Consider the following 69,279-nt stretch of genomic DNA (forward strand, 5'->3'; position numbering starts at 1 on the left):
CGCGCGTTTTTATCATCAATCATGCCGTGCGGAGTTAAATCGTGTGGTATCAGTGACGACCGCTTCCTATGGAAGTGCGAATATTGTAACAAACAATATCATGCAGCATGCATCGGAGTGCAGCGGCAGCGTGAGCATTTTATCACGGCTTTCATGGTGCCTATGTGCGCCGATTGCCAGGAAATACTACGGAAGGAGGCCGACGTGAGGAAGCTGCTTCATCAACAGGAGCAGCTCATAGAGGCCATTACCTCACAGACCGACGCTAACCATCGTGTTGCTGCTGACTTAAAGAAATTCTGCCTGGTATCGGAACTTTTCGATAGCATCGAACAACTGCTCAGCGACGTTAAAGTAACATTGGCAGCAATAAACACAAATAACAACAAAATGTGCAACGCGGTCAGTCAGCACATTCAGTCGTGTGACTCACAAGCGCACACGACCATAACTGGCATCAACGAAGCAAACTCAATGATGTCACAAAAAATAAAAGAATATTTGGACGAACGGCTATCAAGCCTGACAACCGACATGGCTCTATCGATGGAAAGAGCCGACACATCATTACCTCAATATAATTGCGAGTCAACCCTTCGCGAAATTCTGGACGAGGTAAAATTGGTCTCAACAGCTGTGTCTGCTGTTGAAACGAATGCAACAGCTGTTTCGCCGCCACAGAAGACATTACAGGAAGAATTAGCAGAAGCTTCATCAGCAAATAATGAAAATCTACAACCTAAGACTGACCATTCATCTCCAGGATGGCGATTTTTGGGCAATAAATGGCGCTGGATGCAGAACTGGTCGATGTATGACGCCAAACAACGGACTCGTAGGCTTCAGGAAAGAGCTGCGGAAAAAGCCAGACGTAGCAGAAAACGCAGTAAACAACAGCGCATCAAAACTAAGAACAATATAAATAGCAATCATAGAATCGGTAACCAAACCCGTACGAATGCTTCGGACAAACAGCTACTGGCCACAGCGAAAGTACAATTTGCTGGTCCACCATCAAATACGGACCACCCAATTGCTGGACTTTCAGTGCCAAAGTTTATTGACTTCCAAAAGGGTGAAATTCTAAACCCCTACCACACGGGCCACCAGACAAAACACAATAGAATTGAATCACCACCAGCGGGAAATAGCACTGCGTCAACACCGTCAACGTCATCATCGCACTCAACATCTACCTGGACACCCGACCCGATGCGTCCACCTATCGTCAGCTTAACGCAGCAATCAGCTGGCGGAGACGGACGTTTCCTGAAAGCGCGACTGCGAGATCCGAAAATTATGTATCTCATTCGTCTTTACCTGGCATACATGCACGACAAGGAACCGACGTTCTGCTACGAAGGTATGACGAACACCAGCATAAAAGTGAATTTGGCTTCAGAAGGACTACCGGTCTCTGCGCAGGACCTGCAGAAAATCTTTTTCGAGGTACATGAGGAATTTGGTGTACCGAAACAGGCAGCATCTGACGACTTGGAAGGTTATCGACGGCATCTCAACAATCAGAGAATCCAGTACCTGCAACGTGCGAGGGAAAGCGCCGGTAAATTTAGCCATCCGGTCCGAAGCACCAACCAGAATTTTCGGAAGTAACGACTCCTTTCGATGAGAAAGAGGTAACTAATTTAAGTATTTCTTCAACCGACCCTCTTCCGTCAATTTCTTCACTAAAACAGAATGTGACTGAAATATTGATTTATTGTCAAAATTTCAATCGCATGAAAAGTCCAGCCAAAATGAAGGAAATTTATAAAAATTTACATAGCTCATCCTTTTCTGTTATTCTGGCAACTGAGACAAGCTGGAATGAAAGCGTAAAAAGTGAAGAAATTTTTGGAAGTGCCTTTAACGTATTCAGAGACGACAGAAATTTTCTTGAGTCTCAAAAGAAGTCGGGTGGCGGAGTCCTCATAGCTTTGTCGTCTAATTTCAATTCCGAAATTATAACGACAACAAAATTTAAAGAATTCGAGCATGTCTGGGTAAAATCACATTTAGCAGGAGAAACACATGTATTCGCCTCGGTGTATTTTCCTCCAGACCAAGCTCATAAAACAACTTACGAAGCATTTTTCCAAATTGCCGAACACATTCTATCACAACTGCCTCCCGAGGTTAAAGTTCACATTTATGGAGACTTCAATCAACGCCATGCTGACTTCATTCCAGACTCTGAAAATGAATGCATCTTACTCCCAATCGTTGGGGAGAATGAAACACTGCAGTTTATTTTCGACAAAACTGCCAATTTGGGGCTGAACCAAATTAACCATATTAAAAACCAACAAAATTGCTATCTAGATTTTTTGCTTACGAACATTTATGAAGACTTCTGTGTGACTGAATCATTAAATCCACTATGGAAAAATGAGGCGTTTCACACAGCAATTGAATATTCTTTATTTATACACAAATACCATAGACCCAACGATTGCGAGTTCGAAGAAGTTTTTGAATACGAAAAGGCAAACTATGAAAACATTAGACGTAGATTAAACTGTGTTAATTGGCAACTTATTCTCAAGAATGAAGAAAATGTCGAAGTTGCTGTAGACACATTCTATAAAATTTTATTAGAAGTAATGATACAGAACATACCGTTAAAGAAAAGAAGACGTCACAAAAATACAAAAAGTCCAGTCTGGTATAACAGTAAGATTAAGAACTTAAAAAATCGCAAACAAAAGGCCCATAAAAATTATAAAAAACATGCCAGTACTGAAAATTTAGCAAGATATTTGGACGTATGCAACCAGCTAAATTTTGCAATCAGCAATGCGTTTGAAGAGTACAATTCAAAAATTGAACTTGAAATAAAGTCCAGCCCTAAAAACTTCTTTAATTACGTGAAAACTAAACTAAAATCTGACAATTTTCCATCCATAATGCATCTTGATGAAAATGTTGGGGATAGCTCGGAAAATATTTGTAAGCTTTTTGCAAAATTTTTTCAAGAAATCTATACAACATTTTCTGAAGAAGATCGCGATCGCGACTATTTTGCATTTTTTCCGGATTCTTCAATGGATATTGGCGTTAACCAACTTCAGGCTCAGGATATTTTGCAGGCTTTGAAAAATGTGGATGCCTCAAAAGGTCCTGGGCCTGACGGAATCCCTCCAGTATTCATAAAAAATCTTGCAATAGAGTTCACTGCTCCTCTGTTTTGGCTTTTTAACTTATCGCTACAATCCGGAATCTTTCCAAAAATATGGAAAAGCTCATTTCTGGTGCCTATCTTTAAATCGGGCCGGAAATCTGACGTACGTAATTATCGTGGTATTGCCATTATCTCTTGCATTCCAAAACTTTTTGAAGCTATTATCAATGAAAAACTATTCCTTCAAATTAAAAACAGAATTACAGAAATGCAACACGGTTTCTTCAAAGGACGTTCGACTACGACAAATTTACTGGAATTCATAGACCACTCACTGAATGCAATGGATAATGGAAACCATGTAGAAGCACTCTATACGGACTTTAGCAAGGCATTTGATCGCATTGACATACCAATGCTGCTTTTCAAATTGCAAAAAATTGGAATTGAGCCAGGGCTCCTGAAATGGCTTGAATCGTATTTAACTAATCGCCAACAAATAATTAAATTTAACGGAAAGACCTCGAATCCAATTCAAGTCACTTCTGGTGTTCCTCAAGGCTCTCATTTGGGACCTCTTCTTTTTATCTTGTATGTAAACGACATTTCCTTCATTCTCAAGGAACTTAAAGTGCTAATATATGCCGACGATATGAAGCTCTTTTTGGAAATAAGAAATGAAGAAGACATCAATGTATTCCAGAACGAAATACACATATTCTACATATGGTGTAAAAAAAGCTTATTAGAACTTAATGTAAAAAAGTGCAATCTTATATCATTTAGCAGAAAAAGAATTACACCGGAAATATCAATCATATTAGGAAATCAAATAGTAGAAAAATGTGAAAAAGTTAGGGATTTAGGAATTATCTTAGACTCCAAACTAACTTTCATCGACCATTATAACACAATAATACACAGAGCAAACAACATGCTAGGTTTTATTAAACGCTTTAGCTATAATTTTTCAGATCCATACACCATCAAAACACTATATATTGCTTATGTGAGGTCAATACTGGAATACTGCAGTATTGTATGGTCTCCTTTTTCAATCACGCACGAAGAAAGAATAGAATCAGTACAAAAACAATTTCTCTTATATGCTCTTCGTAAATTAGGTTGGACAGCATTTCCTCTTCCATCATACGAAGCACGCTGCATGCTTATAAATATACAATCATTAAAAGAGCGTCGTATTTATGCAATGGTCTCATTTGTAAACGATATCGTTTCGCACCGTATTGACTCAGCAACACTTTTATCAAAACTGAACTTTTATACACCTACCCGGCAACTTCGTAATCGAAATTTATTTGCCATAAGCCATTATCGTACTAATTATGCAAAATTCGGTCCACTAAATCGTATGATGGCAGCGTACAATCAATACTGCGAAACCATTGACTTTACAATGTCTCGGCATAGACTTAAACATCACTTTAATTCAATACGTAATCATAACGCGTAGATAACGAAACAAAGGAATAAGAACACTTTTTAATCACCATCTAATTATAAGACTTCTATATAAGAAACTGTATATGCATTATACTAGTCTACATCGGTTGACGAAATAAATAAATAAATAAATAAAGAAGAACTTTCTTTTCCCACAAAGATATCCACAAAGCCCCCTGGAGATCATCTGACCAACGAACTTCGAACCAAATCGACCATATTCTCATCGAGAGTCGGTTGTTCTCGAACATCACCAACATATGGTCCCCACGGGGTGCGGATATCGACTCGGACGATTACCTAGTAGCAGTACATGTGCGCTTAAAACTGTCAACGGTCCATATCTCGTAACAAAGCCGCCCTCCTCGGTTAAACATTCGGCAGTTAAAAACGCGCCAATTGCCAAAACTACGCGCGCGTACTGGATGAAGCTCTGTCTCTTTCTGTGGAGCTAAATGCTTCAACCCTCGAAAACGGATGGAGTATGATACGCTCGGCTGTCAACGAGGCTGCAACCTTGGTGCTAGGAGTGGAAACTTCAAGTGCACGAAATGATTGGTTTGACGGAGAATGCCAACAAGCGAAAGAGAGGAAAAAAAGCTTGGAAAAACTGTCTAAGCATATCCACGAGAGAGAATTTGGCCAAGTATCGACGAGCGCGGAATGAGTTGACCATGATCCTGAGGAGGCAAAGGCGCCAGAAGGACAAAGGTCTTGATGAGCTGGAACAACTATTCCGGGCTAATGACACGCGCAAGATTTACGAGAAGGTGTATCAAACTCGTAAGGACTACACGCCTTAACCTGACATGTGTAAGGACGGCGAAGGGGATCTAATCACAAACGAGCGCGAGGTGATCGACAGGTGGAAGCAGTATTTCGAAGAGCATCTCAACGGCGATATAGCAATAGGAAATCCAGTGAGAAATTCGTCAGTTGAAGACCAGCGGTCAGCTTCCCAGTAAACCATTTGGTTTTTATATCGATTGCAACTGAGAAATACCGTGGACCCCCGTTCGTTTGACCGTTTTTAATCTGAACACTTTTTAATTTGAATCCCGTTGGTTTGCACGATGTGCAAATTAAAAATGGTTCAAATGTCATTCTCAATATAACATCATTTGCTTATGCAGACAATGCACATAAACACGATTTGTTTGTACTGATCTAGCGTGTTAAATATGTTTCACAATGCGTTTTCCCAACGATTATGGTAGAAATCTGATCGGAGAATGAAATATTCGCTGCTTGCAACTTCCAACTGAATCAAACCACCAAAACAATAACAAAGAACAGGGCAGCCAGTTCACACAAGCTCCAGCATATTTAGGGTTACCAGTTGTTCAAATTAAAAACTAACCCCGTTAGTTTGCATGAGGAGTCATTCAAACGAACGGGGGTCTACTGTACATCATATCTGAACGAAAAAGTTATATTTCACGCCAGATAAGAACATATAAGTATACCAAAAGTGAAGGCAATATACATGCGAAAATTTCGACAATTATTTGTAATTCTATCTTGCATTTTATACAGCGGTTTTTATAACACACGCAACTTAATACTCCTGGTCCTGGATATATGATTAAGATATAACTTAATATTGCAATCATCTACAGTATGGTCGCCATTTACCGCTCATTTAAAAACGATTCTTAGTTAGTTTATCCATAGCCAATCTAAATTGAGGTCCATCGAAACCCAATTTGCGTCATAAGATAGAGAAAACAATTGTGTTTACCAGAAAAATTTACTTTGTTTCTAAATATTCAATAATTACTTACTTACTTGGGTGGCTTGCCGTCCTAAGACAAAGCCTGTTGAACAAAGTTTCTCCATGTTACTCGGTTGAGGGCAACCGCTCTCCAATTCCTCGGACACCGAGTACTCTCCGCCAGATCTCGCTCCACCTGGTCTAACCATCTTGCTCGCTGCGCTCCTGGTCGTCTTGTTCCTACCGGATTTGAGGCGAACACCATCTTTGCAGGGTAGTTGTCCGGCATTCTTACAACATGACCTGTCCATCGTATCCGTCCAGCTTTAGCCACCTTCAGGATACTGGGTTCGCCATAGAGCTGTGCGAGTTCATGGTTCATCCTCCGCCTTCATACTCCGTTTTCCTGTACGCCGCCGAAGATCGTTCTTAGCACTCGTCGTTCGAAAACTCCGAGCCCTCGCAGGTCTTCCTCGAGCATTGTCCATGTTTCATGCCCGTAGAGAACAACCGGTCTAATAAGCGTCTTGTACAGGGTGCACTTTGTACGGGGACTTAGTCTGCTCGACCGCAATCACTTGTGGAGCCCATAGTAAGCACGACTTCCGCTGATAATACGCCTCCGAATCTCACGGCTGGTATCATTGTCCGCCGTTACCAGTGAGCCAAGGTAGACAAATTCATCGACTACCTCAAACTCATCGCCGTCGATCAATATACTACTGCCCAAGCGGTGTTTTAGACGTATTTACCTTTAACCCAATTTTTTCTGCTTCGCGCTTTAGTCTGGAGTACTGTTCAGCCACCGCCGCAGATGTTCGCCGATAATATCCATGTCATCGGCAAAGCAGACGAATTGACTAGATTTGTTGAATGTCGTACCCCGCGTGTTGATATCCGCTCGGTTCATAACACCTTGTAGCGCTATGTTGAACAGCAGGCATGAAAGACCATCACCTTGACGAAGCCCTCTGTGTGATTCGAATGAACTTGACAATCCACCCGAAATCCGAACACAGCACTGTGTACCATCCATCGTAGATTTAATCAGTTTGATGAGCTTCCTGGGAAAGCTGTTCTCGTCCATGATTTTGCATCGATCTTTCCGGTCGATGGTATTATATGCAGCTTTGAAGTCAACGAATAAATGATGCGTGGGAACTCTGTATTCACGGCCCTTTTGAAGGATTTGCCGCAGTGTAAATATTTGATTCGCTATAGACCGACCTTCGACGAAGCCGGCTTGATAAGTTCCCACAAATCTATTCGAAATTGGTGATAGACGGCAGAAAATGATTTGGGACAGCACTTTATAGGCGGCATTGAGAACGGTGATCGCTCGATAGTTCTCACAGTCCAACTTGTCGCCCTTTTTATAGATCGGGCAGATAACCCCATCTTTCCACTCCTCCGGTAGCTGTTCCGTATCCCAAATTCTAACAATTAGTCGGTGCAGACAAACGGCCAACTTTTGCTTCGCTCCGATGCCATCTTTTCCAGCTGACTTGTTGTTCTTTAGCTGCATGATGGCCTCCTTAACTTCGCCTATCGTCGGGGCTGGCACCTCTTCCCCGTTTGTTGCACCGTCGAAATCGCTTTCCCCGCCGCCATGGCTCTCCGCCTGGGCGCCATTCAGGTGTTCGTCGAAGTGCTGCTTCCACCTATCGGTCACCTCACGATCGTCCGTCAGAATACTGCCAGTCTTATCCCGACATATTTCGGCTCGCGGCACAAAGCCTTTGCGGGATCCGTTCACTTTCTGGTAGAACTTTCGCGTTTCCTGAGAACAATGCAGCTGCTCCAACTCTGCATATTCCTGCTCTTCCAGGTAGCGCTTTTTCTCCCGAAAGATTTGGTTTCGCTGCATCTTCTTGTGTTTGTGTCTTTCCACTTTCTGTCGTGTGGCACTGCGCATCTTGGCCGCCCGCGCAGCGTTCTTCTCATCCATCACCCTCCTACATTCATCGTCAAACCAATCGTTCCGCTGATTCCGGGTCACATGCCCGATGGAGCTCTCCGCTACACTGGTGATGGCTGTTTTGATAGTGATCCAAGAGTCCTCGAGAGGGGCTTCGTCCAGCTCGTCCTCTTCCGACAGTGCAGCTTCGAGTGAATGCGCGTAGCACAGACAAACAGACATATCACTCGTTTTCCATTCATCGTACCGATAAAACCGTCATTTCAAATTTGGGCTTAGTTGGGAATGTCTCCGTTTTGGTCAAAGTGGCGCTTTTTGACGAAAGAAGGGGAATTCCCCATAAAAAATACTTGCTACTTCTAGGGACACCCATATTGCTATTTGATATTTGGGAATGTCGATCATAGATGGTGCTAGCGTTCAGGCTAAATGTGAGGTACGATAATTTTTGTTGATTTTTCTTCCAAGAGTTATGTCTGTTTGTCTGTGCGCGTAGTTTGCGGCGACGTTTGGCTGCTTCAGCCCCGCGAGATCTAACCGAGGCTGGCGTCGGTACCGAATGTTGTTCACAACGGAGAGTCTTGGGCGCATCTTAACCATCACTAGGTAGTGGTCCGAGTCAACGTTAGCGCTTCGATAGGATCTGACGTCGATAATGTCTGAGAAGTGCCGACTGTCGATCAAAACGTGGTCGATCGGTGATTCTGCCTGATTTGGTGACCTCCAGGTGTACTTATGGTGGATTCTGTACTGGAAAAAGGTATCACGTACGGTCATATTCTTGGAAGCGACAAAGTCGATAAGTCTTAGGCCCATTTCATTGGTCCGTTGGTGTGCACTGAACCTTCCAATCACCGGTTTGTATTCCTCCTCCTGGCCGACCTGAGCATTGAAATCCCCGATGACGATCTTGATATCATGTTTCGGGCAGCGGTCGTATTCACTCTCCAACTGTGCGTAGAACTCATCCTTGTCGTCATCGGTACTTCTGAGGTGAGGGCTGTGCACGTTGATGATGCTTATATTGAAGAATCGGCCCTTGATTCTCAACCTGCACATTCGAGGATTGATTGGCCACCACCCAATCACCCGTTTCCGCATCTCGCCCATCACTATGAAAGCTGTACCCAGCTCATGTGTGTTGCCGCAGCTCTGGTAGATCGTATGTCCATCTCTGAACGTACGTACCGTTGAGCTCTTCCAGCACACTTCCTGCAACGCTACGACGTCGAACTTGCGGCTCTTCAATACGATGGAGAGCACTCGAGTGCTCCCTTGGAAGTTGAGAGATCGGCAGTTCCACGTCCCGAGTTTCCAATCCATAGTCCTTTTTCATCGCGTGGGTCTATTCCGATTGTTCCAGTAAGAATTTATTTGTTCTTCGTTCCATGCTTTACTATTTTTCGTGGTGACGGCTTGCAAAGCCTGCTACACCAACCCCCTGTTTCGCCGGAGGGCCAACGAAGCTCGAATGAGCCCTCCTTTCCTGTCAGCATACGACCTTGGCTTCCACCGGGGTTGGTTACCCGATCTCCACCAAGGTTGCTCGTATCCCGGCTGGTACCACGACGAGGTAGGAATAGGAGTTGCTGAATAAGAGGCTATGAACCACTGTAGGGTCTATTTTATGCCTACACATGCACAAGGCACCGACGGTATTCAGCCGTTTACCAGCCATCATATTCAATATATTTCAATATTCAATTCAATATTCAATTCATATTCAATAATAGTGATTTTTTATAAAGTAATGCAATATCATGACCCTTTTTACCGCTCACATGAAATATGATGATCTTTTCACCGCCCATGTGGGTGCCATTTACCGCTCATATTTTTTACTGTTACCAAATAAATAAAACCCGCGTTTTGACCCTTGTTTTGGGTTTGGCATTTATAGCAGAATAGAACGCTAATATAAATACTGTTGACTTATTTCACGTTATTTAGTAGAATAGTTTCTAAATAACCAGTGTTGGGCACCGCTAATTCGCTAATTCGCTAACCGACGAATCGAGAAACACTAGTTATACTTTATAATTTATACTGAGACTAGCCGAATTATTGCTGGGCCATGATTCCAAATGAAGTGCCGCTGTTTATTTTAAAATTAATAAACTGTAAAGCATTTTATCCATTATAATAGGTTTTGATCTTAGGTAAATTAAGAAAAGCCATGTAATAAATGTAAAGCGAATTAGCGAATTAGCGGTGCCCAACACTGTAAATAACCAAAGCAACAAATTCGTTTGAGCTAATAATTAATTTAGTCATTTGAACTCGGTCTTAATAAAGACGCGATCAAAATGTCGTTTTTTGCTCCTCACTATATAAAGATTATTTATTTTGGAAATGAACTTCTATGAATATAGTGGAAATTTATGTTTAATTCGTATCATTAAACATGCAAAATTATTGTTTGTCAATAGTTTTTACAATAATGAACCATTTTAAAAAGATATAAGCATTTTTTGTTTGAAATAAACGATAAATGGAGCTGAGCGGCGACCTTATGGTACACTGCGAACTGCGTTATAATTCACAGTCATGAGTTGTATATGAGGACACGCACGACTGCAAAACAAATTTGACAAAATTGTAAAATTGACAAGAAAACGATTTAATGTAAACTTTCTATTACGATGTTGTGTTATCTGGGTTGTGTTATCTACCGGTCTGAATAGCGCTTTGTACATCGTCAATTTTCTGCGGTGTATGCTTCTTGATCGAAGCGTCTTGCGGAAGGAAAAGTAGGCTCCATGCGAGAGTGCCAGAAGCTATGCAGTCTTTAAAAATCCTGTAAAACATTCTTCTCAACAGCAAACTAATTAGCAGGAAGCGTAATGACGCAAACTTTTGAAAACCATTAGAAAGTTACTTGTGTTGCATTAAAGCAAAGCATTAAACACAGATTTGTCTGTGCATTAAATATATTTTTTAAACAAAATGGTTTTCTGCATAATAACTTGGCCTCCCTCCAGAGGCGAGTGAATCTCTTAGGTTAAAAACTTCTCTAATAAAAAAATTGCTTGCCCCCCTCCCATACGAAAATCCTGGGTACGTCGCTGAGGATCTCACGTTACATTATTCTGCCCAACGGCTTCGCCAACATAGCAATCATTGGTTGCAAAAGGGATGATAGCCATGGTGAAAAAAGTAGAAGGCGAATCAAATCGTCTTGCGTAATCTGGATCACTGAGTTTTTAAAGTATCGATACAATTATCGGCGTTTAAGGATCGATACTTAAGGTACTATTACACTTGCATACAAATATGACTAGTTTGCCATATAAATTTGTCATATAGGTGTAATACCCAAATAAATATGGCATAATTAATATGGCGACATACATATGGCGGCGGCCCGTCATACAGTCTTATGTCATATATATGCAGCGGATCTATAGATCTATAGATCATTTTACGATGACGTCATTTTGCCGTCAAATGACACCACTTGGTGGTTTGTTTACATGTTTTTGTCACATCCAGCAGTTTCGATTTGAAATTTCGTGAAGGATTACTGCATCAATTTCTGTAAAATGCATGTAAGGCACTTTCTCTTCAATAAAAACTATAAATTTCTATCATTATCTGCCGGACAAAGATAGAAAACTCAATTCAAAATTTAACACCACGTAAACAAACCACCAAGTGCTGTCAAAAAAGTGTGGTTAGGAGCTCCCGTGTAATGATCTATAATCAGCAGTAAGTTGCGTGAATCGCGAGGTGTGTTCCGTGGAACTTCGCGAATTCAGACGCATGTTTTGCAAATTGAACAAGCCATTTGATTTTTTTAAAGCATTATGTGATATATCGAGGGTAACTAATCCATATGTTGTTGGTAAATCAATAGTTAAAGCACAGACAAACAGACGAGACACTCGCGTTAATTCCATCGTCCAATCAAAAACCACTTATTTTTCAAAAAAGCATGTTTCGCAACATGGCCACACCGCGGCGTGCAAGTGTTGCTTTGAGTTTTCAGTATAAAACCATTCAAATGTACAAAACCCTACAGCATAAAACCCTGAAAATGCAAGCTACTCCGCAACATGCATAACAGAGGGTGCTAGTGTGCAAGCAAAATGTGCAGGACGATGGTTTTTAAAGGATTTTCTTCTAAGTGTCATGTCAGTTCGTCAGTGCTAAAACTGTATCACAAGTATATTTTTGATGAGTGCGTCTTTGAGCAACAATATAACCGACATCGTTTTTTATCTCTCATAATCTTCGAAAATTCTTAGCTATGTAGCTCTCCGTTACTCGGAACATTAGGCATTGACAAAGGCGACGAAATAAGGACATGAAATGGAGACTTGGTACCTGGAATTGCAAATCACTAAATTTCGTTGGTGGCGACAGGGTGCTGCTCGATAAGTTAGAACCCCGAAAGTTTGGCATCGCGGCCTTGCAGGAGATCTTTCGCAAAAGCGAGAAGTTGTGCATGATCCGTGGCGGCAAAGCCCAATTTTTCCAGAGTGGTGGAGCGACCAACAAGCTTGGAACGGGCTTCGTAGTGTTGGGAAAAATGCAGGATTGCGTAATGGACTGGACAGCGATCAACGAGAGGATGTGCGTGTTGACGATAAAAGGCTGTTTCTTCAACTACACCATCGTAAACATATATTGACCACACGAAGGTACACCCGACGACGAGAAGGAAGCGTTCTAAGCGCAGCTGGAGGCAACGAACGACAGCTGTTCCCGACAGGACATCAAGATCGTCATCGGGGATATGAACGCCCAGGTCGGCAGAGAAGCAATGCATAGACCGGTGGTCGGGCCCCATAGCCTGCACACCGACACGAACGACAACGGCCAGCGGAGCATCAACTTTGCAGCTTCCCGAGACTTGGTGATCAAAAGCACTTTCTTTTCCCACAAAGATATCCACAAAGCCACCTGGAGATCACCTGACCAACGAACTTCGAATCAAATCAAGCATATTCACATCGAAAGCCGGTTTTTCTCGAACATGAATAACGTACTCTCCCTATCGGTTGTGCGGATAGCGACTCGGACCATTACCTAGTAGCAATACACGTGCGCTCAAAACTATCGAAGGTTTATACTTGATGACACAGCCGCCCTCCTCGGTTAAACATATCCACGAGAGAGAATTTGGCTAAGTATGGATGAGCGCGGAAGGAGTTGACCATGATCCTGAGGAGGAAAAAGCGCCAGAAGGAGGACAGAGATCGTGAGGAACTGGAACAACTATTCCGGGAAAATGACACGCGCAAGATTTACAAGAAGGTGAACCAAACTCATAAGGGCTACACACCTAAATCTGATATGTGTAGGGACGAGCGCGAGGTGATCGACAGGTGGAAGCAGTATTTCGATGAGCACCTCGATATATAGCGATAGAGCAATGGGAGACGCAACGGAAGTTAACCTCGGAGTGCCTACAGACAACAACTGCGTGCCGGTTCTCGATGTCGAAGAGATCCGGCGAGAAATTGGACAGCTGAAGAATAGGACTACCGGTCTCATTAGCGCTGTGTACATCGTCAGCTTTGTGCGGCGTATGCTTCTTGATCGAAGCGTCTTGCGGAGGGAAAAGTAGGCTCGATGCGGGAGTGCCAGAAGCTATGCAGTCTTTAAAAATCCTGTAAAACATTCTTCTCAACAGCATCTTAATTAGCAGAAATCATTTTGTACACAAACTTTTGAAAACCATCAGAAAGTTCCTTGTGTTACATAAGTATTCAAGTATAAATAAATTAATTAATTCGAAAGAAAATTCTGTAACATAATCATTAAATATATTGCTTATACAAATGATTTTCTGCATAATATCCCGCATTTTGCACCTTACTGGACACCGCAGTCTAAAAGTGCGACTGGCACAAAAAGTGCGACAATGCGAATGCTGTCAGTGAGAAAGAGAAAGAGTAACAACAGCAATGTTGCTGTTTTCTTCTGTCGTATGCATTGGTATTAGAGAAAATAATCTGGATTAATCCAGGTACAGCTGCAAAGCACAATAACTTGGCCTCCCTCCAGATCTACTAACACCATCTCTCATCCCAAGGGAGTTATCACTGCTTGTAAGTGTTAGTGATCACAACTACCTGAAAGAATGTATGCGTGTGATTTTGTTGTATGATGTCATGCAATGATGTCAGTGTGGCTGTGATGCGAGAGTGATGGTACATATACAACCTAAAAGTTACCACCGTCATCCGTAGAGGGCATGCTAACCCTGTCCGTCGCGATTCGACAGAATGCTCACTCTTGAGTTCTGTAGTCTTCGGATTCACCCAAAATCATGTTGAGATATTTTTTGGAGCAATTCGTTCTAAGGGAAGTTGTAATAACAATCCGATTTCAAGCGATTTTAACCTTTCGTTACTCGTGCGAACTTCAATTTATAGGCATGCTAAAACCTAACAGAATTCACTCGAATACTAATGCCACTTGAAAAACTTATGAGACTTTTTTCATTTGTTTGATAGATAAAATGAAACTTTTTCAAATCAAATGAAACTTTTTCATTTGTTTGTAAGAGCTTGGTCCGAGATCAACTTTGTTGAAACAGTAATTTTCTTGATTACTGGAATCCCGAGATATACCGAGATAAAGTTAACGATTCACAGGCGTTGTACAAAATACAACTGTGCGAGTAATGGAGGGTTAAAGCAGCCCATATCCATTTAATCAAAAACAACAGTTCTTCCAATGTACGTGCTTCACACAAACACAAATACTCAATACTCGGGTACTTTTTCATTTCGACGTATCTGCAAATGAGAGACTCTCTTCGTGTCTCCTCTCTTTCGCCGTTTACGGCGATACTAATGCATTTTGACACATCAGCCTTGCATAAATCAGTTGCCGGAGTCACTACCTAGCCAAATGTTTTGAAAATTTTGTTTTCAATGCATTAGTATCGCCGTAAAAAGCGGAAGAGAGGAGACACGAAGAGAATCTCTCATTTGCAGATAAGTCTAAATGAAAAAGTACCCGAGAATACGCCTTAATTGAAAGTAAAAAATTTATAAAAATATTGCAAAAATTTCTTGGTAACTCTAATTTGGACAAAATGGTAACCCTAAGAGCCAAATTTTTGGTGCATGTTAGTAACGCATCAAATATATGGAGTTTGACAAGCACACCATAGCCTTGTATCGGCACAATGAATATCGACCCAGCAAATCGAAGTATCATTTTTTTCAATAAGGTACGATTCCACCCAATGCTAGCCATGGGATCTTCATGGTCTTGTATTTAAGCAAACCAGACTGAAGGTTATGCTTTTGTCCAAGATACAAGAAATTTAATTGTAGTATTTCTTTGTATCTCATGAAAATTTAAGACAAGTTCAAACGTTGCACTTATGCCAAGCCTTACACTACGTGTCACAGACGTACAATCAATTTCTTTCAATTGCTATTCATTTTAATGTAATTCAAAGAACTTTTTAAGGTTTTTCAACAATATTGTAATGTATTTAGAGTTTTATTATTTTATTTTATATTTTTTTATTATAGGTAAGCTACATGTATCGTACTGATCGAATGTGATACATCGGACTTAATAACTAAACCTTCTTATTTACATTCTTAAATAAGATTACATTTTTACAGCAACCGCGTTCCCGCCGTCACGGACTCAGCACATATTTCTTCTATGAGTTTAAAGAACCCTTCGTGGCTACCGTAGCGATTGCCTGCTTGTCTAGCATCTTCCATCGTCATGACAAACCCATTCCAGAATTGAATGGTAACCATACGTAGTACATTTTTGTATTGTTCTGGAATTTTGAGTGCATACTGCAGGTTAAGCTGGGGATGAGTGATTTGAAAGTGTTGTAACAGCATTGTGAAAGTACGGAACTGTGCCAAGCACCGCCCTTCATCGCAACGGCACTCAAATGGTGGTACGTGTTGAACAATATGTTTAGCTAGATCACGCTCATTGGTGAACTCCCCTTTGCAGTTGTTGAACGCACAGTAGTATATGATTTTTTTCGTTATTGAAAATTCGTTGAACTCGATCGGGTGTCCAGGATGTTTGGTGCCGTAATGCGTGGTGAACTCAAAATTGTTTTCCGAAGTATAATCGCACTTTACGCATCCGTAAGTTACACTATTCAGCTGTAGAACTTTATCTATGATATCATCCGACAAGTAATCTATCCAACCCTTCGCGTATTCATTTTCCAGCTTATGGTGTGCTGCAAAATGAATTACCATATCCTGTCTATTGACGCCAATTGTAAAATCACATTCGGCACAACGCCTTGGATTGCGGAAATCTAGATAGATAGGCTGAAGCCCAGGATGACATGTCGTAAAATGAGACTTCATCTCCGGCATGACGGCTCCCTTTCGGCAGTAGAAGCATAAGATGATTTTAGCAGTACGGAACAAAAACGGTTTATCTTGACCCGCTATTTTATGCAAGGTGCGCCAATGTTGAAGCAGCTCCTGTACTGTGTCTGCTTTTTTCACACAATAGAAACAGGCGTATTTAAGAAAATAATCGAAACGTGACTGTTGCGGGTTCGCTAGTGCATTGCGAAGTACAGATGGTTTTTCATTAGGATGAGATGTTTTGAAATGATGCACAATACCCGATCCAAAATCGTTCACATAACTACATCCTTTAAATCCGCATTTAAAGGCTTTTACTATTGTTTCATCTTCGTTTGGCTTCGAACGCTTATTTGCTAAGCTAGTATCGATAGACTCCGTATAGTGACGTTTACTCGCACCACTCGGTCCCGGAGTTTCCAGATTGAATCGAAGAATCTCTTCACTGCCCACGGAAAGATTCTCTTCAATGGGATCAATTTCATCCACATCCTCCTCCGGCTCCAGCATAATGCCTCGTATGCTTTTGGTTTTATTTGTTTCTCTTCTCCATAACGGAGTGGTATCAGCTCGACTATCGTCGCCTTCGATAGCTTTGTACATTGAAACTATAACGATCTCGCTGCCTGGATGGTCTTTTTCGAAGTGACCGGTAAACTGTGACTTGTTCGAACTGCTATACAGACATAGCGAGCAACGATATTTGGCATGGATGTTGTGCGTTATCTGCATGTGGACACGCATTTCCGTGAGCGTAACGGTTTTAAACTTGCATACGTCACACTTCCAGTTGAAAACAACTTCATCATCAGTTGCAACGCTGGAAACACTACCGGCAGTGCTGCCGTCACGAATGACAAAAGTCGACACATTGGGAACGTTCGGATGTTTCTCACTGATATGTCGATCCATATCGCTCTTATTGTTGAGGAACAGACTGCATTTGCTACATCGATACAGCTCCTTGTCGTGCAGTTTTAAATGCTCAAGAATTTTCACAATATTGAGTTGCCCGGAGAAAATATGCACTGCGGGACAATGGGGACATTTGTAATCTTTAGTGTCGACATGTAGTGTGGAAAGATGGTTCCGCAACATGTTTTCGGCCGTAGTTAAATGACGGCAATTCGGTGCACCACAAATAAATCGTTTGTTTTCCTGAACAAAGCAAAGTGATTGAATTAAATCATCGTCCTCCTGCGAGCTAGCGGCTGGATTTCGCATTCGGTCGAAATGTTTTTCTCCCTGATTCCAGCAGGGGACTGGATTTTTCGGATCGACATTTGAAACAGGCATGTCGTTCAAGTGATTCTTGAGGTGACGATACATGTTTAAGCGAACCTTAGTGCTGTATTGGCAGTTGCTGCAGAATACTGTCTGGCTGAAAATCGCCTGCTTGGGCAGTGAATCACATTCTTCCGGTGCGAAATGGGTCTTTTGCTGGAGCAACGCAGCTTGCAGTTTATGATTATAGAGATCGATTAGTTTTTTGTAAAATGCTTTCTTTTCCAAATCAGCAGGCTGACCCGGGGCGAACAGTATGATATCATTGTTCGGGTCATTCTTCTTGGGGTTCAGGAAAAGGATCGTTGGCTTATTTGTTTTGTGAACATCTTTAACGTGTTTGATTACTTCCGGTGGGAATGACCCTTTGTAATCGCACATGAAACAGAAAATTCGTTGTGCTTCGTGCGTTTTCAAATGCTGTGTGAAAAGCATTACACTCGTGAACGTTGGCCGTCCTTTGCAGTGGATACAAGTGTACACGGGCGAGAGTAAATGGGAAAAACTAAGATGTTTTCGCATTCCTGTTCCATCCGGTAGTACCGAATTACAACCTTTGAAAACGCATTTGTATATCACATTCTTTGGCAAGCCCGTATCTTTGATCATTTCCATTGCAACCCGCTCCGCTTCAAGCATTAGTTTCTCATCTTCCGTGGTCGTAGATAGCTGCAGTTTTGAAGGACCGATGCTGCAAACATTAGTGATAATAGGAACTCCGGCCCCTTTATTGGGGGAAATAATAATTTTAGTACCCACAAGGGAAGAAGGTTGCTTTATAGTGTTCACTGCTGCTACACCTCCTTCTACTCTGGCAATTATTGGCATGCCTAGATCTTTCGTTGCCGAAACACCACCAGCCACGTTAGTTATAATTGGCATGCTTTGTGAAACTGTCGAAGGCGCCGCTAACGGTCCATGATAATTGCCTTGGACAGCGGTGATAATCGGAACGGATGATTTTTCCGAAAGATGTATTCCGCCAGAAAATGAAGAAATCGTCGGAATTTGCATAACTCCCGACCCGGAAGTGCTTACAACAACCGTTTGTTGAGTAACTTGACCAGCCGTAGAAGAAGGAATCTGAGCGCTCAGAAGAATATTGGTGTCACCAAACCTGATTGGTGGAAGCTGCAGCGGTATGATGGTAGGTTTTACAGGAGGTTCGATATCGCTGTTACTCTTCGTATCCGTAGATTTGTGGTTCAACTCTTCCATACTAAATGGACAATAAACCAAATCACTCTCGTCGACAGGGTTCTCAAATAACGCTTTGAGTGAAGCTTCCTTTGCCTAGTAAAAGAACAAAAAAAGATCATAAATCAACGACAACAAACATTTGGTTAAAGTTAATATATGTTACCTTTCCGGGCGTTTTATTATACCGCACGCAGCAATAGAAAGGCTCTTGTGGATGGGAATTGCAAACGTGTGTCTGCACGGCTTCCATTGTATTGCTACCAAACTGACAGTACATACATTCGTATATTCCAATTTTGTGAACTAACAGATGACGGGGCAGTTTGGGTTTCTGAATTATCTCCTTGCAACATTGGCACGCAATCGTTGTCAGTTCAGCATGGGTCACCTTCAAATGGGTCATATACGCATCCAGTCCGCAGAATTCCTCTTTGCAAACTGTTGAGTAAAGCAAGTATAATTATTTTAGAACGCTGCTCTACAGAGGTCAAAGTTTGGCGAATGTTTAGGTTGAAAAACCAAAAATAGTGATAGAAGTGGGTCTTACCCAGAAGCGGTTTGGGTAGCGAATAAACAGAGAGAATGTTTGTTATTACTCATGGATTACTATTAACTAAAATAACATTTTTCCAATGACGAGCAAAGCCTTGGATTACAAACGTCTTTAAAACTTGACTCTTCTTTATCGACTGACTTTGCAGACGGTTATTAGAGTATAGGACAATTACGGGGTTAGTGCAATGAGGGTATGAAGTGGGGAAGGCAAATGAGGAAGCGTCCAGCATAGCTCCAGCATCCCAAAACCCTACCTACAGCCTACACGTGGCCTTACCCGGTAATGCCAAATTAGGAGGTGCGATGTTGGGTGGTTCCCGGCTGCCTGAACTCAAAAATGCGGGTTTGGGTGGCGGCTGAGCCACACAGCCTTGTTAGTAAATAAGCTTAATATAAGTTATTTTAATTATTTGTTTCGTTTTAGCCACCCCATCGGCAAAATGAGATAGCATGTCAGCACTGTGTTTCACTCAACTGCCAGCAGTCTGATTTGGGCCCGCTGTCAAATTTTGAGCCCAGGACATGCTGTCGCTGACGTTCACTGCAGCTCGATATAGAGATGTCGATGGGGTGGTTTTGGCTCAGGAGAGGTGCTTCAAACAAACAGTGTACAGTAAAAACTCTGGCCGAAAAAATTTTAAATAATGCTCATGGATACCAGAAGAAAAAATTAAATTAATAGTGGAAGCACTTATGGAAACTCAAATGATACACGGAGCGAAAAAGCTCCGGTTTGTTTCAAACAAAATGATTGTTGTTTTAAGCCTCAATAAAATATTTTTATAACAACCTGAAAATATTGTTGTTTCCAAACGAGATTCTGTTTGAATCAAGTAAATAACAGTTTTGAATTAAAAGTAAAGTATTTTCAAATTTGAAGTTGACATTGATGTAACAATAAATATTTTCATTTCAATCATACATTTCAGTTTGAAACAAAACGAAATTTTTGTTTGTGCGTAAAACAACCATAAATATGGTTGAAACTACATTTTTATTCTCCGTGTACAACTGTATTCCATTCGAAGGACTGCTGGTGAGATTGTTCTGTTTTTGTCCATATATCTTCATATAATGTATCATCATATAACACATATTTTATTACGTTGCCATATACCATCATTATCGTAAAGGGGAAGGAGCATCACGGTATCGAATGAATCGAAGATTGGATGAGGGATGTGGTAACCAGCCCAAGGCATATAAGGTCCGAGAGGATTTTGACGCGCCCTTCTAGCACACAAATCATCACGCAAGATAAGTTTGCACGGCGAAGTTATGTATCTAGAAACCGGAAGTCTATGCTGGAAGGAGTGTCATATATTCCCGTGGAATCATATAAGCGACATTGCTTATAGATCCGCCCAACCCCTTTTGGTCCTTCACAAACAGCATTGACATGAAATTTGCTGGATAAATTCGATTCTGCAGTAATTTTACTTACATATAATGGGAAACCCTGGAGGTGATGGTGGCTACCCACCATACATAAATATACACATACATTACGGGGCTAGTGCAATGATTCTACTGACTCTAGCCTCTAGACTGGTACCTCGAAGCTAACTGGGCGGTTAACAACTTTCAACAACCGTCCATTTTCTAATTTTCTAATTTTCTAACGTTCCCCCTTGAATTCCGTCGTGAGTTTTTGGATTCCAATTTTCTTCTTTCTTTGTCTATTTTCACAATTGGTAGGTAGCTTGATGTTCTGCTCCAATTTTTAGTTGTTTACTAGGTGTATAAGACTAAGGTTGTCGCAACGAATTTGAACTGGCTTAAAAGTTCCATGCAAATTCTTTCGTATAGTGCAGCCATATATTCCGACTCCATAGCAGAGAGTGCCACTGTAGCCATCTTCCGACAACTCCACGGAATCGCACCACGATCCTCCAATCATTGCCGCTGTAGATAACGAAACCCTCAATCGTTTGTCGGTGGGCCACGGGCGAAACGAATGTGATGGTTTCTGCCCAGTAACCATTATCCAGAACTGCGTCGAACAGTATACGCGAGTTGCAGGAAGCAGACGTCTCGTGATGGATTCTTTTCTTCCGAATTCCATATGCTTCGGGTTACGTACTCCTTGCCGTTATTCGTACGAATGCGTTTCAACTTTTCGCGCGGTTCGTTTCTCGCGAAAGCCTTGCAGTTGTGTAGCGATTCAAGTACTTCCGTTGTTCATGGAAGCAACACAAGTCCGAGTACACGATCCTCGAATGTTTGACGAATGTTTTTGGTCCTTCACGACGAAATCCAATTTCGTGACTACATATTTCCTTCGACCGCTTCATCCCACTAACAGAGAGTGTCCCTCGCGTCAATGCCACAGCACGCATCTCGTAACATCCCGGACCAAATTCACCACGGGCTTGCTCGTTTCGCACAGCGTGTAGAGATCATCGCCTTTGCACTCCTCCTTTGTGAGCTCTGCACAAAATTGCTTACACTTTACTAACCGAAAACAAGTAAATTAATCGCTAGGTCAGGCAAACACAACACATTCTAAGTTGCTTCGCCGCAATCGGCCTCCAACTTGACCGATTCTTTCGGCATAATGGCCATCTTCGCATTATTGGCCACAGTGATCCTGGTTGACATTTCCTGTGAGTTCTCTAGCACAACCTTGTTGCTCTGTTTAGACTACCGGACAGCGTTGACAGCGAAAGAATACAATACTATTATTTCCTTTTCTCGCTGGTCTTTTTTTGGCTCACCAATGCAAAATAACTAATCTTCTTGATACGGAAATATTTCACACTGAATTTGTCGAATTGCTTTTTCGCATTCTGCTTGCTCGAGATTATACCCTCGCCTTCAGAACCACTCGTCATATTGACTTCCGTTGTCAGGGCCACGCCAGATGACTTCAGATTCAAGATCATGGGACCGTATTCCTTCGATAAACTCTTGAGCTGCAAACTGAACATCCAGTTACCCACCTTGAAACCGACCTCTGCTTGGTCTGCTGGTTACACGTCAGCACAATTCGAGAACATATTCCTAGTAGGACTGGTAGATGACTCTCCGGCTACTCTCCGGCGGCAGCAAGGCGAATTCCGTGCTGGCCGATCATATGTAGACCATATCACAACGCTCCTGGCGTGAGACAGGGCTGCATTTTATCACCGCTTCTGTTTTTCATCGCTATGGATGAGATATTAGTTGGAGCAATTGGCAGTAGACCAAATCGAGGATTGCCTTGGAATCCTCTAACGATGGAGCAGCTAAATGACCTCGACCTAGCCGACGACATTGTCTTGCTCGCACAACGCCGAAACAATATGCAGAGCAAGTTAGATGAGCTTGCCGAGAGCTCCCAGGCAGCAGGTCTCACAGTCAATGTATGCTCCCAGGCAGCAGGTCTGATAAAAAGTAGCAAAAACTAAGTCTATGGTAGTGAACACTGACAACCCACCCAACTTCACAGTAGCGCGGGACAACAAGGTGAGCAGGTAGATGCCTTGCAATATCTTGGTACCCAGAGAAGACCCGATGGTGGCACCAAGATTGATATAGCCACACGGATCAGGAAGGCCAGGGGTGCCTTTGCAGGTCTGCGAAACATTAGGCGCCCAAAGCAGATTATTCTACATACCAAAACCCGAATGTTCAACTCAAACGTTAAATCCGAACTACAGTATGCCTGCGAAACGTGGTGCGTCTCAGCGGAGACAACGCAAAAACTGCAGATACCATTCGTGCCTGGTGTACTGACAACTGGATATCCAATGAGGAACTCCATCGTCTTTATCATCAGCGACCGATATCAACAGAAATTCATTAACGTAAGGTGGGAGTGGATCGGTCATATCTTGAGGAAAGGAGCGAACGAGATCTGCAGAGAAGCACTCGACTGGAATCCGCAAGGACAGCATAGAAGAGGCAGACTCAAAGGCTCATGGCGACGCAGCTAAGCCAACGACATCCAAGCTGTAGATGGGAACCTGTCCTGGCGACAGGTAAAAGCTATAGCGGGTAACCGTCAACAGTGGAGATCTCTGATTTCATTCCTTTGTTCTGCCGGACCGGCGGATACGGACACATAAGTAAGTAAGTAAGTACTGGTAGATGACGTCATCGTCCGTATCAGCAACCACAAATCGGCCTGCCAGCTTCTGTAGCAAGCCAACCTTCCGAGTTGAACCACTGTTCTCGAACGTGTTCCACAAAAAGAGAAAGATGGTTGCTAGAGCTTGTGTGGAATTTCATTGGCCATCTCCAGACCCTCTTCGTTGTTGCCCTTCACAAACACATCACACCCGCTCCTTGTTGGGCACCATCTTGGTGTAACAGGCCCAGGAATTGCAATTTTCCGATTTACGAAAAACTATCCCTGGCTTGCATCAAAGCAAACGTGTCGGGTACATACACCAATATACATACCAACATACACCAACGCCAACATACACCTCAAAACTTCTTCCTTCGATATTAATCGCATTGAACAATTTGCTTCCGGAAATTTTTCAATTTTTCACTGCTGAAAAAAATTCTCAGAACTTTTCTGTACCCTTACTTTATTGACGACAATCCGTCATCGATCCTGCGCCTAACGAATTATGGTCTTCCAGTACTGCCGGTTCAGGGCTGCCATTCTCCAGTCCCCTCGAACACCAGCTGACCGTGCGTCGTCCTCGACAGCGTACATCCATCAGGTGCGGGATTTGGCCTGAAGTCTAGGCTTCTTCCTGGATCTCTGTTGAAAATAATTTTGGCACTTTCGTCGGGCATTCTAAGTGCCTAACCAGCCGCAGCCTGCCACATTATATATATACATTCAATATATCAGCATATTTGTATACATGACACAGCTAGTGGTTCATGCGTCTACGCCACGCTCCGTTTTCTGTTTTGCCACTAAATATTTATCACACTCGTTCCAAGGCGATGTTGAATAGCAGATTAGAGTGTATCCCCCTGCTTTAGTCCATCCAACATCAGGAAAGCGGTTAAGCCCTCACCCGCTATTCTGACGCATGATTTTGACCCATCTAGCGTCGCACGAATTAGTGTCACTAGTTTCGTCGGAAACCTATGTTTTAGCATTATATGTCACAGCTTATTTCGTTTGGCTGAATTGTACGCCGCCATAAAGTTCACAAACAGATGATGAGTCTGCAAGCAGTTCTCCCGGAACTTCAAAAACAAAATAGTGAATATTTTTTATAACTTTTATAACGGCAGTTTTTTACAATCGAAGTGAGAGAACGGTAGAAGAAAGTTATGAAACAAAGGCGTTTGTAGTATCTTTGGGGAGAAAAGGCATGAGGGGAAAGAGCAAAAAATTCGGTAAGAGAGGGTCATTAATGCAACACTCATTGAGTTATATATAACGTTCCTCTTTTTACCCAAGCTAGAATGGGAACCATTTATTGATAAAAAGGACTTATTTCAATGACCGAAATAGATGAATCGAAACTTTGAGCAATAAAAACATTTAACTTTATTCAAACACTTGTGCTCATTACGAAGTTACAAAAACGAATGATGTAATAATATGAAACTGGCGCATTGCTACGCTTTCTCTCCGCAGCACTGCTGCCAAGGTGTTATAATCGTAAAGGTGGAAACATTAGTTGTCTCCACAAAACTCCTTCTCAACTCTTGTTTTCACTGTTGTCAATCCTAACATCGCCGAGAACTTCAATGGCTTGTTTTTGTTCAACGGTTTGGTTAGGATGTCTGCCACCATATCCTCAGTGGGACAATATTCCAACTGCATTACGCCTTCGTCGCAAAGTTGTTTGACAAATTGCTCCCGAACTTCAATGTGCTTTGAACGACGTTTGGACCGTTCGGACTTTACAAACTGTATGCAGCTTTGATTGTCCTCTAAAATCTTTACAGCACCGTTTATACATACACCCATTTCTGTAAGCTTCGGAGCCAGACTAGTTCTTGACTCGCCTCACATAGAGCTACATATTCGGCTTCCATTGATGACAGCGTGACAGATGCCTGTTTACGGCTAGCCCAAGCTACAGCTCCACCAGCGTAGCAAAAAACGAATCCAGATATAGACTTTCTCATGCAGACATCTCCAGCGAAATCAGCATCAGTGTAACCAATCAAACCAGCCTCATTTTTGTAAGTCAGCTTCCAGTCCTTTGTCGCTATCAAGTAACGGACGACTCGTTTCGCTGCCACCCAATCTGCCTCCGTGGGTGTTTCAACTCGTCGACCTAAAATTGATGCACTGACGGCAATATCCGGCCTGGCACATACTATGTATAAAAGAACGCCAACAAGACTTCTATATTTAGATCCATCAGAAAATACTGAACCGCTGTTTTCAATTTTGACGAAACCAGATTCCATCGGAGTTGAAGCTCCCTTTACCTCCTCCAAACCGAATTTCTTCGCAACATTGTCGATATATCCTGCAAGACTCAGACTGTAACCTTTTCCAGAACGCTTGATTTCAAGTCCCAAAAAGTAGTTTGGATCTCCAAGTTCGGTAATTACAAAGTGTGCTGCCAAAGATTTGTATACTGCATCGATATACTCTATATCCCCACATCCGACCATTATATCGTCAACATAAACAAGTAGGTAGACAAATTTTCCGTTTTTAGTTTTCATATACAAGCACTTATCAGCATTACTCTGTCTAAATCCCATAGTTAACAGAACTTCGTGCAGTTTCTGATTCCAGCATCGCGCAGACTGTTTAAGGCCATAAATACTCCTTCTCAAGTGACAAACAAAATTTTCTTTGCCTTTCACTACGAACCCAGGCGGCTGCTTCATGTATAGCTCCTGATCAATTTCGCCGTATAAATAAGCGGTTTTTACGTCGAAATGCTTTAATTTCAAGTTTCGCTGTGAAGCCAAGGCCAGTAGCATACGTAGTGTTGTGTGGCTTGTCACTGGCGCAAACACTTGATCATAATCCTCACCATACTTCTGGGAATATCCCTGAGCCACCAGTCGCGCTTTATATTTCACCACCTCTCCAGCTGCATTTCTTTTTAACTTGAAGACCCAGCGGCATCTTTGAAGACCAGCGCTTTTCGATCAGCAGGTAACTGGACTAGATCCCATGTCCCGTTATCCGAGTGTGATTTTAACTCATCAAGCATAGCATTTTTCCAATGATCCTTATTACGGCAAGTAAGAGCTTCATCCAGATTTCTTGGTTCAATCTCTTCAGCAAGCACGGTCGAATAAGCTTCTTCTATGAATCGAACAGGTGCTATACCTTTGTTTGAACGAGTTGATCTACGAGCAATTTCGTCTAAAGGAAAACCATGGAAGGATTGATCGTTTTCTCCTTCTGAAGCACTATCGTACCGTGTCGTATTGAGATCCTGCTCTATCTCTGCATTTTCGTGATTTTCTAATACGTTGGGTAAAACAAGTGGTACACTAACCATTCCGCTCTTCACAGGTTCTTGCCTAATTGCTTCTTTCACGGTACACATTTACAAAAATTTTACATCTCTACTTATCGCGATGTATTTCGTTCTTACATCCACGAACCGATACGCTTTGCAACCTTCCGCGTATTCAACAAAAACCAGCTTTTCAGATTTCATATCAAGCTTACGTCGTTTCTCTTTTGGAATATGCACGTACGCTTCTGATCCAAAAATTCGGAAGTGGCTGTACGATGGCTTCTTTTTGTACCACAGCTCATAAGGCGTACCATCAACAGATGCTGACGGTAAACGATTTTGTAGATAACCAGCTTCACCCCAGTATTTATTATCCAATGCCGATTCTGCCAGCATACATCGCATCGACTCCACGAGATAGCGATTTTTACGTTCAGCCACTCCATTTTGCTGTGGCGAGTAGGGCGCGGTCTGTTGCTGAACTATACCGTTGTCTGCGAAAAATTTTCTCAAAGAAAAAGATGAGTAGGTACTCACCACCTCCATCGGATCGTATGACTTTCGGGTAGTGTCCAAATTGGGTTTTCACCAAACTGCAGTACTCACGAATTCTATCCGCGGCTTCTGACTTTTTCGCCAGCAGGTAGACAATTGTATAACGGCTATAATCATCTACCATTGTCGTGAAGAAACGATTTCCTCGCGGTGTCGCAACCTCCATGGGACCACACAAATCGGCGTGCACTAAATCACCAACAGCAGCAGCTCGAGACGTTGAAACGTGAGGGAATGAGACTCTGCTCATTTTTCCCTCGTAACAGGCCCCGCACACGGAATGTACACCACACTGATCTAACTTCAATCCGTATCCTAAATTACCACTGGAAATTTTCAAGATAGCTTGCGAGTCACGATGGTCCAGCCTGCGATGCCACAAATGAATACACGATACAACTGATACAATACACTGACCGTCTGCTACACTAATAGTAGATTTATTCGATTTGTCAATATTCTTTAGAATAGCTGCATCGTTCGTCATATGTGAAGTAGCCCCCGAGTCGAAATACCACACACTAGATTGTTCTGTATTTCTTGCCATCAGGCACACATTCACTTCATTTTCCGCTATCATAGCAATTTTCGCTTTTTCAGCACTTAATTTTTCCTTTTGCTACAGTCCCTTCGAAAATGTCCTTCCTTTTTGCAATAATGGCACGCTTTGCCTTTTTGTTTCTTCTGGACATTTTTCTTTTCACTGGTATCAAACGACGTTAAAACTTTTTCTTCGTGGGATTCAGCATTCTGTGCACGCTTCCGACCTTCATCCAGCAGCTTGCCCTTCACATAATCGACCGTCAGATCTGCATCAGGTCGACTCTCCAATGCTTGTAGCAAACTATCATATGAAGTCGGCAGGCTCGCCAGCATCAGCGCAACAAAAGAAACATCTTTCACTTTTTCCCCCAGCGCAGCCAAACGAAGGCGCATCGAAGTTAACTCTTTAATGTGCTCCGACATGTCGCCTCCTTCTGGCAGCTGTGTCCTGTACAGCCTTTTCAAAGCATGGATCCTGCTTGTTAGTGAAGACCGCTCATGATAATCCTTAAGAGCGTCCCACATTTCCTTCGCTGTTGGATTATCCTTCTGCATCACATGGATATGCTGAGAATCTTCTAGAGCCAAACCAACCAGAGCTCTAGCTTTTTCATTTTTTACTTTCCACGCAGCTGCCAATTCTCGACCAGCCTCATCTTCGGTAAATTTAGGATTAGGTTCAAGCACAACCGACAGCACATTTTTACGCGACAGCAGAAGATTCATTTTAAACTTCCATATTGCGTCGGAACTACTCATTTAGTTTTTCGATCGACGTCATGGAGCTGTGCACCGAGTCAGCCATTTTCTTTTCACTCGCGATACCGCTGCGTTCCAGAAGTTTCGAAACGAAAAAAGAAAAATTCACACTTTTCTTCGTTTTTCACGAATACTTCGCGATAACTGGGCCGATAACCTGATAAAAAGGACTTATTTCAATGACCGCAATAGATGAATCGAAACTTTGAGCAATAAAAACATTTAACTTTATTCAAACACTTGTGCTCATTACGAAGTTACAAAAACGAATGATGTAATAATATGAAACTGGCGCATTGCTACGCTTTCTCTCCGCAGCACTGCTGCCAAAGGTGTTATAATCGTAAAGGTGGAAACATTAGTTGTCTCCACAAAATTTATAACCGGATTCGATCCCAGCTTTTTTCCCAGGCGCTGTATATCGCAGATTGGTGAACATTTGAATCACAGCGGACTTCAAAAAAACTCTACACCTCGCTTATGCGACATTTCACATTCCATCAACTTTTTGTAACTGGCGGATTTAATCAAATAATTATCGCCTGAGTACTGATCAGAATGTAGATACGAAACGATTGTTTTGCTTGTTTCCCCTTTATGCATTCTGTACATACAAGCACAGATTCGTTTGAAATGCTGTTATAAACAGAAACTCCCTGTTGGTCGGTTTGTTAAAATTTTGAATACCGCACTTGGTCTTAGTTCATATGCAGTTGTAAATAGGTATCAACCGCTATGACATGTTTACTAATAATGAAATACGATTTCCAACGTGGAAAGGATTATAGCGCCATAAGATTGTGATTAATTGTTAATATAGTAAGACCATAAGCAGACAAACAATTTTTTAAATCGTTCATTTCGCATTCCGCTAAAAATACTAAAATTTACGGGTAATCTTACCTGTACATATCAAAGGCAGGATGTTCTCCAGACGTCGTCGATTGAGCATTTCGTTATCGGCTGCCGTCAGTGATTGCTTCTCAGACGAAATAAACAGCACCTTTTTGGTTTCTTTTTCGTGGTGTAATTTCTGATGTAAAATCACGCTCTGTGCATCGCGACTTCGATAGAAGCAGTACGCACACTGGTACACACTTCTAGAATGCACAGTCCTAAGATGATCCAACAAATCGGTTTTACTTTCGAACTGCAGCTCGCAGTATGAACATTCAAGCCAGCTTTTTGCCGAAGCCAAAGCGCCTACGTCGGCCACCAGGTCGTGATTTTCTAAATGTTGCTGCATTGATCCTTCATTGGGAGTTGTAAAACAACAGCTTGTTCCCATGCACTTATAGAAACAGAATAGGCTTTTTTGCTCAAGCATATTAAGCGAATGTGCACGATTCTTCTTTGGAGATTTTTCCAGCCACGGTTGGACATTGATTGTTTCTTCTTTGCCTGCAGTATCCATGCCCAGAGATAGTTTGTCACCAGAGAATCTACGCAATTTGAGCGTGTGATGATCGTCACCCAAAAGTGATAATTCGGATCCATTAGACGGTAACGCAAGCAGTTCGTCAACCGCCGTATGATCTTTTATATGGACCATAGCCATGTGTTTAATTTCCTTGCTCAAAACAGTCACTTCCTCCTGAACCACCTGTGCGGTGCATAGATAGCAGTATCCATCCCACGTAACATCACTGTGCTGTTCCTGAACATGTGAATACATATGCTGCCGCATTTCAGTGGCGTGCTTACAACCTTCGACCAAACAAAGATACCATGTTTTGTTATCGATCTTATTATATGCTACGTTAGCCACCACTTGTTTACCATCGAACAGATCTACTTCTTCTTCTTTCAGAGCTAGTGGAGCCGGCATTGGGATTACGTCCTCCGCAGGACTTGTCAAAGACCGTCGTGCTTTACTTGTTTCCTTCGATGCAGCTCCTGCTAGGATGCTTTCTTTTGGAGGAGAGTCGATATCCTCCCATTCATCATCATCTGCCGATGATATTGTATTAGCAGCCAAGCGCGATTTTTCTTCTTGCTCGTTGCGCATAATCTCATCCAGGTTTGCCCTCAGCTTGTCAATGATCGATGGTTTAGAAGGGGACATGAAGCTTGGATCGTTCAATACGCTCAGAGGGTCAATATCATCGGGTGCGGAAGAAATGAACGCAGATAAACTGGTCTGTCCACCGACAGGTACCTGAGGAACTAATTCGGGCATCGAAATATCAGTGCTTACACTCTCATTTGAAATCGATTGGTCCAGCTCATTAAGATCTTCTGGTTCATAGTTTAGGATACTGAAACGTAGAATACCATGGCTTGTAAAGTGCCTATCGTGTTCTTCCTTTAAATGAGTAATTAAATTACTTCGAGAGAGTTGAATAAAATTACACAATCGACAAATGTAACCGTAAATATGATTTCCCTCAAACATAAACTCGTTGATGACTTCCATCGCTGGGCCCGTGCAGTGAACATCATGGGCATTAGTGCTTGGGGTCAATGACTTGATTGTGCAGTTATTACATTTGTACCTGTACTCTCCGGTGTGACTAGCCAGATGTAATTTCCAGTTGTATTTTTTCTTGCTCAACACTTCTTGACAAAATATACATTTGTATGTAATCGTTTGGTCGTGTATAGTTCCAGTTATGACCGAAGGTTCTTTTTTAAGCTTGGTAGCTACGGGATTCGGAATACGACTAACATAAACCTCGTGCAAAGGATGACTCCGAACATAATGCTGTACCATTGTGGAAAGTGCTCCTGTGTAGCTGCATAAAGCACATTCTTTCGACTTTGTTGCATTCTGGCAGTGTAGTTCTCGGTTAGTGTTCTTAGTCACTGGTTTTGGAGTGTACGACTTCACAGGCGATGAAGGTGCTGGTGCACTAGTCAATTCAAGCTTTTTCTTCTTTTTCGGTACTATACCAGTTGCCCAACCAGTACGCTTCTTTTTCCGAGATTTCGGTGAAATAGATGCTGTGGATTGTGCTTCATCTCCATCTACAGTCTCTGCTAAGCTTTCTACCGTTTGCTTTCCTTTCCGTTCAATGATAAAATCAATTTGAGAAATATCTAGCTTTTTGAGGACAATATTAAATGGTTTTAGATTCGCATATGGATTGACTAATTCAGCCGGTGTGCTTGCCACATTCTCCTTTAGTTCCTCAACATGTGAGACTTTACTTTTCCCTGTTGCTTTTCTTGTCAGCTTCCGCTTCTTCTCAACCGGCTGCGGTTTTTTTGTGCAACTTCGTCTTCCTGTTGCACTCAACACACCATCTCTGATGTACATCTCTGCAATGTCCGCGTTTAATTTGTCCAGTTCGGTTCTTTTGGGAAGTTTTCGTTTCAATGCTTTGTTACATATTTGATTGGAGGAGCTTACAGATGCTGACGGGGTTTGTTTTTGACAATCTTCAGTATTCTGTAGATTTTCAGAAGATTGATCATTTGGCACCTGTGCTTCTGGTTCGCCACTTATCAGACTCTTGTCACTAGGACTTTCTATTATTTCTTGAACCTTCTTCAATTTTTTCTCATCCAAAATTTTACTTAGAATTTCCAACAGCTGAGCCTTAGTATCCGGATTAGTTGTACTGCGAATCATATTTTCCACTGTCTCTGTGTCTTCCTTTGCTTTTTTCTCTTCCATATCCTGCTGATTGGTATCGATCTTTGAATCATCGATTTTAACGAGATCAGCTGTAGCAGGACTAGAACTTGCTTTGGACGTCGGAGACGTATCGTCAACTGCTGGAACGATAAGTTTGTTCTTGTCTTCTTTAGAGGCAGTTGCCTTTTTGCCTTGCTTGCGTTTCTTGGCCTGTTTGGTCGCTTTTGTCACTTTCGACTCGGTTGTCGTACTTGATACAATGTTTTCGTCTGCGGCAAGCACGATCGATTTCTCAGCACCTCGATCTTTAATCGTTTTCTTATTAACAATCGGCACATCTGAATTTGATTCCTTTTCTGAGCTGGTCGATAGACGAGCCGAGCCCGATATCTCCACGTCTTTTTCTTCTTCGTCTTCATCATCAATAATTCTCCGTTTTCGAGGTTTTCTAGGTCGTATAATATCTTCTTCTTGATCCTTGACTTTTTCATCGCTATCATGGAGTACGTGATAATCATCGATTTGTTCATTATCTTGTGCCACTTGAGAAACGGCAATAGAATTACGTCGTCGTATTATCCGAGTCGACACCTCTACAGGTTGTGACACGGGGATGTCTGGTTTTGGATCGTGCGCAGCAATAGAATTTCTTCGGCGTGCAATACGTTTAGGAGCAGGCAATTTCGGTACCTGAAAACCGTCATTGTTCGGTTTATCATCTGAAGCTTCAGTATTTTGTATATTTTTGGTAGAATAAGTAGCTTTTGACGGAACCAACGTATCGTCATCCCAAAGATCTTCATCTTCGAGAGTCTTAGCAACTTTATTGCTCTCCGACGACACTTTACATTGGTTTTTCTGTTCCGTATTATCCCCCGCGTTAGATTTCTCCTGCGGTGTTCCTTTCTCCACCTTGGAAATTTTCTTTACAGACTCTGTTTCTTCTGCATCCCACACATCATCATCATCATTAAATGTTGAATTTTTCACGGGTTCTGCAGACTTGGACACGGATTTACTCGAACGATGATCATTTCTATCAGTTGTCGTCGTGTCAGCTGGAGCAGGTTTTTCATTTTGTTTTATTTTGGGAATTTTGAATCCTCCAATGCCGGCTGGCGCGGAAGCCTTCTTGGTAAAATCGCCGCTGCGATACATTTTATCAAACTGCGATAGTTGCTCGCCGAAAAGATCTTTTGTCTTTGCAGTTGACGAACTCTTCTTCTCTTTTTCTACAGAATTTCCTTTCTTGTCTCCCCTGGTCGAAAAATCACTTTTGTGCGACTTCGGGTCTGCACGTTTCTTATTGTCAACATCCTGTCGAGGCCTCTCTTTACCAGGCGGAGCAAACTGACGCTCCTTAAACGATTGATCTCTACTTTTCGCAGGTTTTGCATACGCTTTGGCAGCAACTCGTGTCTTATTTGGAACCATTCCGATAGTCAAATCCGTATCTGTGTAGTTATTCTTACCGTTGTTGAATTTTTCTTTATTGCCGTATGGCGCTTTTCCACCCCCAAGATTCTCACGCATTTGTTTTTCACGCATTTGTTTTTCATGCATCTCCTTCTGACGACGATATTCCAGGTATGTTAAGGGGCCTTTTTTTGGTCCATTAGGAGGACGGGCAGAAGAAACCGGATTGTAGGGCGTTTTCATGTATTCAGCTCCTGGCGGTAAATGTTTACGACGTGGGTCACGTTCAGCAATCGATGGTGCCTCGATGGATTGTGACGGAACTACTAACGGTAAAGGATGTGATGGAGGAGGGAATAATGGAGCGACGGGATGCACGGGAACAGCATTCTGGAATTTTGCTCCATGAAACGTGTCATCGTAGTTATTTAACATTGGTTGAACCGAAGGGGGCGGTTGTACAAAAGGCACTCCTTGAAACTCTCCGCACATGCTCAGACGTCGGGGAGCTCCAGGTTCCGGTGGTATCTCTTCTATTATGACTTGATTTGCACAAATGCTCAAACGACGTTTTGGCGGATCTTTCTTCGGAAGATCCAACGGAAGATTCGGGTTAGGAGCAATGCATTTTGGTAGCTCGTTCGGAACCGACGTGATGGTAGCTTGCGGCGGAATATTAGCGCGGTTGAGACGAGGGTCGTTATTGCTTACCGTCTGTCAAGTTAAAAAAAAGTTATTACTTTATCAAGATATATTCTAAAAAATGCTTACCGCTCTCCTGAGGCGAGGATCCTTTATATTCATAGGTGGTACGGCGACTGGAGGAGATCGAACTTCAGATGGCGATGAATAACTGGGTGAGATTTCCATACGATCATTTGGATAACGAATGTCTTCTATAGGTAGATTATCACGACGACGGTATAAAGGTGGCGATTTTGGCGGACGCAACGTAGGCTCCATATTGTAATTGCGTGACACGTGCGGATGATGCACAGGATGTGGAAAACTTCCATAAGAATCGTTTTCTGTATCCCAAAAATCATTACCGAATTGAGGAGAGCGGTGCATTCCAGATTGGTGAGAGACATGAGATGCATACGTTGGAGCAGACCAATTTCTGTATCTATCAGTATGGTATGCCCCTTCAGGTGTAACTTTCCTAAAATCTTTCGATAAGATTTTCAAAGTGTCATTGATAGCCTTGGACAAATTATTTCCGCTCTCTGGACGAACATTGCTGGGTCCTGGTTTCTCAGTTATTAGACGTTGAATCTCGTCTAAAGACAACGGCGGTTTACTGCTTTGCCGAACTGGCTGAGCGTTAAACGAATGCGTATCATCCCATTCTTCCGGTTCCGGTTCGTCCTGATTATATCGTTCACATGGAGATGCAGGCGTCTCAGGCTCAAGTTCCGGCATTGCACTTTCAGTAGGTGATGTTGTTGGAGAAACAGAGGATTCTTTATTTGCAGTATTGAAACCCGATAAGTCTTTTGATGTAGAAGGTATTGCGTCCGGAATCGCAGAAGAAGGTGGTTCAACAGATGAAGAATCCGGACCATTCTTCTTTTTCATTGTGTTCTAATGAAACAAAATCATTTTAGTTCAAGAAACAGTAAAGATCAGTATAGAAACGTACCGTGTTATAAAGTTTTATCAACACCGCCTCACACCTACAAAGCGAAGAATAGTTCAACCTAAAAAAAATAATTAATTAGAATGGAACAGAATGCTGGGACAAAAACAGCTAGCAATGGATGCAAATACTATCTCAACTGCCAACCTGAATGACCTAAAAGGTTTAGTAGCTTAAGCAGCGCACTAGAGAAAAAAACCAATTTGCAGTTCTTTAAAAAATATGATTTTCAAAATTCCATCTTTCACTTTCGCAACAATTCTGTTTGATTCTAGCACTGCTTACACCTTAAAAGGTCGTTAAACAAGAACAATTTTAATTAGATGATAGAAAATTTATCTTAGAACCCACATAAATAACTATTTTTCCAAGATATAAGATGTGAATAAAAAAAAGTGTTTCATGAACTTCCTGTAAAATTTTCATTGTCGATTGTTTTATGAGCGTTTTCAGTCAAACAAAAAAATGTCGATCATATAATAAATTCCATGCTTCCTGGAGCCTTCGTCTCTAATTTGCATATTTACTTTTGTTTTTATTAGTAATTGTGATTTGCAGTTGACCAATTTTTCATTTTTTTTTCATTGAAATTTGTTAACATTAAACTATTCTAAATGGCAATATGTATACTATTTTATAGAATATTTAAAATGAAATTTTATTGGCGGACATTTTACCGTAGACTACAAAAATCAAGCCTGGGCTATCTGTCAAATCTCTACGGACAGGGTTAAAGCTGTGAACCATTTCGCAAAATTTTTAACTTTTTAGTTAAAATTTGACAGCTCGATAGTTATTTCTCCTTGAGTGGTTAAAATCAGTTCAGAATGCGAACCATTTCATATTTGACAGATTGATAGTTTGTTTTGCTCAATGGGAGCATATAAGGTGAGGATAAAAATATGTTTTTGTAAAAGCGGATTTGTTTATTCAGTCTGGATTGGAATTGGATGAATTTTTGGTGTTCATTTGCTCCTATTTGATAGTTAAAATGCATGTAATTTCAACCTGGGTTGAATAAGTAAATGCGTTATACGATAAGTATCCATAAATTAGCAAAAAAAAAACCCAACGAAAAATTAGTGACACATCGAAGCTCTCTTCCCCAACTGTGCATATCTCATTGGCTCTCAGAATAACCATCCAACTGTCAAAAATAACCATCCTTCGGAGCAGGGTTATTTTCGACAGAAGGTGGAATAACTATCGAACTGTCAAATTTTAACTAAAAAGTTAAAAATTTCGCGAAATGGTTCACAGCCTTAGTACGCCCTCCACGGACGGCGGTGGCAATTCTTAGCTGGTATATGCGCCATCATTCTAACATCACTACCACACCGACTTCATTGGATGACATGGTACATTAACATCACATGCATACATTCTTTCAGCTGGTTGCGATCACTAACACCATTAGGCAATAGTAACTCCCTTAAAATAAGAGATGGCGTTAAAAGTATCATCCTTTGCTGCGTATATGCGAACTCCTATGCCCAATCTTGCGAATACTACGCCCAATCTTGAGATCTGTAGTCTTTGAGTTTACCCCAATATTAATTACCTACCTTTTATTTGTGAGTAAGTCATACATTGTGGTTATCTTCTGCAGATGCTGTTGCCTATTTTGCGTTGTATCGTTTTTGTGAAGGCTGATCAGCTCTTGCAAAAATGGAATGTAAACCTTTACCCGATGCCATAGTTTTTCGTATCGGCTTTCCTTGTCTTCTTCATCATCAGCCATGTTGATTTAGCTGCAAAATATTAAGAATTTTCAAAAATATATATAAAAACGTTCAAAATGGTAGAATACTGGTCGATTATAATACGAGCGAAAAGACTAATTGTCATATTAAAGCTATAACGCTACATATAATATAGTTATTGATAAATATTAGGTTATGTGCAGATTGAAACGTTGAAAAAAAACTAAGTTTGTACTAAGTGTATCTAAGTATTGTTTATTCACAGCAACATTTCTTCTCAATAGCTCTATTTCGATTATATAGCGATTTTCGGATTGTAATTTGCAAAACTGCAGCTGTCTCATTATAATTTATACCATTGTTATAAATCGCCTATAGAAATTTTTTGTTACAGAAAAAAATAAATTGCAGCCTACTCCGCAACGCAAATTTAGATTTTAGCTGCTATACACCCCAAATGGGTTGATTTCGAAATAAACAAAATGGTGGCTAGAGCATTCGAGACGGGTATCGAGCCAAGCTGTTTCCATCACCAAGTTTGCTCACGAATATAAAGAAAATATTTTCTGCCAATTCATAACCATCTATCATGATTCATTATTTGAAAACTTGCGGATTTATTAAAAATTGATTAAAAAAAACGATTAATACTTTGGTATTATCCTTGTATTACTAATTTAAACTAATATATGATTCAACGAGTAATGATGAAAGCCGCCATTTTGTTTGGCGGCGTGGAATAGCGCCAGTCACAGTTCTAATCATGCACTGAAAAATGTATATGCAACCGCATAAGGCCCACCTGCAATATATATTGATATTTCACGAAAGTAACACTTCTCTGATCACAGTTAAACAGTGCACTTTGAATAAAAACGAAAAATAGTACCGCTAATAAAACGTAAAATATAATAAGCTGATGGAAAATTTCTGCTTGTTCCAGACACTTCTGCTATCGATGAATAAATTGTATGAACTAAACGACGAGCAAAAGAGACGATGAGACACTACCCAGCGACGGAAGATTGAAAATCGATGTACCTAACGCTTTCCGCGCTGGAGTCTAGAGGCGCTGATGTAAGTCAAAAGAATAGCGAGACTTTAGCTGCGTGCTGATCGGCGTTTCTACACTGAGAATATATTGATGTTGCAATTGAAAACCGTACCTAATAATTGACATTCGGTTTTATTCTTGTTCTGTGTGCAGTAACTACGTCGCAAGTAGTGCGATGTAATTCCATAATGAACACACAAAATAAGAATAAAACCGAATGTCGCATGTCGATTATTACGGTTTTCAACCGCAACAGCAATAACATAACTTCTAGCGTTTTTGTTTTTTAACCTAGATTAGTTACGACCCGAAAAAACATTTTCGGGGGAATAAACAAACGTTTTCAGGCTGGCAGTGTATTGCTCGGGGTTGAAACTGTAAAAATGCGCAGAGCGAACCCATCGTCTAAAAAGTTCAACCTGGATGAAAAAACAAACGTTTTGACACCCGTTCGATTGGAACAAGGGCGAAACTAGGTTCGACATTAAAACGTGTGTGCAATTGGTGAAGATTCGGTACAAGGTTTTCTTAATAAAACACAAAAACGTGCGTTCGGTCAATATAATCAATATATATAGAATGCCAGTGTCGCTGCAGTGCGCGTGGTAAACATCACACATGTTCAGATAATGTATTTACATTATATATGCAAATGTGTGTGTGCCTGAGATTCATCAAAAGAGGAATCTCATTGTCAAACTTTGACAACCAGTTTAAAATTTCAAATATGGATGCCAACTAATGTGATTAAAAAGCTTCGCTTGCTTCAAATTTCTGAAAAAATCGGTGCAAAAGGGCGCGGTTGTGGGATTCTATTCATCCGGACGAAAAGAAAAATAACGTTTAAAACCATTTCACTGGCATAAAAACACAGCGGAGAACGCACTGATGACAGCACCAACCAGCGCACAGATAAAGAACAGATAAATAACAATGAGCAACTTTGACAATGAAGTTCCCGATTCACAGACTTGACACAGATTGTTAGCATCATGTTTACCACAATGAGTTCTATAGAAAAACAGCGACACTGGCATTCTATATATATTGATTCTACTGTTCGGTCCGAAATCTAAACCGAAATGATCTTCAAATGATCTTGAAATGATTCAACAAATCGAAGTCGGGTGAAAAAACGTGACAAAATCAAGGGCAGACAAAATCAGGGAGTGACAAAATCGAGTTACATTTGACTGGACATTTCGTCAACTCCGCATAACACCGATTACCCTCAACCGCGCACCCCCCATCAAGTTTCTAACGCAAATGAGCCAATAAAAAGACGAAACTTGGACCATCAGTGGTTATCAACTTATCAGGGCTTGGCCCATGGAACAATCTTCATCTTCCAAACCGCTGACATTTATGTACTGTCCCAAGATAGGGCTACAAAGTAACGTTCGCGGTAGCCGACAGAAGCGTTAAACCATACAGTCGCACCCGCACCCTCCCAACTCTCAAAACCAAACAGCTAGTGCGCAGCATTTATAACGGGAGTCCGTCGCCAAACCTCAAAAACCGAGCGCTACCAAACGCCCCGCTGTCCCTGCAGATATTTGTTCGCCACTGCGTAATTCGACCGAACCATCAATCATGTTAACGTTAAGACGTCAAAACGTTTCTCTCCCTTCTGAATTTACAAAACCAGCTAAAAATTTTATTTTGCACAAACCTTTCTTCAGCGGTTCTCGCTTTACCTGAATTTCCTTGCTTATCAAGATGACTATACATTCTAGAACACTTCGATCAACATTAATAGATATCTTACTTGACCTAAATGGAAACATCAATAGAATGAATTATGAATTTTTGCATCGTCTAATATTTGTATTTTGATCATTAATAAAATTAATTGTAAGATTTTTCTTCGATATCCACCCGGATATCCAGAGATTTTGCTCATTATCCCTTAGAACCATTAAATTCCTAATTACATTCTCCATATAAAGGTTTTTTGGGATTTTTATAAGAATTAAAAATATATTTACGACTATTAGTTATCAAAAATCCTCGTACTGGCCTTATTATTATTTAGAATGAAGGCACTTTCTGAACAATGCAACAATCACATTTGGTAATTTTTACCCCGAATCCCATTTGAATTCATAAAAGAATATCTAATATATACGTATTCAGAGTTAAGCGTGACCGCTGTTCATTTACTGATTAGTTAAAAAGTCCTAGACAAGGACAAAGTTTAGTTTTATCGTAAAGGGAAACAATTTAACAAAATCAAGAACAAAATTACTAGCTATATCGTACTCAACCGAATACAGTGGACCCCCGTTCGTTGGAACGATTCCTCATGCAAACTAACGGGGTTACTTTTTAATTTGAACAACTGGTAACCCGAAATATGCTGATCTTTGTTATTGTTTTGGTGGTTTGTTTTAGTTGGCAGTTGCAAGTGCGAATATTGCATTTTCCGATCGGATTTCTATCGTAATCGTTAGGAAAACGGAATGTGAAACCGATTCAACACGCTAGGTCAGTACAAACAAATCGTGTTTATGTGCATTGTCTGCATAATGACAACAACAAATGATGTCATGTTGAGAATGACATTTGAACCATTTTTAATTTGCATGTCGTGCAAACCAGCGGGGTTCAAATTAAGGTGTTCAGATTAAAAATGGTCAAACGAACGGGGGTCCACGGTAGTACAGATTAAATTATAACCTTAAAATTTCAAATGTTCTAGTATACAAGCCGCTTTTACAATTACTGTTGCAATTACAGTAATCGGTATCTCATATCATGTAGAACTTTTGCGAGGCATATGAAATAGCGAATTTGGCGTTCGACATTTTTGCAATTGTGCAAATGATAGCAAACTTCAGCTGCGATGATCGTGGTGATACATTATACCAGTGTGACAAAATGCCATCAACACAGGGGCGTAGCCAGAAATTTTTCTTAGGGGGGGTTTTACAGAAAAAATTTGAAATAGCCTAACCTTAAGGAGTATATTCAGGAAATGGGGAATTATTTTCAACCATCATAAGCTATTTTGGTTTATACTCTGGGTTCCTCATTTGACAAAAAAAATCAAATTGATATAAAAGAAGGTAGGGCACGGAAGGGTATTTTCAGCCCGTTAAGCTATGGCATCTATTTTTTCGGCCTATGGCCTAGTTCTAGTAAAAGAACAGATGGTTTTGATGTTCTTTGAATAAAGAATAGTAGATTACTTACAGTCTTGAGAAAATAGTTATAACATATTAAAATTGTATGTCGGCATAGTATATTTATTGGCAAAAGAGGCAAATAGGCTGAATTTAGAAACCTGCCGAAAATACCCTCCCGTACCCTAAATGTTGAAATTGCGCCTCCCAGTTGACATCGTGGTCGTACGTTGTTCAAATCTTTTGCTAGGAGAGACTATTAGAGTCAATAGGATCGAGTCCCTTTCAGGTGCGGCAAAAGTCGAGACAAGTTGACAGTTTAACCTGCATGCTTTTCAACATCGCCCTAGAGAAGAAGATCCGGCGAGCAAAATCGAAACGAGAGCCTCTCAGTGAAGGAACTTCTTGGCTACGCAGATAACTTTTATATTGTAGGCCGAAACTTCGCAACGGCGGAAGCCATCTGCGCTAGCTGGAAACGAAGGCTAGTAGGACTGGGCTAAAAGTAAATGCGTCGCAGTCTAATGGGATCGCTGGTGGCCGCGGTTAACACAAATAAGGAGATCTTGCGGCGCATTAAAGCAGAAAATCGAGTCTACCCTTCGTAAAACGCTTCCATCCGCTAGCAAACGATAGCCACCGTATGATGCTGACGAAGTACATAGCCCTTATTAGACCGGTAGTTTTTATGGATTTGACGATACTCACGGAGGACATGATCGCACTTGCGGACGATTAACACTGAAAAAGTTGAAAAAGCTTGGTTTTCCTCACTGGCTCATCTCATGGTTGCAATCATACCTATCGGACAGATCTGCTATCGTGAAACTAGGAACGGTCGAGTCAGGCAGTTTTTCAACTCCATCTGGTGTGCCGCAAAGTAGTCATCTTGGCCCCTTAATTTTCATTTTATTCGTAAACGATTTGAGCTACCGACTTAACTCTCAGCATCTCATGTACGCTGACGACTTGAAAATATACCGGACCATCAGCTCGCTGATCGACTGCGCTGCTTTGCAGCAAGATTTTGACAATGTAGCCAGTTGGTGCGTCTTAAATGGTATGGAAATGAACGGGACGAAGTGCAAAATAATAAGCTTTACGAAAGCGCGAACGCATCTGAACTATAACTACGAAGTAAACGGTCTCAGCCTGGATCTTGTTACGTCGTTAAACGACTTGGGAGTAACAATGAACAGCAAGCTTTGTTTAAACGAGCACATCACTGCGACAACCTCCAAAGCATTCGCCGTGCTCGGGTTTATCCGTCGTAACGCCCGTGAATTCCACGACGTGTACGCCCTGAAGACACTGTACTGCTCACTTGTGAGGAGCATTCTCGAATACGCTGTACAAGTCTGGACACCTTATCATGCAAGCCAGATCGCTCGTATTGAAAGGGTTCAACGCTGTTTCGTACGTTTTGCGCTTCGACGACTGCCCTGGAATGAACCACAGAGATTGCCGCCTTACGAACAGCGATGCCTACTTATAAGGCTGGAGCCTTTGCACCAGCGACGCGTATACCTGCAAAGAATGTTTGCCTTTGATATATTGACCAACCGGATTGACTGCCCAGACCTTCTTCGACTGGCAAACTTTTTCGTTCCAGCGCGTCGCTATCGCCAACGTTTGTTATTCCTACACGGAGAATAAAAATGTAGTTTCAACCATATTTATGGTTGTTTTACGCACAAACAAAAAATTCGTTTTGTTTCAAACTGAAATGTATGGTTGAAATGAAAATATTTATTGTTACATCAATGTCAACTTCAAATTTGAAAATACTTTACTTTTAATTCAAAACTATTATTTACTTGATTCAAACAGAATCTCGTTTGGAAACAACAATATTTTCAGGTTGTTATAAAAATATTTTATTGAGGCTTAAAACAACAATCATTTTGGTTGAAACAAACTGGAGCTTTTTCGCTCCGTGTAACTGTTAGACACAGAACAATGTTTGGTCTAAACCGCTGGAGAAGTATTTTAGTCTGCTGAATAATTTAGATGTGTTTGATTTTCATGTTAGTAGATATCGTTTTAAAAGTAGTGTGAGACAATTAATTTAGATATATGCTTCAGTCTGTACAGTATTCACTGAAGATGCAGTAAATAAATAAATAAATAAATAAAAGATATTTGCGTGTTACAGCGTATGATGCGTATGACATGAATCACGAGCAGCAGACACAACTTGGGGGGATTACCATCGGACATCTGGTGAAGCATACGGTAAACTACGGTGGACCCGACAGTCGGAGGGAAAACGGTTTTATTTAACAACCCCACGTGCACCTAGAACAGAGGGACCCTACGTGCGAGATGGCTCAGCTTTGTCTTGCAATTTGCGCATTCTGAAACCTGCCTGGACCTGGGAAATAGCCGACGAGTAACCCAAGATTAAGTTGCATGCAGCCGACTAGTTGAAAGAGCACGATGTCTATGCTACTGACGACGACGAGGATCATACTAGTCCCGTAAATTTTCCTGTGCTTTAAGCAATTGGTAGCAAAAATTTCAAGCTTCAAGGTGTCGAACAAATTTTCGTCTGGTGGGGCTTGAACCCCCAAGACCTTCCCCCCCCCCCCCCCCCTCACTACGCCCATGCTCCAACATGCCGTTTTAATTTTTGTCATGCATTCTCATCATAGACTCAACGCACAATCCCGCGGTGCAATTTTGTTTACATTGATTTTACTTATTATACAATATTTTTGCACTGTTGCTATTGTCAAATTTATTAAACATCAAGTGCAAGTTTGGCACTTACCGCGTTGGAGTAAATAGTGTGCCAATCAATATAAGCCTGAGTTTATTCGAGCACTATTTCAATACTTTACAATCAACATCTCCCGTAAAAAGCAATCATGTACATTTGGATAGATTTCAACAATAATTCTCGCATCTCGCTTTAATCATTATAACAATTTCCATCAAGGTGAAATCAGTCGTCATCGATTCGTGTATTTTGACTTGAAACCTTTCCCTACCTACCTAACTTTTAACTTACGAATGTGTGGCAGCTGTAGTCACTATAGATTTAACAAGAGCAGACTTCAAGCAAAAACCTTTTTTTTATGAATTAAAACACCTTGGTATTTATCTGGCAAAGGAAAAACTTTGAAAGCATTTCTCAAGGGGTTTCCAACAGCTGTGATTACAACGTATGACAGCAAGACAAGGGGCTTCCAGTAAGGCGTATAAGCAGGCGTATGAAACTGAAGGGTAAAGATGCGGCTAACATCTTTTTACGCTTCCTACACGTCCGACACAAAAAGAAAAAAAGTAATTTTGTTCGAGCGTTTACCAATACACATTCATCCGAGGCTGAAGTTAGGGCGGGCTACTCACAAATACATTTAGTCCGAGGCAAAGTTTGTTATGGGCTAGATGAGATATTGGCTACACGAAAAATGTATGGGAATGACATTTGTGACAGTGGGCTGCGTATAAGTCAAGTAGCTGGCAGGCAACCATGTTTTCGATGCCAACATGTTAGCGTCACCGTAAACGAGATAACATATATTGGCGATGCCAGCCAAGGGCATGGTGTGTTGCTATCTCTTTCTCATGTAGGAGTGAAGAGAGCAATTCTAGATAGAATTAACAAAAGGGTGAATGTCGCAAATGTAAACAAAACGAGTGAGTTATTTTTTACTGGGCCAGCATAGGAAAATCAACTCTTACTCGCTTTTGTTTACGCTTCAATTTTCAAATAGTCCTCGGGGTCCTCGGTAAAGGGGAATTCCCAGCAAATTTTTTGGTACCTGTCAAAATTAACAGGTTGGTACCTATGCGTGGGACATCGAAAATGTATGAATTTAACAGCCACATCACCCCGTAGATGCCAGCAGTAAGAGATTTCGTAGGTTGCTCGCACTTACAGGAAATCTCGTGCCGAACTGTCAACGTGAGTGTTGACAAACGCAAAAATACTTCCCTTTCTTTTTTTTCACGCAATACCATGAACCACTGACGAATTGACATGACACTTAGAAGAAAATCCTTTAAAAACCATCGTTCTGCACATTTTGCTTGCACACTAGCACCCTCTGTTATGCATGTTGCGGAGTAGCTTGCATTTGCAGAGTTTTATGCTGTAGGGGTTTGTACATTTGAATGGTTTGATACTGAAAACTCAAAGCAACACTCGCGCGCCGCGGTGTGGCCATGTTGCGAAACATGCTTTTTTAAGCATTTTAAGTGGTTTAAGTACGTTATGTTTAGTAATCAAAATATAACTATATTTTCGATACAATGGCGATATTTTTCGAAACCTTTCGAACCAACACGATTCCTCGAACACAACGTATATCCGCAGTGAGTCAGGTAACACAGTGCACTATGGTCCAGAAAGCCGAATTAAGTGGAAAAAATTGTTTACTCAGTAGTCGTTGATTTTAGACTATTTACGTCTTAGCAACAAAATCTTGATTTAGGATGCCGCTTTTTTTGGCGTTCCGTAGTTCCGTAGCGTACCGTTCCGTAGCAACTCGTTTACTTTTATATACTTAAATATGTTAAAACCACACATATTCAAAGTTGATTTATTTGAGATAGACAAAAATCCACTCTCCAATTTTTTGATATTATGCACAAAAAATCACGATCTTTCAAACGCAATCAACCGATTTGAATTCTGCTTGCACCTTTCTGAGATACTAACATTTGAAAACGGCCTATTTTTATTATAAAAATTAATATAAGTATAGAAGTAAAGTAGATAGCCAATTTCTTTTTTCACCAAAAGTTGCGTCTTATTGAGCCTCAAGTCATCTGAGGAAGTGTTTTGCGAGAATTGCAAAATAAAAAAGTTACGGAGAAAAATCGCAAAATAGCAGGGTCACCCTAACTTGACTCAGGAAAATCGCTCTAATATGGAAACGGTTCGAGATAGCATTTCGTCTTCTGCAATATAACTCAAAATACTTCAAGCTATAAAATTGTTGAAGTAAATATCGCTCTATCTTGTTTCGTTTTGAAGATAATTTTTGGATCTTGGTTAATTTAAGGGTCACCCTAAAATAGCTCATGCCAAAAAAAGCGGCATCCTAATTCAAGATTTTGTTGCTAAGACGTAAATAGTCTAAAATCAACTACTACTGAGTAAACAATTTTTTCCACCTAATTTGGCTTTCTGGACCATAGTGCAGTGGATGGACGCTAAGGGCATCTTCTACGGTGGTCTATATTTAGATCAGTTATACCAAATTTGGACCAGCGAAATTGAAAATAAAACTGGCGAAATGGTTCAATTCAGATCAATCCGCAGCGGTGCTGTAAATATTTCCTGTTGCGAATCGACAAAAGGGTGCATGATGTAAATAAACCAAAGGATGGTTCGATTTCGCCTTTTCGTTTGTTTATGCCAGGTATGAGAAATGCAATTCCAAGCGATAAAATCCAGGGGGGACCTATTGCTGTCAAATTCCTTACATGTGTGCGTTACCGCAGATGGTGTTTGGTCCATGACGTTTGTACTGTCATGGACCAAACGGCTTATGATTGATTTCGAGCCAGGGGACTCGCAACTCTATTTTTGTCTGCTGCAGTTGACAGCAACTCAAACCCAAACACGCAGCGCAATGGTCGTTTGTATTGTTTTGATCCCGATAATGCATTTATCTGTTTTTTGCGTAAATAAAACACACTAAGAAACTTTTCGGAAGCTGCATATACAGGCAAGAGCAGCAAATCAGTAAGAAAAGAAATAGCAAGAGCGGCATTGAAAATTATGGTTACCTGCCTGCCTCTTCACATGTGAGTTTCACAATTATTCCTTACCGATAAATCCCCCCTGATAAAATCGAAGCAATTTTAGTTTAGATGAATTGATCAGCTAACTGGCACCTTTATCTCATTTGCTTTGCGTTGATGAGAGCTAACATCAGGCGGGCTCAGGAGTCGTGGGCCCCACTGACAGCTGAAGAGCTAACTTGAGTGAAGAGTGGCGAGTATATGACTTAGTATACTATAGTTAGAGTGACTATATACAGAGTGGCGACAATGTCAAAATTGGAATGATAATTATCTGTCAGTGTCATTCCAATCGAGCAGACGATCTATCCAACGCGTATGCAGGAAAGAGAAAGAAAAACCTTGGAAAAACCGCATTGCATACATTTGGGATGAGTTGTCGCCACTCTGTATATAGTCACTCTAACTATAGTATACTTACTTACTATAGTATTGTAGTTGCAGTTGAAAGCCGTAATAATCGACGTGCGACATTCGGTTTTATTCTTGTACTGTGTGTCGCAACTACGTCGCACGTGGTGCGCAGTGATCGCACATTGATGCGCTATACAGCGCACCACGTGCGACGTAGTTGCGACACACAGAACAAGAATAAAACCGAATGTCGCGAGTCGTTTATTACGGGTTTCAACTGCAACAACAATATATGACTCGTTTACGCTGACGCTAACATGTTGGCATCGAAAACATGGCTGCCTGCCAGCTACTTGAAATTGATTTAGCAGGAAGCAGGACCGTGAGTAAGCGTAATCTCTGATTACTACGCACTTGTACGCCTAACAAGACAAGAAACCCCTTGGCTTTTCAAATGACGCAGTTGAAAAACAAACCCTGCGCCTGTCACGTTGTTTTGCAGTTTTCGAGTCCACTAGACTATATTTTTAGCGACTATAATGGCACTTCTTACAAAAAGTAAAATTTACAGATACCTTCCTTTATCACAGATTTAGTCCCATACACTCTACTGAACTGTTACTCTAAACCTACGTATTAACCTACGTATACGTATTAAGAAGTTATACCCGTTTTGTTATCCTAGAACTATTAGCACAATAAATATTTCAATTTTGATCCTGATCCCCTACTACGAAGCTTTTTATGCAGAATCTCATGACCAAGAGCTAAATTTCCCACCTTTTTCTACAAGCAGAACAGCTGCATAGTCCTGCTTAACCCTTTCTATTCCGGATGCACAGGTAGTTAGCAGTTTTCGTTCGTCTGCAGTTTATTATTGCGCAATCCGTTAAGCGGAACACCACCATTAGAACAATCATTTCACTACGTTCTATTAAGCAAATATCTATATTTATATCATTTATATAAAAATAATCTGCTGATTTTAGTATTGGAAGTCATGATTGATCATCCGTGCTACCATGGGACAGGGAGGGTTAAAGACGAGATTCCTTACAAAATGTCGATATCCGCTTGCTACAAAGCGGTAGGCTATGGATTCAATTAAACTCCACTACATTTTTGACCACGGTTCAAACTACACTCACCTACTTTTGGTGGTAACAGCCACTTTTGACTATAGCAAGTATTAATGATAATTGAAACGTTTTTTATTTACACCAACAATTGAACAAAAATCGCAAATAACTTTTCGCTCGCCTTCTTATCTCGATGAAAAGCCAAAACAAAGTGACTGAACTGACAGATTGTAATCGATTTAATCAAATTTGGCGCTCTTCATGTTGCTACCGCCGAAATGCAGAGGCGCTTCAATCGCTAAAATGAAAACAAGCTACCGGCTGCGTGCCTCTTTGAATGACGCGGTGTACGTGTACACGCTACCAGAAAAGTACCCAATAAAAAAATTAAACCCGCAATCAAAATAACCCACACGTTCTTTGCACTTGAAAAATCACGTAGATTTCTCTACAGGGAGGTATGCGATTTTTAGCTGATTGTTATTGGAAAAAATAATAACATCCATCTTATTTTTACGTTAACGCATTAGTATGCATGCGAACTATCTCAAATTCACGTAAATAGTACAGGAAAAGCTGGATGGAAAATATTCACATAATTTTTCCTATAATTTTGACGTGAAAATTATTTTGAGTGCATATGTGCATACGTAGAGTGACTATATACACCTTTTCGCGTGCGTAATGGTGCCTAGTGGGTACAACCTTAAAAAAATATTTTTCGCTGATTTTATAAGAGCGTATGTCAAATGACAATTCGTTTCACACATTCGTCCCGAAACGGTGCAAGTAAAAAATATAACTGTAGGGATGTTGGTTGACATTTTGCGACTTACGTCCCTTTGAAAAATTTCCCGAGAAATGTTACGAAACGCAGCAGGGGGTGCTTAAATTTTCGCTCGAATTATGTTGAAATTCAAATTACCGTTGATTCAAACATAGAACAGTCTCAAACTTCGAACACTTAAAATAAAATGCTCATTAATATTGCACCTGGCAGCAATTTTGCGAGTCCTACGCAAATTCATTTTTTAATAATTATCCTGTACTAAATACATTGAAAACATGCTTGTCAAGCAAGGAGGGGTGCAGTAGGGAGGCAATAACGAAAAACTAATGGTTCAACTTTTTCTTGCTTCTGTGCCACCATGCCATTTATGGTTCAAATTGCTAAAATGCAAACATGTGTGGTAAACGCAAAAAATAACCACGCTAATAATTTTCGTGTGGGACTCGAAATAAGTAGAAACTCCGCAATATCGCTATGATAAAATATTATACCTATTATATACCACCGGATAAAGGACATTCTAACGAACACGATGTAATACAATAAGCATAAGTGTTCGAAGTTTGAATCAGAACGATATTATTTAATGCCACTGTCTTACCTGACCTACTGCGAATATACATGTTATTAACAAATAAACAAATAAATTCGAATAGAGCATACAGATATCAACTATATAACATAAGAAATTACATGTTTACTCCAAACATAAAAGCATGAGATTTTAGAATTTCCGAAATAGGGGTTCGTAATGAGTCAGTTAAGTCGTAATGAGCCAGTTAATGAGCGATGCTGGGTGGTTCTCGGCTGCCCGATCTCAAACCCGCGGTTTTGGGCCGACGGCGGAGCCACACGGCCTTACTAATAGGTAAGTCTAATATAAGTTATTTTAATTATTTTTTTCGTTTTAGCTTATCAAGTATATATGGTGAAGACTTTGGCCAAAACGAGTTTAAATACTGCACATGGATACCAGAAGAAAAAATGAAATTAATTATTGGAAGCGCTTATGCAACTCTATTCCATTCGAAGGACTGCTGGTGAGATTGTTCTATTTTTTTATATACCACATTTCTTCCTGGAGGAGTGGATTACCAACCAGAATCCTTAAGGTCTGAAGCAAATATGTCACTTCTCAATTCACACAAACAAATCACGTGAGTTAAAGTTGGTACAGCGAAATTGATTATTACATGGAAGGATGCTGGATGCTTGAAGACGACTCTTATAACCCTGGAATGCGCACAAGTGGCTCTGCTTTTGGGTCCGCCCAATCCCTTTTGGCCCTTCTGTAACACACCTCGTCCAGATTGGTCCAGTTCATTTTTAATCTGAATATTTGGTAACTATTCATTTTCACATACGCGCAAGACGCGCATCCTATGAACTTGTTTTGATTCGACGAAAATAAACGTTTTGAAAACATTTCAAACATGCGCGAATTCTAAACAACCGGTTTGTGGGAGAGGTAATTGTCTCGACAGTTTCGACTAAAATGGTCTACTTTGAGTGCTGGAGAGAGGTAAGTTCCATATGAAATATTGCCAAAGCTCTTGAGCAAGAGGAAACGCATTAAGTTTTTTTGCTTTTTTTAATTTACCCGGTCAACTTTAACGTCAATTGTGTATGACGCTTGAACGGTTTTTAATGTGAACGCATTCATACCACCGGGGTACAGATTAAAAATGTTCAGATTAAGGAAGGGGGTACCGGGTAATTGACGAGAAGTGTGTAAAAGGTTTTTATATAATCAACTCGTAATCCTACAATGGAGCACCCCTCGAGCGCAAACCAATAGCGTTTTTGTTTTTGCTTAGATCCAACCCAGGTTCGCCCTAGTTCCAATCGAACGGATGTCAAAACGTTTGTTTTTGACGTAGCACTACGTCTTTGTTTACGATACTGGGACTGGGTAGCACTTTGTGAAAATGAAAATAAAAGTGTAACGTTTGAATGAAAGATTTCAAATGCTAATAACTACTAAACTACTGAACGAAACTGAACAATTTATATGTCATTGGATAGATAAAATGACCAGCAATTTTATGGAGAGGATAAGACAGCAATTTTAAGGAGGGCATAAGAGGGGGGGGGGCTCCTATACAAATGAAACACAAATTTCGCCAGAATTCGAGAACTAATCAAGCAAATGGAACCAAATTTGGCATGTGCGGGTTTCAGCAGTTAGGGTTTTTTCTATGGTGAATTGAGACCCGTCGCCTCTCTATGAGGGGGGGGCTCCCATACAAATAATATACAAATATCCTCATAACTCGAGAATTAATCAAGCAAATGGAACCAAATTTGGCATGTGGGGGTTTTGGAGGTAAAATTTTTTTCTATGGTGTACTGAGACCCTTTACCCTTCTAAGAGGGGGGGCTCCCATACATATGAAATACAAATTTCCTTATAAATCTCGAACTAGTCAAGTAAATGGAACCAAATTTAGTATGTGGGGGTTTTTGGAGGCAAATTTTTTTTCTATGGTGAACCCGACTCCTCTCGGAGGGGAAAGAGCGGAAAGGAAGAGGGGGATAATAGGTAGCTGCGCTTAATAAGTTGTCGTTGTGACTCCTATCTTTTGTCCAATGCTGGAAGGTGCATGGGTCGAATGAAGCTATAATGCTTATGATTATAGCTTGGTTCGACCCATGCACCTTCCAGCATTGGGCAAAAGATAGGAGTCACAACGATAACTTATTAAGCGTAGCTACCTACAACCCCCCTACCCTTCCTTTCCGCTCTTTCCCCTCCTTTCCCAAAAAAAAATCATTACTTTCCCCTACCGTCCCTCTATCAATTGTACAAACCATCGTTTCATAAAAATATTAATATTAATGCCTGACCGTATTTCAAGGTCAAAGACTAAAACACGAGTTTGGTCAAGCTGCATTTAACGAAGAATTGAATCTGAATATTTCGCTCTTCTCTTTTAAACATTCACTTAAACAATGGTACAGGAGATTCTTAATATTTTCAATAGTTTTCACCCGCGAATGCAATATTCCGTCGAATTAGAAATTAATGGGCAGCTAAAATTCTTGGATACCATCTTACGTATACAGAACGACAAAATATCAACGGAATGGTTTCCAAAAGATCCAAATATTAGATATTTAGACTTTAATTCTGTTACTCCTTTTTGTCATAAGAAAAACACGGTAGTCGCTTTGGTTGATAGGGCTTTACAGTTGACAGATGCCGAAATTAGACCGAAAACATTACAAACAGTAAAGACAATGCTACATAAAAATCACTATCCCTGCTATTTCGTAGAAAAGGTAATAAAACAAAGACTACACAGGATGTACAATACGTTAGAAGTACCAGGCAAAGAAACAACTCAACAATTCGTGACAATTCCCTATGTTGCCGGTTTAGGTGAAAAGTTAGGCAGATATTTAAGACAATTTAAGATTAATGTTGCTTACAGACCAACCGACAAAGTAAAAAACGTATTATTTACAAAAACCAAAGACAAAATTATAAGAGATAAAAACACAAACGTCGTTTATGAAGTAAATTGTGGTCAGTGTCAAAAGTCGTACGTAGGAGAAACAAGCCAATTTTTACATAAACGAATGGAACAACATAAATATAGCATCAAAGCAAAAACAGTTGGTGGTACAGGTTTAACCCAACACACCATTGAAACAGGTCATGTTTTTAAATTTGACGAAGCCAAAATCATAGAGAAAATAACTAAACATAACACTAGACTAATAGCGGAAACATTTTACATTAAAATTAAAGGTGAGAACAATGTTGTTAATAGACAAGTAGATTCCGCAACGTTCAAAGCTGCATATGACCCTGTAATCAAAAAACTTGGGGGAAAGAGAAATAGAAAGTAAGACATAGCAAAGAGAAAGATAAACGAAGTAGAACCTAATGGACGAAAAAGTGTAAGTTAAGAATTTGTAATATGTTTTATGTTGTAAATGTGCCTAATATAGTGTTTTAGTGTCCGCAGATGATGAGCGAAGATCAGTAGTAGCTCGAAACGTCCGGACTAACTGGTAACTTAAATCTTCATACTTATTTCGCCGAAAAACGTCGATTAAATCGAACAAACATTGTGGTGGCGGCGATTATGTGAAATCAACACAATGGTACTGACAGATTCTTATAAACATACATATGTCAGAAATGCAGTTTACATTAGTCTTTGATCTTATGATCTGATATAGTCCTACGTCACCCTTTCGTTCAACCCTTGCGGCTGTATACCTTGTAGTTTTTAATTTACCCGGTCAACTTTAACGTCAATTGTGTATGACGCTTGATCGGTTTTTAATGTGAACGCATTCATACCACCGAGGTACAGATTAAAAATGTTCAGATTAAGAAAGGGGGTACCGGGTAATTGAAGAGAAGTGTCTAAAAGGTTTTTATATAATCAACGCGTAATCCTACAATGGAGCACCCCTCAAGCGCAAACTAATAGCGTTTTTGTTTTTGCTTAGATCCAACCCAGGTTCGCCCTAGTTCCAATCGAACGGCTGTCAAAACGTTTGTTTTTGACGTAGCACTACGTCTTTGTTTACGATACTGGGACTGGGTAGCACTGTAACGTTTGAATGAAAGATTTCAAATGGTAATAACTACTAAACTACTGAACGAAACTGGAAAATTTATGTCGTTGGATAGATAAAATGACCAGTAATTTTATGGAGGGAGTAAAAGAGCAACTTTATGGAAGGCGTAAGAGGGGGGCTTATATACAAATGAAACACAAATTTCCTCAAAAAACGAGCACTAATCAAGCAAATGGAACCAAATATGGCATGTGGGGGTTTTAGAAGGATTTTTTATGGTCTACTGAGACCCCTTCCCCTTATAAGAGGGGGGGCTCCCATACAAATGAAATTCAATTTCCTCATAACTCTAGAACTAATCAAGCAAATGGAACCAAATTTGGCATGTGGGGATTTCAGAAGGCAGGATTTTTTTCTATGGTGAATTAAGACCCCTCCACCCTTCCATGCAAATGAAATACAAATTTCCTCAGAACTCTAGAACTAATCAAGCAAAAGGAACCAAATTTGCAATATGGGGGTCTTTGGAGTTAAGATTTTTTTCTATAGTGTACTGAGACCCCTTCCCCTTCCGCCTTACCACGATCTCTGTTCTTTGGTGGATATTGATACGATCCATTCGAGGCACAAGATAGCCGATATCATTCTCTCAGAACGAACAAACAGCCAACCTCTAACCAGTCGATTGATATTTAATGATAGTGCAGTCACGCGCCGACGACGTAGGATTTTTGACCCACCTTTTAGGTCTAGAAATTACTCACAGCACGAACCGACTTCCCGATTCATGAACGCCTTCAATGCATTGCAACATGTTATAACAATTGGCATGAGCTCGGATGTAATAAGACATAGACTCAGTTTATACTTTAGAGGACAATTACGATAAATCGAATACTTTTAATTTTAAGACAATTGTAATTTTGTGCGTGTTGAAATTAATTTATTTGTAATCCTATGTTGTAGTATAGGTTTAAGAATGGGTAAAGGGCTTAAAGCCTATATTCGAAATACAAATCAAATTCAAAAAGGAGGGGGGGAGGGGTGGCGGGGCTCCCATGCAAATAAAATACAAATTTCCACATAACACGAGAGCTAATCAAGCAAATGGTACCAAATTTGGCATGTGGGGTTTTTTTTGGAGGCCTGAATTTATTTTATTATGGTTTGAGACTCCTCACCCATGTGGTAGGAGGATAAGGACTCCCATACAAATAAAACAGAAATTTTTGCGCATGTGCCATATTTTTTGCTATGTAACAAGCGGTAAGCTGTGAAAGGAAACTAGTAAAACCTTCTTCGTGCCAGTTGCCATTCATGTCAAAAGAGAACATTCGAATGGCACGTCATATTTGCAACGTGCTTTGGCTTTAATTTTAAAATTTACTTAAACAATGGCACTCACAGATTCTTATAAACATACATGGGCCAGAAATGAAGTTTACATTAGCCTTTGATCTTATGATCTCATATAGTCCTACGTCACCCTTTCGTACAACCTTTAGGGCTGTATACCTTGTAGTTTTTCACTCAGGTTGAACTTCTACCGTTTTGTTTTTAACCTGGATTGGTTTAAATCCGACCACTGAATAAACAAACATTTTCACACAAGCACCAATACACACATAACTGGAAAGCTCTATACGTGTTTGGAATGACGTTTTATATTTGATCGAACAATATTTTTTATGTGATTTGGCAACAAAAATGCTTGTTTACGTTTGATCGTAAAATACGTTATCGATTTGTTGACAGCGATGAACATGAACAATGAGTGTGACACAGATACAGGGCGAAAATTTGCTAGCGTAATCAATTCATATTTTTCTCACCAGCGTTTGCGTCGGCAATTCATCGCAGTACGCTACTGCTACTGCTTCTACTATTTTTTCATGAAAGCACACTCAAAACAAGCTCAAGTTTAAATTTTCATGATAAAAATAATTATCCGGAGCGCCAGGGAAGAAGTTGTCATGTCTAACGCTTTACCTAAAGAAACTGACTAAAGAAATGACAAGTAACTCATTTTGGGTTCGTCGAAACGAACTTCTGAATCTTTTGCTCGAAAACTTGCGGAGGATCAGTCGATGAACGCGGGTGGAAATATTAACTGCTAGCAAAAGGCAACAAATATCATCCTATCATTACGAAATCGATCTGTGCTGCCTAACGAAAACACCAGGCAATCAAATTTATAGCGTACACTCAAGTCTTTTTTTACACGGTTTGTTTTTTTCGATTACTCGAAAACGGTGCAGCTAAGGAACTATTTACAATCTACGTGAGGAATGTCGAGCTACTCCCAAATGTATTGAGAAATAAATGAATGGTCTCTAAGTTACCCCGTTCTTAATACTCAAAAAACTAAACCGTGTAAAATAAGTACTTGAGTGTACAGTTCATAAAATCGCCCAAATGTTGAGCTCGAAAAAATATTGTTAGAACTTTCAACTTTTGGGCAACTTTGAACAGTCACGCGCAACAATCAACAATGAACAAATTAGGTTTAATGACAGGTTGTCGCGAGTGACTGAGCTCCTGAGTCATTTCTTTAGTCAGTTTCTTTAGCTCTATGGCTCTACATATATATTTTACAATTCAGATATTTAACTAAATTGAAACAATTGGCACTTGCACAGGTTCTGGAGTCTACGGACTCGGAATAAAGGAAGCTCTTCCACTGGGCAAATGGCCCACCGTGTTCCAAGCGGAGATATATGCAATATACATCTGCGCCATGATATGTCTAAAACGAAAGTATAGGCACTGACGAACTGACATGACACATAGAAGAAAATTCTTCAAAAACCATCGTCCTACCATTTTGCTTGCACACTAGCGCCCTCTGTTATGCATGTTGCGGAGTAGCTTGCACTTGCAGGGTTTTATACTGTAGGTTTTTTACGTTTGCAGGGTTTTAATTGTAGGTTTTTTCATTTGTATGGTTTTATACTGGAAACTCGAAGCAACACCGAGCGCCGCGGTGTGGACATGTTGCGAAACATACTTTTTTGAAAAACAAGTTGTTTTTGAATGGACGATGGAATTAACGCGAGTGTCTCGTCTGTTTGTCTGTGGTATAGGTATGCTAAAATCGGAATCTTCACGGACAGCCAGGCTGCATTACTGGCTCTCAAGTCCACTAAATGTGCATCCGAATTAGTTTGGGAGTGCAGGGAGCTCTCCCGCCAGAACAGTTTTATTATTCTGGGTGCCTGGACACTGCGGAATCGAGGGCAATGATCTTGCCGACAGCCTAGCGAGACAAGAATCTGCTCATCAGTTCATTGGCCCCGAACCGTTTCTGGGTACCTCCATATCCGCTGCCAAAAGCGAATTACTGACCTGGGAAAAGCTAGCAAGTTGGTATAAAGCGCAGGGCTGTAGACAAGCTAAACTACTTACCTTAACGTGTGGGGAACTGCGCACAATCACGGGACTCCTAACCGGGCATTGTCCCACTCTTTACTATTTAATAGAATTGGCAAGGTCTTAACCGACATTTGCCCCTTTTGCAATTTAGAACTAGAAAGTTCAGCGCACTTGCTCTGCTCCTGTGGAGGTCTTGAGTCTTCCAGGTTCAGTTTCTTCGGAAGCTACCTATTAACTCCATACTCAGTATGGAAACTTCATCCCAAGAAGGTAGTTGGTTTTATTAACCATGTAATACCTAATTGGGGCACAGTCTGACAACCCAGCTCAACTCCATCAATGGGCAATCCGTAAACTGTGTACAGCAATCGGGGCCAGCTACAAGACAATCTTCGTGACTGCCGCAGTGGCATTTTTGAACCCACTGCCCTGCTGGCATACAAAAAAAAATTGAAACAAACCATGTAAATTGCTCATCGCAAAATTTTCAGGTCAATCATTTTTTTGCTAGATGTCCTTTTTCTTCAAAAATAAAACAGAGAATATTCGCATTTTTTTTTAATTTTTCTGAATTCTTGTTTTTGAAAGATAACTTGAATGCATGGTTAAAATGTTATGACATTAAGAGGAAACCGAAAATGGCTCAAAGGCGGCTGGATAAATGGCTACCGTTCGATGCATGTATTTTGTGCCTTAAAAATGCATATGTATTGGCAGAGCACGTAATCAGTGTTCCCAGTGCTGTTCGAATTTCCTAAATCTTGTCATTCCATTTATCGACCCGGTATATATCAACAAACGCTCAGCAAAACATAATTGCCAATGGAAAATAAATTCAACGGATCATATAGATCATTACACGTTCATAAAACTTATAATCTGGAATTGGTTAATAGATATTTGGTTGCGCACATATTTCGTTGCACTAGCGCTTTCCGAAAAAACAGCATCACGGTCTTAAAGTTTCGCCACATCAAAGAGATTTTAAAGAGCTTTCTGCTTTTGCCGCATCGATAAGCTTCAATGCAAACAGATTAATTAGTCATCCTATTGAATGCATAGTATCAATAGGATTGCTGCTGCAAATCTTAGATGAATCGGAATGTCTTGATAAAGAAAATAAACTATATTTCGAGATGTTCGTTGTCGGTGCGGTTGGCTGCGAATCAGCTGTGTTTATGTTTGCAATCTCTGCCATTTGATATATATTACCAATACTAATGCAACATTCAAAGAAACGTTTAGGATTTTAACGAACATATGAGATGTACAGTACAGTGTGTGTCGCCACTTTCGGTGTCTCCTTAATATCAAAATGTCAAGAAATCTATTCTGAACACATTTTTCATATTGCACGTTTCTTTGGTAACAAAACGCGCTGCTCACTTTTTTGATCGCTAGAATCTGCTTGGCTGTATGTAAGCTATCAGTATCAGGGCTGCGAATTTTCAATTTCAATATCAAAATTCCGATGAAAATGAATGCAACTATTAGTCAAAATCAGCATCATAGCAAACTAATCGAAAAAGAAAACAACGTGCTATATCCGAGGGAAGGTTTATTTCAGTTCAATCCGTCAAAATTATTTTGGTAGTGACAAGTTCATTCACTAGGTTCTATCACGTTTCACGTATTGAATGGTGCTGTCAATATCAATATCACTAAGACGCTGATGATATTGAATGCCTGAAATTAAAATCAAATATTTTCATTTTCTTTGATATTATCTAATTCAATTATTGAATCATACAATAATTTTTCAGCACTTAATATTGCGGTTATTTACATAAATTTTCATCCTGTTGCGGCGGTAACCCGCATCGTCAATCACCGCAACGAGAACAAGGAAAGGTGGCCAAATATTTTTTGGTTTATATGTGCAATTGTTACTGATGCTTTAGCAACTAAAACTACATAAAAAAAATGTCTTTTAGCATCTTACATTCAAAAATATGTATTATATAAATTCATTGAATATCATAAGTATAAAAATATGTGTAAATATAGTAACAAAATTTAAGAAGTACGGAATGGGGTTGCAAATATCTAAACAATAGAAATTAATCTATTTGTATGGCAGCTCTGGACAAAAGCACATCCTTCAATATTTGGCGAGGTCAGCATTGGGCGATAATGTATCGATATAACTGGTACCGATATTCGTGGACGAAATCTCGATAGTTTTTTTTCGAAATAGTTAATTGCGGCATGCATATAACAGCTTTGTAAATGTTAACACGTTATAAAACAAGTCAAACGGAGTGTTATAAAACAAATGTAAAATGCAGATCGTCACGTGATGCGAGCATTTTTGCTGATTATGCTCTCAGCTGAGTATACGTATCGATATGTGAAAAATATCGATATTCAATTAACGAAAATTCGTCAGCTTCGCTCAATACAGAATTATTTTGACAGCTTGCTATGAACTTTCCGAGAATGAAAAGATTTCTTGCAAAGCACAATATTAAACATTCATGATATTGACAGCATCTCAATGATATTGCTATTTCAATATCAACAGGATCTTAATGATATTGATATTGTAGGTCAATCGCTGCTCAATATATAGGAATGACAGCTATGCTCATACAGCTTTGTGTGTAAGTGAAACAGATGCAAGCAGTCGAGAGGGAAAAAATATAAATGAGTGCGAAAAAGCTTTCTGTCAAACGTAATACTTTACATTGAGATTAAAAAATTTGCGGCGTTTGAATTTTCAGTCGAAAAATTGCAGCACTGATCAGTATATATTATGCTTGTCTAGCACATAAGCTATTGATTTACTTGACAAAATAAACGAAATTTGCCCCCGCGACGATTCTGGCGACGGTTTCGCCCGTGACGGTTATAATTCATCGCGTACGAAAGGGTGGGAAATTGTTGATATTGTCAATTCAGAATTAAATTTCGTATGTGGCTCTGGAGCTTTAAAAAGGAAGGCCGTCTACAGACGGTTTTACCCGTTGGAGGGTTAAGAAATTTTTTTAGCAGCATGTGAATAGATCGCAATATATTACAGTAAATGTGACTGCCGTCATTCACCTTGCATAATATAGCATTTTATTACAACCTACTAGGTAACTTTCTGATATTGATATTGCGCTTCCCCGTGCTTGTACTTTGACAATCCATAGATGACCCCACAATATCAATATCAGCAACGTTGTTAGTTCGTAAAATGGTCAATAGAATAGGACCCGATATACACCGTTTATACTCTGGCCAAAATATATACATTACCCTAGCCTGCCCAAATCCAGTATAATTGAAGGGTTCGAAAATCAATTTTCCTTATTACTCTACAAAACATGCTTTAAACGTTTCATAATTTCTACTAAAACTATTTCAGTGAAACCATTCTATTTCCAGCTGGAAAGCATGCCGACATAATAATTTTCCATGTTTATGCAATATCCCTATGTACTAAATTTCTTACCTACCTGTTAACACAGAAATCTGTAGCACTTTAAGAACACTAAAGCACAAACATTAAAGTTTCACGAGATACCTATAAACTCAACTTTATTCATTTATTTCCAGCTCCAGTCCAAATTTTCTATTTATCGTACTCGCAAATCGCAATCGGAACAAACAAAATGAATGACAGACTATTTAATCGATTCTAAAATAGACGCACAATGTTTGGCGCTCTCTCGACTTTTTGCTCGACTCTCTCCGTACAACTTCATATTCCGAAGGCCAGGGGCGCTGTCATCGCAAAAATGCAATGAGATTACGAGTGGCAGCGTACAGCTACACCAGCTAGAGACGTTTTGCTATATATAGATGCGCGTAATCACATTTTTGATTTGTGTTGTAAAAGCGAAGCGTGTTTCGGTTGTGTTTCATGCCGAAGATGACATTTTGTACGCAAGCAATGTTAAAAATCAGAGAGGTTGTTTACTAGAGACGACCGCATATGTAGGTGACGCAGGACTACGTAAATCTCTTTGTAGTAATTGTAACATGTATCCATGCATGTAATCATTCGAACACATACTATATACAGCATATAGGGTAACAACGTATTTTGGACCCCTTCAGCAGCTGTACATAATTTGGACACTTACAGCAAAATCAAATGGAAGTGTCCAAATTATGTACAGCTGCTGATGGGGTCCAAAATAGGTTGGTTACCCAATACATGTTACATGCGTTGTATGTCCCATTTATCAAAGTAGTAACATTGTAAAAGTTCAATCCTCAATCCATCTTTTCGCGCGCTTAATGGCGGCTAGTGGGTACAGTTTTCGACAATGTTTATTTGCTTTTGGGAACTCCGCTCACGTATGCTTGAAAGTGTTAGCACAGAGAAAAGACATCCAAGCGAAAGGTCCCCACTTGGATAAAACTTATGTCAAATTAGTTGGGAAACTATAGTGATGATGTCGCTAAAGACGCATAAAATTCTACACTAAACCACAGAGAACAGACATCCAAGCGAAAGGTCCCCACTTGGATAAAACTTATGTCAAATTAGTTGGGAAACTATAGTGATGGTGTCGCTAAAGGCGCATAAAATTCTACACTAAACTCACAACAGCTAGCTTCTGGCGCTGGCATAACGCATATAGTCCATAGCGCCAGAGGAGCCAAAGGTTGTCAATGTGCAAATCAAAAGAATCATTTAGTTGGGAAAGTATAGTGGTGGCACAGACAAACAGACATATCACTCGTTTTCCATTCATCGTACCGATAAAACCGTCATTTCAAATTTGGGCTTAGTTGGGAATGTCTCCGTTTTGGTCAAAGTGGCGCTTTTTGACGAAAGAAGGGGAATTCCCCATAAAAAATACTTGCTACTTCTAGGGACACCCATATTGCTATTTGATATTTAGGAATGTCGATCATAGATGGTGCTAGCGTTCAGGCTAAATGTGAGGTACGATAATTTTTGTTGATTTTTCTTCCAAGAGTTATGTCTGTTTGTCTGTGGTGGTGGTGTCGCTAACATATTAGGTGATTTTAATTTAAAATTTTATTCAAGAATTCTCGAAAATTTTGTTCCTGAATGGATGTCTGTTCTCTGTGCTAAACTCACAACAGCTAGATTCTGGCGCTAGCATCACAGAGGACAGACATCCATTCAGGAACAAATTTTTCGGGAATTCTTGGATAAAATTTCAAATTAAAATCACCTAATATGCTAGCGTCACCACCACTCTAGTTTCCCAACTAAATGATTCTTTTGATTTGCACACTGACAACCTTTGGCTCCTCTGGCGCTAGTATATGTGGACTGTAAGCGTTATGCTAGCGCCAGAAGCTAGTTGTTGTGAGTTTAGTGTAGAATTTCATGCGCCTTTAGCGACATCATCACTATAGTTTCCCAACTAATTTGACATAAGTTTTGTCCAAGTGGGGACCTTTCGCTTGGATGTCTGTTCTCTGTGCTAGCATAACGCTTATAGTCCATATATACTAGCGCCAGAGGAACCAAAGGTTGTCAATGTGCAAATCAAAAGAATCATTTAGTTGGGAAACTAGAGTGGTGGTGACGCTAGCATATTAGGTGATTTTAATTTGAAATTTTATCCAAGAATTCCCGAAAAATTTGTTCCTGAATGGATTGGTTGAAGTTTTTGGAGCGTCTTAATAATAGTAGTCTTCTTTTTATTTAATTATAGGTTCTGAATCGATGTCTGTTCTCTGTGGACTTAGTTTTCGCTACATTGACTGTGAGACCTGCTGCCAGGGAGCTTTCGGAGAGGTCATCTAACTTGCTCTGCATATCGTTTCGGCGTTGTACGAGACGTTGTCATCGGCTAGATCGAGGTCATTTAGCTGCTCCATCATTAGAGGATTCCAAGGCAATCCTCGATTTGGTCTGCTACCAATTGCTCCAACTAATATCTCATCCATAGCGATGAAAAACAGAAGCGGTGATAAAATTCAGCCCTGTCTCACGCCTTATAGGGTCGGACAAGACACCGTCAAGCAATGCCTTGCACGAGAACGCCTCGGTGAGATGGACTTGCTTATCTGGAACTCCTCTACGCCTAAGTGCGCCTCAGATGTTTTCGTGGTTGAGTCGGTCGAACGCCTTTCCGAAGTCTGTTTGATTTTTGGTAGTTGACTAGGTTATACCGCATGCTAACAATGTACCAAAAATCAACTTTATTGGTAATTGGACAGCTGAGATATCGCGATGGGCGTACAGCACCACCCACCGCGTTATATAAATCTTTACTGTATATGGAGTATAACAGTGATTTTACTTTTTATCACGTTTTGTACTACAAGGTATACAGCCCTAAGGGTTGTACGAAAGGGTGACGTAGGACTATATCAGATCATTAGATCAAAGGCTAATGTAAACTGCATTTATGGCATATGTATGTTTATAAGAATCTATGAGTGCCGTTGTAAGTGAATGTTTAAAATATTCAGATTCAATTATTGGTAGTTTTGAAAATACGTGGACGGGGGTTCATAAGTACAACGCCTGCAATCATTGAGACATAGATATTGTGCTTTGCAGCTGTACCTGGATTAATCCAGATTATTTTCTATAATGCCAATGTATATGACAAAAGAAAACAGCAACATTGCAGTTGTCACTCTTTCTCTTTCTCACTCACAGCATTCGCAGTATCGCACTTTTTGTGCCAGTCGCACTTTTAGACTGCGGTGTCCAGTAAGGTGCAAAATGCGGGATATTTCTTTAAAAAATCACTTGTGCGCATCATAAAGGCACAGACAAACAGACATAACACTCGCTTTCCATTCATCGTACCGATAAAACCGTCATTTCAAATTTGGGCTTAGTTGGGAATATCTCCGTTTTGGTCAAAGTGGCGCTTTTTGACGAAAGAAGGGGAAATCCCCATAAAAATACTTGCTTCTTCGAGGGACACCCATATTGCTATTTGATATTTGGGAATGTCGATGTGTGAGGTACGATAATTTTTGTTGCTTTTTCTTCCAAGTGTTATGTCTGTTTGTCTGTGATAAAGGTTTAAGTATTAATGAATGACCAGCCTACAGATTATTGTAGTAATTATGATTATGCGTAGCTTGACATATTTCAATAATCTTACTTTAACTGGCTTGTGACCTTTAAAAGGGCTATTGGTTACAAATAACATTAAAGCCAAAGCACGTTCATCGCAAATATGCCGTACCATTCGAATGTCCTTCTCTTTTGACATGAATAGCAACACCCAGATAACACAAGATCGTAATAGAAAGTGCACATTAAGTCGTATGCATGTCAATTTTACATTGGAATTGCATAATGATTAGAGTATGTCTGCGCGTCTCGACACACGCAAGTCGGCTTCAGCCTGGTCGAGCCATCTAGCACGTTGCGCCCCTCTATTCCTGGTGCCGGTGGGGTTCTTGAAGAGAACGGATTTCACTACACAGTCGTCCGGCATCCTTGCGACGTGGCCGGCCCACCGTAGTCTCCCAACTTTCGCCAGGTGTACGATGGGAATCTTTCCAAGCAGTGCCTGTAGCTCGTGATTCATACGTCTCCGTCACGCTCCGCTTTCCGTCTGTACTCCGCCAAAAATAGTCCGCAACGCCTTTCGTTCGAAAACGGCAAGTGCACGTATGTCTTCCGTAAGTAAAGTTACTGTCTCAAGTCCGTAGAGGACTACCGGTCTGATTAGCGTTTTGTACATCGTCAGTTTTGTGCGGCGGCGTATGCTCCTTGATCAAAACGTCTTGCGAAGGGAAAAGTAGGCTCGATTTCCAGCTTGAATGCGTCGTTGGATCTCCTTACTCGTATTATTGTTGGCGGTGACCAGAGATCCCAAATATACGAACTCATCAACCACTTCCAGTTCATCGCCGTCAATAGTCACTGTCCGTGGGAAGCAAACGTTACTATCTTGGGAGCCTCTTCCTACCATATATTTGGTTTTCAACGCATTAATTTGTAACCCTATCCTTCTAGCCTCCGTTTTTAGTTTGGCGTAGATTACCTCCGCCGTCCCACGGTTTCTAGTAATGATATCGAGGTCGTCTGCAAAGGCTAGGAGTTGGCTAATCTTGCTGAAGATCGTTCTTCTCGTTTCGATGCCCGCTCGCCGGATCACACCTTCAATAGCGATATTGAATAACATACAGGACAGTCCATCTCCTTGCCGTAACCCTCTGCGCGATTCGAACCCTCTGCGCGATTCGAAGGGCTTGAGAGTGTCCCCGAAACGCGCACGTAGCACATCACTCGTTCCAGAGTAGCTTTGATCAGCCGCGTCAGTTTGTCCGGAAAACCGTACTCGTGCATTATCTGCCATAGCTGTTCGCGTTCAACGGTATCGTATGCTGCTCTGAAATCCACGAAAATATGATGCGTGGGCACGTTGTACTCTCGACATTTCTGAAGGATTTGTCGGGGGTAAAAATTTGATCCGTAGTAGCACGGGCCCCCATAAAGCCCGCCTGATACTGCCCTACGAATTCTCTTGCTATTGGGGATAGACGACGCAACAAAATCTGGGAGAGCACCTTGTAGGCGGCGTTGACCAGCGTAATGCCGCGGTAGTTACAGCAGTCTAGCCGGTCGCCTTTTTTGTAGATGGGACAGACTACGCCTTCCATCCACTCCTCCGGTAGTTTCTCCTCTTTCCAAATCCTTGAAATCAGCCAGTGGAGTACCGTTACTAGCGGTTCTTGGCCATTTTTGAAGAGTTCTGCCGAGAGTCGGTCCTTCCCGGCGGCTCTTTTATTCTTCAGCAGACCGATTTCTCGTCGGATCGGGAGCCGGTACGCTGTTGTCGTTTGTAGGTACTCCGAGGTTAACTTCCATTGCGTCTCCTGCTGCTATATCGCCGTTGAGGTGTTCATTGAAGAACTGCTTCCACCTGTCGGCCACCTCGTGCTCGTTTGTGATAAGATCCCCTCCCTCGTCCCTACACATGTCAGGATTTGGTATGTGGGCCTTGCGAGTTTTGTTCACCTTCTCGTAAAACTTGCGGGTATCTTTAGCCCGGAATAGTTGTTCAAGCTCCTCACGATCTCTGTCCTCCATCTGGCGCTTTTTCCTTCTCAGGATCGTGGTCAACTTCTTCCTCGCTCGTCGATACTTGGCCAAATTCTTTCTCGTGGATATGCTCAGATAGTTTTCCCAAGCTCTTTTTTTTCTCTCTATCGCTTCTTGGCATTCCCCGTCAAACCAATCATTTCGTGCACTTGAGCGCCGAGCGTATCCTACTCCATCCGTTTTCGAGGGTCGAAGCATCTAGCTCCACAGAAGAAGGCAGAGCTTCATCCAGTACGCGCGCGTAGTTTTCGGCAGTTCGCGGGTTGTCTAGTTGCCGAATGTTTAGCCGAGGAGGGCGACTTTGTCGTGAGGTATAAACCGTCGATAGTTTTGAGCGCACATGTACTGCTACTAGGTAGTGGTCCGAGTCAATATCCGCACTCCGTAGGGAGCGTACGTTGGGGATATTTGAGAAAAACCGGCCCTCGATGAGAATATGGTCGATTTGGTTCGAAGTTCGTTGGTCTCCTTTAATATGTTAAAGATTACAAATTTCTGTAATTTCAGATTACTACACACTGGAAACCCGTTAATCGCATCCATCATCTTATAAATTCGTCAAACAACTTGCCTTATACGATTGACATACCATGTCTTTGCCGAGCGATGGCTGCTGTGTTCCTTCCATGTCTCATAGGGATTTGTTGTTGTTGATGTTGCTGCAGCCGAGGCTGTAACTGCCTGACTTTCGCGTGCGCATCTTTTAGCGCCAGCCGGGGGGAGTTGGTCATGTACCCATCATTGCTGTCCTTATCTCCATTCCGATCGGTCCAGCTTCTGCCTCTCTTCCCAAATAGCACACGTTGTCACAATTGAGTCGCAGCGGCTGATATGCGACTAATTTGAATGTAAAACTTGGGTTACAGTAACTTAAAATATAACAGTTGTGTAACCGAAATAGCGCAACTAATGTAACTAAATATGGTTACATTAACAGTTAGGGGAGTGTCGTCGTGGTTGGGCCACGTTTTGGAATTCGCCCATAATTTTCCTTTCAAAAGGAATTTTGGAAATCTAAATACATAGTTGCGAAGGTCTAAGAATAAGGTATATTTCCGGAAAGTTTTGAACTGATTGCTTGAAAAATAAAAAAGTTATAGGCATTTACGTGAAGACAAAAATTGTTGTCATAGTCGGGCCATGTTGTACAGGTTAGGCCATCGCAGAAAATCTAAGACATACGTATTGAAATTCTATATAGAGACATGAAAAGAATGAATTCCGTGAACCACGGCTCATATAGGTACAAATACCCTATTTTTAATTGCATTTTTGCGAAATTTTGGCGATCTTGTAAAATCAATATTGCTACAATCGCCTTTTCCGAAGTGTACAACTACAATGAAAAAAGTATAAGGGTCCATGCCTAGTGGCACGGGCGCAGGCTTGAAGTAGGACTACGAATGTAGAGCAATTCGTCTCCCAATCGTAACACCGGACAGAGCATTTCCCACCAATTTAAGCCGTTCTGCTTCCGCGACCAAAATTTGGGTTTTCTAGCTTATTTAATATTCTATTATAGCAGCTTATTGTCAATTGCAAGTAAAATTGTACCATCCAAAGTGCGATATCGCTCATAAAAGTGCTATTTTGCATTAAATCGTTTCGGTATCTTCGGCGCACTTTTTCGTTATCTTCCAAGCAATAAGTGCGCCGAAGAAACCGAAACGATTTAAGCTAAAATAGCACTTTTATGAGCGATTGCACACTTATTGATTGGACAATTTTCCTTGCAATTGACAATAATAGATCGATGTTTCGAATCCAACACGGTCGGCGTAATTTACACTCCACACCAAACAATAACCGGCTGCTGCCGAGTTTTACCACCTTTGCCGTGTCCAGAAAGGGAGATAAAATCGTAACTCTCATTATTATTTATAACTCAAACAACGCGAAAATGATGCCGTTCGCAAAATCAATTCAACTGCTTCATATACTTATTCAGTAGTTCTTAAAAAAACTGATTGTTTTTTACCAGCTGTTAGTAATACGAATCGAAGAAATTTACTGCTTGGCAGCAGCTTTTTTCGGACCGCATTCTCCGTTAGAACTTGTTTTGGCTTTGGAGTTTTCGATGCCTTTGCTATGGTCTTCATTGACTTAGTAATCTTGCTTCTCGCTAGCAAGTTTGGAAGGCGAACGAACCGGAAGCGCCAGTTCTTTGTTTGGACCAGCTTTCTCTTGTTGAAAACTAACTTCAAAGCCTTTTTCACGAATGTGTCCAACTTTGAAACGTCACAATTGTAGCTGGCGGCGATATACTTCTAGACGGCTTGCAACGAAGATCCGTTGACTCTTCGGTTTATTGGCGTCTCGCTTAGTGAATTTGGATGTCTTCGTTGCCTTATTCCGGGGAAGTAGCAACAGCTGAAGCTCAACGATTTTCGAGCGGATTCTATAGAGCGTAAATTAAATACAATCAAACTTTGATCCCTTTGATTCAAAGGGAATTTAATCCATAGCTCTTCTCCTATATATTTCTGTCATCCGTGTTAGGGAAGCATTGGCGTGGGAAGGCAAAAATTTTTAGCAAAAATAAAATTAAAGCAACGTCATGAGTTAGAAGACCGCGAGTCACCACATATTTAACGTTTTATAGATCAAATCAGAAGAAATTCTTCATGATTTAAAGAATCAGCGACATTTGGAAATTTAATTAAAGAAATTTAGTATACAGAAAATTTTCATCTCTTCATAAACAAATTTGTTCGTCCTAAAAAGGACGGGTTGTGGTTGAAAATCCGGCCAGCAGAATGGCTTGAATGTTTGAAACAACACCTCCCAGGGCAATGGTGACAATGGTTACCGGACAGAGCATTTTCCATTGATTCAAGCTCTTCCGCTCCCGCAACCAAATATTCTAATATAGCAGATAATAGATCGATGCTCCGGTACCAACGCGTTCGGCGCACTCTACACCAATCAATAATCGGCTGCTGCCGAGTTTTACCACCTTTGTCGCGTCCGGACAGGGAGATAAAATCGTAACTCTCACTCACTAAATCGTAACCCAAACAACGCGAAAATGATGCCGTTCGCAAAATCAATTCAACTGCTTCATATACTTATTCAGTAGTTCTTAAAAGAACTGAT

General features: G+C 40.8%; 1 protein-coding gene across 5 annotated transcripts; it reads right to left on the minus strand.

The window, feature by feature from the left end:
• Nucleotides 1-15,680: 15,680 nt before the first annotated feature.
• Nucleotides 15,681-60,743, minus strand: LOC128733602 (uncharacterized). 5 transcript variants are annotated; one of them, XM_053827316.1, is made up of 7 exons: nt 60,632-60,743; nt 36,978-37,163; nt 35,416-35,473; nt 34,545-35,357; nt 29,681-34,487; nt 19,189-19,463; nt 15,681-19,118 (listed from the first exon to the last, which is right to left on the minus strand). In XM_053827316.1, exons 2-7 carry the CDS (start codon nt 37,151-37,153, stop codon nt 15,807-15,809), a joined length of 9,441 nt encoding a protein of 3,146 aa, XP_053683291.1. In that variant the 5' UTR covers nt 37,154-37,163; nt 60,632-60,743; the 3' UTR covers nt 15,681-15,806. The 5 variants fall into 5 exon arrangements, with proteins under 5 accessions (XP_053683291.1, XP_053683292.1, XP_053683293.1 ...); XM_053827317.1 differs by lacking the exon at nt 60,632-60,743 and adding an exon at nt 48,557-48,663; XM_053827318.1 differs by lacking the exon at nt 60,632-60,743 and adding an exon at nt 44,292-44,378.
• Between the last annotated feature and the right edge of the window lie 8,536 nt (nt 60,744-69,279).

The sequence above is a fragment of the Sabethes cyaneus genome, chromosome 2, assembly GCF_943734655.1.
Source record: "Sabethes cyaneus chromosome 2, idSabCyanKW18_F2, whole genome shotgun sequence".
Lineage (NCBI taxonomy): Eukaryota > Metazoa > Arthropoda > Insecta > Diptera > Culicidae > Sabethes > Sabethes cyaneus.

Bases quoted from the DNA above. Each gene is read 5' to 3' on its own strand.
- LOC128733602 (XM_053827316.1), bottom strand. From the start codon at position 37,153: ATGGCTGATGATGAAGAAGACAAGGAAAGCCGATACGAAAAACTATGG. The intron at 35,474-36,977 runs GTAGGTAATTAA...TATTTTTTTTAG, and splicing joins GACTTACTCACAAATAAAAG to GTTGAACTATTCTTCGCTTT. The intron at 35,358-35,415 runs GTACGTTTCTAT...TTGTTTCATTAG, and splicing joins TGATAAAACTTTATAACACG to AACACAATGAAAAAGAAGAA.